Source organism: Salvia splendens, chromosome 2 (assembly GCF_004379255.2).
Source record: "Salvia splendens isolate huo1 chromosome 2, SspV2, whole genome shotgun sequence".
Taxonomy (NCBI): Eukaryota; Viridiplantae; Streptophyta; class Magnoliopsida; order Lamiales; family Lamiaceae; genus Salvia; species Salvia splendens.
In genome coordinates, this window is record NC_056033.1 from 4,800,788 (window position 1) to 4,871,276 (window position 70,489).

General features: G+C 40.1%; 7 protein-coding genes across 9 annotated transcripts in view; 1 reads left to right on the top strand and 6 right to left on the bottom strand.

The window, feature by feature from the left end:
* LOC121784831 (lysophospholipid acyltransferase LPEAT2-like) overlaps positions 1 to 1,255 on the bottom strand; it is a 6,780-nt gene extending 5,525 nt beyond the window's left edge. The window contains exons 1-2 of one of the 2 annotated variants that reach the window (XM_042183081.1): positions 1,011 to 1,255; positions 141 to 421 (exon numbers count right to left, since the gene is read on the bottom strand). In XM_042183081.1, the coding sequence (XP_042039015.1) occupies positions 141 to 421; positions 1,011 to 1,154 (425 nt within the window). In that variant the 5' untranslated portion in view covers positions 1,155 to 1,255. Of the gene's footprint in view, positions 1 to 140; positions 667 to 1,010 lie in introns of those variants that run through there. The other variant, XM_042183074.1, reaches the window with a different exon arrangement.
* Positions 1,256 to 3,442: 2,187 nt separating this feature from the next.
* LOC121761741 (CRS2-associated factor 1, mitochondrial-like) lies at positions 3,443 to 6,394 on the bottom strand. The gene is made up of 5 exons (XM_042157366.1): positions 5,788 to 6,394; positions 4,955 to 5,082; positions 4,539 to 4,764; positions 4,331 to 4,458; positions 3,443 to 3,973 (listed from the first exon to the last, which is right to left on the bottom strand). The coding sequence occupies exons 1-5, from the start codon at positions 6,359 to 6,361 to the stop codon at positions 3,791 to 3,793; spliced, it is 1,239 nt and encodes a 412-aa protein (XP_042013300.1). The 5' UTR covers positions 6,362 to 6,394; the 3' UTR covers positions 3,443 to 3,790.
* A 1,523-nt stretch (positions 6,395 to 7,917) lies between these two features.
* On the top strand, positions 7,918 to 13,421 carry LOC121784842 (phospholipase D gamma 1-like). The gene is made up of 11 exons (XM_042183094.1): positions 7,918 to 8,286; positions 8,550 to 10,371; positions 10,568 to 10,684; positions 10,918 to 11,112; positions 11,253 to 11,501; positions 11,686 to 11,754; positions 11,849 to 11,996; positions 12,083 to 12,231; positions 12,354 to 12,524; positions 12,639 to 12,836; positions 13,065 to 13,421. The coding sequence occupies exons 2-11, from the start codon at positions 8,596 to 8,598 to the stop codon at positions 13,356 to 13,358; spliced, it is 3,366 nt and encodes a 1,121-aa protein (XP_042039028.1). The 5' UTR covers positions 7,918 to 8,286; positions 8,550 to 8,595; the 3' UTR covers positions 13,359 to 13,421.
* Positions 13,422 to 15,846: 2,425 nt separating this feature from the next.
* On the bottom strand, positions 15,847 to 17,383 carry LOC121759746 (transcription factor TCP9-like). The gene has a single exon (XM_042155435.1). It carries the CDS (start codon positions 17,303 to 17,305, stop codon positions 16,259 to 16,261), a length of 1,047 nt encoding a protein of 348 aa, XP_042011369.1. The 5' UTR covers positions 17,306 to 17,383; the 3' UTR covers positions 15,847 to 16,258.
* A 6,493-nt stretch (positions 17,384 to 23,876) lies between these two features.
* On the bottom strand, positions 23,877 to 27,913 carry LOC121759755 (peroxisome biogenesis protein 16-like). Of its 2 annotated transcripts, none has more exons than XM_042155447.1 (8): positions 27,468 to 27,913; positions 26,248 to 26,321; positions 25,349 to 25,576; positions 24,943 to 25,244; positions 24,599 to 24,861; positions 24,446 to 24,513; positions 24,249 to 24,310; positions 23,877 to 24,168 (listed from the first exon to the last, which is right to left on the bottom strand). In XM_042155447.1, exons 1-8 carry the CDS (start codon positions 27,534 to 27,536, stop codon positions 24,107 to 24,109), a joined length of 1,128 nt encoding a protein of 375 aa, XP_042011381.1. In that variant the 5' UTR covers positions 27,537 to 27,913; the 3' UTR covers positions 23,877 to 24,106. The 2 variants fall into 2 exon arrangements, with proteins under 2 accessions (XP_042011381.1, XP_042011383.1); XM_042155449.1 differs by having other exon boundaries at positions 25,349 to 25,565; positions 26,264 to 26,321; positions 27,468 to 27,911.
* Positions 27,914 to 28,303: 390 nt separating this feature from the next.
* On the bottom strand, positions 28,304 to 31,284 carry LOC121759778 (ATPase GET3A-like). Its single transcript, XM_042155450.1, has 7 exons — positions 30,873 to 31,284; positions 30,254 to 30,378; positions 29,895 to 30,045; positions 29,335 to 29,445; positions 29,084 to 29,222; positions 28,893 to 29,008; positions 28,304 to 28,789 (listed from the first exon to the last, which is right to left on the bottom strand). Exons 1-7 carry the CDS (start codon positions 31,131 to 31,133, stop codon positions 28,613 to 28,615), a joined length of 1,080 nt encoding a protein of 359 aa, XP_042011384.1. The 5' UTR covers positions 31,134 to 31,284; the 3' UTR covers positions 28,304 to 28,612.
* Positions 31,285 to 34,540: 3,256 nt separating this feature from the next.
* On the bottom strand, positions 34,541 to 38,279 carry LOC121760061 (SPX domain-containing membrane protein At4g22990-like). The gene is made up of 11 exons (XM_042155667.1): positions 38,042 to 38,279; positions 37,665 to 37,740; positions 37,207 to 37,327; positions 36,801 to 37,112; positions 36,608 to 36,712; positions 36,053 to 36,504; positions 35,669 to 35,973; positions 35,410 to 35,597; positions 35,146 to 35,336; positions 34,942 to 35,075; positions 34,541 to 34,834 (listed from the first exon to the last, which is right to left on the bottom strand). Exons 2-11 carry the CDS (start codon positions 37,715 to 37,717, stop codon positions 34,596 to 34,598), a joined length of 2,100 nt encoding a protein of 699 aa, XP_042011601.1. The 5' UTR covers positions 37,718 to 37,740; positions 38,042 to 38,279; the 3' UTR covers positions 34,541 to 34,595.
* Positions 38,280 to 70,489: the final 32,210 nt, after the last annotated feature.

A 70,489-nucleotide genomic window follows, 5' to 3' on the forward strand; every position in this document is an offset into this window, starting at 1 on the left:
TTAAAAAGGAGTAGTAAAAATATTCGCATTGATGACAATCACAAAATGGGAACCTTTAAACATGGAATTCTAAAATAGTCCGAACTAATCATTAGACACTCTTAATAATAAACAAGCTAATAAAGTTGAAGAGGTTTTACCCAAAGGAGAAAAGGATAGCCCGGCCACAAAAGCGGGTCACCCACATGAGCCGGCAGCGCCACCTAGGCATCGGATTCTGCCTGTCCTTCCACCCATACAGCGCGAGACGCGTGGTTAAGTAGCCGACCATCAAACACAGGCCGAATAGCACGAGGCGAACCGCCGCGATGGGCAAGCAGACGACGGTCTTGAACCACTCGTATAAGCCCTCGATGTTCGGCGTGTGGTTGCGGTAGGGATCGATGGTGATGGATGCGGGCACCTCGAATCCGCCGTGCACCCCGACGAAGGCGTACGGATTGTGGCGATTGTCGTCTTCCGATTGAATAGGGGGTTGGGGCTGATCGTGGACGGTGACGATGTGGTGGGGCGGCTGCTCGGAGGAAAGGAGGGGAGCGGAGAGAGAATGGCCCTCTACCGCCATTGATGAGGATGGAAGGTAGAAAGAGAGAGGATCCAGAGATTGATTCTGTGAAATTTGTTTAATTGGAAATTGGAAATTGGAAATTGGAAATTAAACAATGATAAGAAAGGAGGGAAAAGTTAGAGAGAAACAGACAGCCATCATGGAATATGTATATTGTATAGTTTTCTCCACGTGAGTCGCACGTGACCACAAATTCGGATTGGAGCGATTCGGCAATATTCAATAAAATGAGTTTTCATGGTAACTAATTTTTTTATAAATTTCATAAATGAATATGTGAATCATACTCCACACTTTCCCTGTATTGCTATTATATGTTGAATAAATATTATAATCTGAATAATTGGAATGTCAATATTACATTCAGTTCGGATTTTCCAAATTTTTGGAATATTTTGAATTTTTTAATTTGATTTGGAATATTTTGGAATCCGCCGTGCACCCCGACGAAGGCGTACGGATTGTGGCGATTGTCGTCTTCCGATTGAATAGGGGGTTGGGGCTGATCGTGGACGGTGACGATGTGGTGGGGCGGCTGCTCGGAGGAAAGGAGGGGAGCGGAGAGAGAATGGCCCTCTACCGCCATTGATGAGGATGGAAGGTAGAAAGAGAGAGGATCCAGAGATTGATTCTGTGAAATTTGTTTAATTGGAAATTGGAAATTGGAAATTGGAAATTAAACAATGATAAGAAAGGAGGGAAAAGTTAGAGAGAAACAGACAGCCATCATGGAATATGTATATTGTATAGTTTTCTCCACGTGAGTCGCACGTGACCACAAATTCGGATTGGAGCGATTCGGCAATATTCAATAAAATGAGTTTTCATGGTAACTAATTTTTTTATAAATTTCATAAATGAATATGTGAATCATACTCCACACTTTCCCTGTATTGCTATTATATGTTGAATAAATATTATAATCTGAATAATTGGAATGTCAATATTACATTCAGTTCGGATTTTCCAAATTTTTGGAATATTTTGAATTTTTTAATTTGATTTGGAATATTTTGGAATCCGCCGTGCACCCCGACGAAGGCGTACGGATTGTGGCGATTGTCGTCTTCCGATTGAATAGGGGGTTGGGGCTGATCGTGGACGGTGACGATGTGGTGGGGCGGCTGCTCGGAGGAAAGGAGGGGAGCGGAGAGAGAATGGCCCTCTACCGCCATTGATGAGGATGGAAGGTAGAAAGAGAGAGGATCCAGAGATTGATTCTGTGAAATTTGTTTAATTGGAAATTGGAAATTGGAAATTGGAAATTAAACAATGATAAGAAAGGAGGGAAAAGTTAGAGAGAAACAGACAGCCATCATGGAATATGTATATTGTATAGTTTTCTCCACGTGAGTCGCACGTGACCACAAATTCGGATTGGAGCGATTCGGCAATATTCAATAAAATGAGTTTTCATGGTAACTAATTTTTTTATAAATTTCATAAATGAATATGTGAATCATACTCCACACTTTCCCTGTATTGCTATTATATGTTGAATAAATATTATAATCTGAATAATTGGAATGTCAATATTACATTCAGTTCGGATTTTCCAAATTTTTGGAATATTTTGAATTTTTTAATTTGATTTGGAATATTTTGGAATCCGCCGTGCACCCCGACGAAGGCGTACGGATTGTGGCGATTGTCGTCTTCCGATTGAATAGGGGGTTGGGGCTGATCGTGGACGGTGACGATGTGGTGGGGCGGCTGCTCGGAGGAAAGGAGGGGAGCGGAGAGAGAATGGCCCTCTACCGCCATTGATGAGGATGGAAGGTAGAAAGAGAGAGGATCCAGAGATTGATTCTGTGAAATTTGTTTAATTGGAAATTGGAAATTGGAAATTGGAAATTAAACAATGATAAGAAAGGAGGGAAAAGTTAGAGAGAAACAGACAGCCATCATGGAATATGTATATTGTATAGTTTTCTCCACGTGAGTCGCACGTGACCACAAATTCGGATTGGAGCGATTCGGCAATATTCAATAAAATGAGTTTTCATGGTAACTAATTTTTTTATAAATTTCATAAATGAATATGTGAATCATACTCCACACTTTCCCTGTATTGCTATTATATGTTGAATAAATATTATAATCTGAATAATTGGAATGTCAATATTACATTCAGTTCGGATTTTCCAAATTTTTGGAATATTTTGAATTTTTTAATTTGATTTGGATTTAATGCGGTAGATTTAGAATTTTTTATTTGTATTTTCAATTATTTCAATCCTATTCATATTTATATTATCTGAAAAACGAACTTACCAAAGTAAGATCAGACCGACGAGAAAAGGAAACCCACCAAACGATTAATTACGCTTTTCCTGAAACTAATCAATATTCAAGATTTTTTTTAAGACGATAATATTCAAAATGTTGACCACGCACAAAATGAATACTAGTAATATTTAGTTAGATTACAAAATTTAGTCCAAATATGATCATTGCTATAAAATTTTAAAAAATTAAATATTAATTTATGAAATTACATTTTTGCCAAAATTGTCTACTGTGGAGGTTGACCCTAGGATTGAGGAGGAAAAAATTGCCACAAGGTTGGATAATTTTGATTATCATGTCATTATCGATTTTACTTTTACCTGAATTTATATGAATAAGATAATTTAAAAACTTTTAATTTTTTATTCTATTTTAGTTTTAAGAGGCTGGCCAAATTTTTACCAAAATTTATAGTAATTTAAATAGCTATTATAGTACTTCATTCATCGGGTTTCAGATGGCAAATAGTAATAAAACTTATGCAAGATGAAAAAATTGTTTAATTATTAGCTTAAAGTCATCCACGCAGCAGCCATCATTGATGCCCTTATTCAATCATCACCATATAAAAAAAAAGCTGGAAACTAAAGCTATAAATACAATATACAATTATACATACTTGAAATTATCTTTACAATAAGTTTATAACTATTTGTACGTGTAAAAATAAACACGATAAATAATAAACTATACATGATGCACATCGAATAAACCGATCAAACATATAATTAGCATATGAAAAATCTAACCAATCTAAAAAAAAAAGTTCATCTGCATCTTTTCTGCATTTGTGTTTCTTCACTTGTGTGCATCTTTCTCTGTGGTTGGAGAGGTTTTTCCAAAGTCAAGGTGTCAAATTTTCACTACCATCTGCCCATTTTTAGCTCATCTTTCATCACTGTGGTTGGGGAATCATGGTTCTTGTAGAACAGATCATGTTTGTGTTGATGAATCATCGTCAGAATCGCCGGAATCAAAACCAGCCTCATCTGATGCATTGTCGAATGATTCCCTTTCTGTCAGGAAGTAACCTCCCTCTGCTGGCTTATAGTTTGTACCCCTCCATATGACAATCTGCTCCTTCTCAAACGTAACGAGGATGCAAGGAACTAAGTCCTGTATCGATAATATTAACAAGCCACGGTTACAGCAGCAGTCGATGCTAGATAAAATCAAGAAATTGATAGAAATATTCACTAGGCAGTCGGAACATGGCAGTCACGTAGTTAGAAGCTATAAAGAAATATTGAACATATTAGCCTTAAAAAGCTAAGAAATAGCATCATTAGTCAAGCAGTTAGATGCTTCATTATATCCTTTCTTGATAGTAAATCACAATTCTTTGGAAATGACTGCACACGTGAAGTGGCATAAATTTTCAAAACCTACTAGCTTAATTTGCATATAATCTTCCAATTACCACAACTATGATATGAAATCACTTCCAACTTCAGTCAATAAAAAAGCATTTACCTTCAGTTTGCAGCCAATTTTCTTGTAATCACTTCTCGGGAGGCCTTTACAGTCTATCCGGAGCAGCTCATCAGAAAGAAAGGCATCGCGAACCATGGGTACAAGACTTCCATAATAGCCGTTTTTAGCTGACACAGATGGATTCATATGTGTCAGAAGATCTCGTACAAGAATTTGTAAATTAACAAACGTTGGGGCGAGATTTTACCAAGTCTAGTCAAAGCAGGGACAGATAGCCCTGTTTTCCTCATCTCTTTTGTTTCCTCGATGCTTAAGCCTTCAATGGTAGTTTTTATAAGCCTTGGATACACAGGCTCTTGAGGCTTCCACAGCATAAGTGGAACCACAGGCCTTTTGCTTGGCTTATAATGTCTACCTCTGTAAAGGATAAGCTGGCCACCGTGTCTATGGATAATCTTCCCGAATGTTTTGTCCTGAAATAAAAACATAAAAATGCTTTAAATAAAATAAAATTACAATTAAAATATCAAAGATTTAAATCCATTTACTGGAAGAAGTTTCACGGTTCTATACAAGATTGTGAATAAAAACAAACTCCAACGAACACTATGATACCTCAATAGCAATAGAACTGCAACAAAGTCGAATGGAAAAGGAAAATACCTCCAACTGAGCGCATACATTTTTCATATCAACGGTAGGTACTCCCATACACTTTATCCTAACGGCTTCAGCATGTTTCCAGTGATTATGAATAACATCCAGCATGTTGTGTGTTAACCCATCCCTCCCTATTTAAGAAAACATGAAAGCACCATCAAAAGGTAGAGCTACTTGTCCTAAAGTGAACCACAACTAATTCAATAATTCATAAGATTGCAAATCAGCTCCATTTTCAGCCTAAGTTTTCAAAGCCAGGTCATGCATTCAGGAGACTGATATAAACATTATGGAGGTGCTTATTTCCCAAATTATGCAGAGATAACCTCATAGACATGACTAAACCCTTTTCAGAGAAGAAAACAAAAGGAGAAAGTTTTATCACTACAAAGCATAACCTCCAGCACCCAGTTCACCAAATACAACGTTACTCAACCTGGCATATAATTTTTCCTTCTAATTTGTCGAATTACATAAAACAGAGCTCCATGTTATGTAATGTATCAGCATATCATGGCACCTGGCTATTTAAGGAACTATGATTTCATCAATCAGGCATCACCAGCTTCATGATTTTCCCCAGGACTTAAAAATTTTATTGGCATCAGAAAGAAACATACAGATTTCAATCACTAGAAACATCTCAAAGCCATCAAGTTCATATTCATACAAAAAAAAGAGTCCATTAACACAACTCTGCTTCAAACAAGTTGATCAAATTTGAATCCAGCAGCTCCTGTAAAAGTTCAAAACTTTCTCCTACCCATGCTCATAATTTGCACAGACAATAATATCTTATTCCATTTCAACAGTATAATTAGGGCATAGTAACAAACCCAAATTAATCTGCATCTTGGCTTTAGGCCTCTGAAACCTCTCAACAATGGCCTTCCTCTCAGCATTAGTCAAGGGCTCACCCTGAACCATTTCCCTCATCTCTCTCCTCTTCTCCTCCAATTCACCATCAACTCCGGCATACCCCACTTTCGGGTCCACAGCGGGGGCACAAACGCCGGTCCATACCCGGTCCACTCGGCCCGGCCCGAAAGGCGAGTATTTGGGTTCCCTGAGCCCGATTGGCCGGACTTTCGTGTTGCTTTCGGTGTAGCTGAACTGAAAATCGAACGGCAGCTCGGATTTGATCGGGCGGTCGGGTTGATCCAGCGACGACGGCGGGCGGTAAGGGGGTTTGGATCGTTTCCGGGTCCGGGATTCGGGTTGAGAATTGGAGCTATTATCGGGCGGGTGCGGGTGGAAAGAGGGAGGGGAGATGAAGTTGTACACCGATTGGAGCTTCGAAGAGGGCGAGGCAGCGTTTGTCGAGAGAGAGCGGCGCGTGGAGAAAATCGCTATTTCCGGCGGTGTTTTGTGGCGAAGGAGACGGCTGAGCTGGGTCGCCATTTTTCTCATTACACCAGTCGATCAACTGCCAAGGGTTTTAGCCATTTAGCCAGTGAGGGTTTTAGAAATTTATTTACCATCTTTTAGGAGTATTTTTTTAATTAATTAAAATTTCTGCACAATAGGAGTATAAAGTTAGCAATGGTGTGTGTCTCAATCTAAACCTATATTAAAAAATATTTTGATTTTTTAGTGTTTCCCTAAATAATCCAAATTTCCTTTTATCTCACTGTAGAGATGACTGTTGCTCATCGCGCACACTAACCAATCACTACTTACGTCTTACAGGTATAAAAACATGTATTCGATTCGAAAAATTGAATATCCATACTCGAAAATGCTCAACATCACATCTGATTCATGACCCGATTATTGATTTGGTTATTTGGGTACTAAATTACTCCATGCGGATATCTAAACCTGAACAATCGAATAACTAAAAATCCTACTTTGTTAATAGTTTCGAATTTTATATTAACTATTACTCCGCTCATTCAAACAAAGTTGAATTTCTCATAAATATTACTAGTATGATTTGACAAAAATAAAAGTGGTTTAAAGACTTTAAAATGAAAACATTTTTTTTTGTTATACAAAGGTAAAAAGGTAAAATTGAATTTACATTAAATAAAGGGCGGCATTTTTTTGGTTAGAACTAGGTGTGCAAAAGGGTCACGAACCGCCGGTTCAGGGTCATGAACCGGCGATTCAAGGTTCAGGAAATGCTTGAACCTGAACCAGCCCGCCTAGCTCCCAGCGGTTCCGGTTTAGGTTCAACAAACCGGCGGTTTACGCGGCGGTTCAAAACCACCGGTTTTCGGCTTGAACCGCCGGTTCCGGGCAGGTTCGACGGTTCGTCGACTTTTTTTTTTTTTTACATTTTTCAACTATTCAATTTTTAATCAAATTACATTACACTTTCAAAGTTGTTTTTAGTCTCACGAGAGAAACCGCTGGGATTCATCTTTGAATTATTAGTGAGAGAGAAAATGAGATGAGGGAAGAGATTGGAGTTAACTGTGTGAGAATGAGCGTAAAAATGAGGCATATATAGAGTAAAAAAAAATCGGGTCTCCGTCGTCTAGCCGCCCGCAATGGGGCAGACAAGATCGGACAATGATCATCCGCCTAATTGTCCGCGGACTAAGCATCAAACATGGGCAAGGCCGTGACATCGTCCACCCACTTGCAGTGGCAGATCGGATGTGACATCGTTCGTCCCATTGTAGATGTCCTAAGTGCCGAAAACATCATAACAATAGATAAAATAAGAGTGAGTAATATAATACTAATAGAACTCGAATCAAATAAATGGATGTCCTAAGTGCCGAAAACATCATAATAATAATATATAAATAGATAAAATAAAAGTGAGTAATATCCTATTAATAACGAATTAAATATTTAATTGACAACTCGTAAGTGCTAAAAACCAATCTTTGGTTGGATCGGTTAGCCTATTTCCTGATTTTCACATCTATGACTTCGTCGTGTGAATGTGTATAATAGTAGTATTTGGAATATATAGTACTTACTATTAGTAAAATGTAGGTGGCCAAATTCGTAACATTCTAGAACTCACGCATAAATGGAGTATTGGAGAAAGGATAGACTTCGTTTTTGCAGTGGATTTCGCATTTCATACAACGAAACTTCATTCATAACTGGAAAACCGACAAAACCAAAGCTCGGGAAAACATACTAATGGAAGCAAACGTGTTTCTGTTTCCATTATAAGCCAATCAGGTAATTCCACGTGTTTCTGAAACCCATTCCCTGTGTAACTTCGAATCCTAAAAATCCCATGAAAAAGCCGGTAAAAAGGTCGAATTTTGCTTGAATCTAACCAGATAGAATTAGGGATTCCTTTGCGTAACGCGCTCATTTCGCATTGTTTGTTCAGAAGATGAGAGAAGATATTCACGAATTAAAAGGTAAATCTTCTTCATCTCAGTCACGTTTCAGAATTCTGACTTTAATAGGATCGAAGCTTTTTTTATATTCGTGAATTTGTTGGAGCAATTAGAGAAACCTGTTTTGATAGTTTGTCCTTAATCAATCCTCTAATCTATAAAAACACGATCTTTATCTGCATCATTCGTTAGCTGTAGCTGCTGATTGATAGGTAGATCATTATTGAATTCATGTAGAAGAGGCCCGTTTTGATCAATGTGCTTTGTGTTTGTTTGATTTATAGGGTTTGAATTTTGATAGAAATCGGAAGGAGCAGTTTGATTTTACAAATGGAGAACCATAACAATTACCCTGCACCTTCATACCCTTACAATCCTGCCTATGGCTACCCCAGTGGGCCACCGCCTCCTAATCAATACCCTCAGCCTAGTGCGTATCCGCCTCCTAATCCCGGTGGACAGCCTGTTTATCATCCTCCGCCTGCTGGCCCATATGCGGCCTTTCCACCGTATCCTTACTATCAAACCCCATATGCCTCTCCGCCCCTGAATTATCACTATTCAAGTGCTCCAACGTCGCCACTGCCTCCCCCTTCGGCCCACCATGCATCAGATTATATTTCTCACCCTTACCCATACCATGGATATCCAGCTGCTTCGCCATCGTCTTCTCCTCCTCCCCATCCTCACCCTCTGTCATCATCATCATCATCATCTCCTCCTCCTCCTCAGCCTAATTTTGAGGCATATGGTAGCTTCAGATATGGCTCGTTTCATTATCTCCACCATCAAGAATCTGGGCGGTTGCAGCCTCCGGATGCTCACCCCATAACCCCTCCTAGAGACAGCGGTGATCACTCCAGCCATCATCACCATCACCAGGGTAATGTGTCTCCTATTTGTGACTCAGCTCACTCAGAAGAAAGTTTTTCAAGCCACCCTCCACTCTATCCACCTATTGATGACCATTTGGCAAACATGCATTTGTCTGAGATTCAGACGAGGCCACCTTCTGCACCAGCTTCCCCTCCGGCCCCTGCAGCTGCCACTGGTGGTCCTCATAAGTTTTACTCGGGACCTCTGCCAGTGACTACTACTGGGACAGGGGGTAAACACGCGCATCATCACAGATTTTCATGGTGGGAGGGACCTTCAAGCATGATGGAGTATCATCCGCCGTCATCAAGTATTGATAATAGCATGCAGCTTGTGCCAGTTTCACCTTCTAAAACATCTCTAAAGGTTTTGCTCTTGCATGGGAACTTAGATATTTGTATATATGAAGCAAAGAACCTCCCAAACATGGATATGTTCCACAGAACCATAGGGGATATGTTTGACAGATTGCCTGGTAACTTGACCAGCAAGATCGAAGGGCAACTGAAAAGTAAGATTACAAGTGATCCGTACGTCTCCGTAACCGTAGCAGGTGCCACTTTTGCAAGGACTTATGTTATAAGCAATGATGAAAATCCAGTGTGGATGCAGAACTTTACAGTTCCGGTAGCTCATTATGCTGCTGAAGTGAACTTTGTTGTGAAGGATAACGATATTGTCGGGTCTCAGTATATAGGAACGGTATCGATTCCAGTTGAGCATATATATGGAGGAGAGCAAATAAAGGGAATTTTCCCAATCCTTAGTGCTAGTGGAAAGCCTAGCAAGGCTGGAGCTGTTTTGAGTCTTTCGATGAAGTATACTCCAATTCAGCAATTGAGCATATACTACAACGGAGTTGGAGCCGGCCCCAATTATATTGGAGTCCCTCAGACTTATTTTCCTCTCAGGAGAGGTGGTAGAGTGACTCTTTATCAAGATGCTCATGTACCTGATGGATGCCTACCGAATCTGACGCTCGGAAATGGCATGCAGTATGTGCATGGGCAATGTTGGCGAGACATCTTTGACGCGATACGCCGAGCTCGACGCCTGATATATATAACTGGATGGTCAATCTGGCACAAAGTTAGACTTATTAGGGATGATAATTCTCTATCTGATTACACATTGGGCGAACTTCTGAGATCGAAATCGCAGGAAGGAGTTAGAGTGCTGCTTCTAGTGTGGGATGACCCTACATCAAGAAGCATATTGGGATACAAAACAGTAAGTGCCCAATTCATGCTAAACATTTAAATTGAGGCACTCAGTTACATGTCAACATCATCTACAAAAGTGATCACCTTATGCTTTTCTTTGTCAATTTTTAGCATAAAACACAATTATTATTTCAGTTTACAGTTTGATTTGGTAGTGCCTGTTTGAAAAACATTATCGTCTTAGAGTTTTCTTTCATATTCAGGATGGGGTCATGCAAACTCATGATGAAGAAACTCGCCGGTTCTTTAAACATTCTTCTGTTCAAGTGCTTCTTTGTCCCCGAGTGGCTGGAAAGCGCCATAGCTGGATGATGCAGAGGGTAGGTTTCAAATGCACGTTTTTGGTGTATTGTTTTATATCATCACTCACTAATAGGTTTTTATCTTTTTAATTGAGATATTCAAGTCTGATGTTTAAGTTGAAGCTAGGAGGTTGAGTTTCAAATATGCTTCTAAACTCAGTCTTTTGTTTTGGAGCCATCTACTTTATATTGGTATAGTTATTGTAAATCGTGGTGTTCAGTTTTTTTTTTCTTTTTTTTGCCATGATCAGGAAGTTGGAGTCATTTATACACACCATCAGAAAACTGTGATAGTGGATGCCGATGCTGGAGATAACAGAAGAAGAATAATTGCTTTTCTAGGAGGACTAGACCTATGTGACGGGCGGTATGATACTCCACGCCATGCTTTATTCAGAACACTGCAAACTTCCCATTCAGATGATTATCACAATCCAACTTATACGGTAATTCATTCATCCTATATCCGTTTAATGTTTTTATGGGCATGTTCTGTTTTCAAGGATATATTCCTCTCTAATAAGTCAAGAATTAGCAAACTGCATGGCCTCTATCTATTTGTTGATTCAAGTCGCTACGTGAATAGGGTAGTACAACCGGATGTCCAAGAGAACCATGGCATGATTTGCACTGTAAAATTGATGGGCCTGCAGCATACGATGTCCTGTCTAATTTCGAGGAGCGATGGCTGAAGGCTTCAAAGCCTCGCGGCATAAAAAAGCTGAAGATTTCGTATGACGATGCTTTGCTTCGAATAGAAAGGATGCCTGAGATATTGGGGTTGACTGATGCTCCTTGTATCAGTGATAATGACCCTGAGGGTTGGCATGTGCAGGTATACTAATCTCGTCGACCTATAGGTCAAATTTCGTCCTTGGATATAACAAGGAGAGGACTAATTAAAATATTCTCTCTTCAATATTGTTTTAATTTCAAGTTTAACATGATAGATTGAAAAAATCAACCTAGTTTTGTGGAGATTGCATTTGATTATTCTTCCTCTTTGGTGCGATTTTCAGGTGTTCCGTTCTATTGATTCAAACTCTGTCAAAGGCTTCCCGAAGGATCCTAGAGATGCTATGCACCGGGTGAGTTGAAAGATATATTCGTTGCAGCATGTTCTCTCAAGTGTTTACTGAAACTTTTTTTCACTAAAAGGAATAATACCTTCCATAAAAACAGAACTTGGTCTGCGGGAAGAACCTTCTTATAGATATGAGCATACACACGGCATATGTAAAAGCTATTCGCTCCGCCCAACATTTCATATACATCGAGAACCAGTACTTTATCGGGTCATCTTACAACTGGAGCCAGTACAAGGATGTTGGTATGCACTATATTTCTTTTGCTATGTCTTGAAATCCCAACAAATTCAGCAGCCTCTCATTAAAAGCAATATGTGATTCTATGTAGGTGCCAACAATCTGATTCCAATGGAAATCGCCTTAAAAATCGCGGAAAAAATCCGAGCACACGAGAGATTTGCAGCTTATATTGTCATCCCAATGTGGCCGGAGGGCAATCCGACAGGGGCTGCTACACAAAGGATTTTATTTTGGCAGGTAGAGATATTGGCATCTATCTATACTTTCTTATAATTTTGGCTACGTGCTATCTGACGATCTTGCTGATTCAGCATTGAGTTTTTTGAGAGTGTTGTAACTCCTTTGGCTTTTTTTCCCAGCACAAAACAATGCAAATGATGTACGAAACTATATACAAAGCGTTAGTTGAGGTGGGGCTCGAGGATGCTTACACACCTCAAGATTACTTGAACTTTTACTGCCTTGGCAACCGTGAGGCTCTTGATGCAGGCGAGGCGCCCGATAATCAGCCCATAACCAACAATCCTCAGGTACTCTATCGTTGTTCACCAACCAAATGTGCTTCATAACTCTTCTGCACGAAAACAAAGATAGCTTGGACCTCGATTCTTTGCAATAGCTTGTGTAACTTCTTTCGTTTTCAGGGGCTCAGCCGGAAAAGCCGCAGATTCATGATCTATGTTCACTCAAAAGGTATGATAGTTGATGATGAGTATGTAATCCTGGGGTCTGCAAACATCAATCAACGATCGATGGAGGGCACTCGAGACACGGAGATCGCGATGGGAGCGTATCAACCGCAGCACACCTGGTCAAAAAGACTATCTAGTCCTCAAGGACAGGTAAAACCGTTGAACCAAATCTCAGAAAGCATGGTCTATTTTTCACCTCTTTTCCCTATCGTTGCAACTAAACATCACTTCTTTGAAAGTTTTACTCCATCTATGCTTTTCCGATAATTAGAGCAATCTGTGTGAACATCGCTAAACGTGTAAAGAGTTAAATCCGGCAATTAAGCCTATCAAAATACTAATCTACATTCTTGATGTTTGGACTTGCATTTTGGGCAGATATATGGATATAGGATGTCTCTATGGGCGGAGCATGTAGGGTTTTTGGAAGAATGCTTCACACGGCCGGAGTCCTTGGAGTGCGTTCGACGTGTAAGGTCGTTAGGTGAAGCCAACTGGGAACAGTTTTCATCCCCACAGGTCTCAGAGATGAGGGGGCACCTTATAAAGTATCCTGTGGATGTCGACCGGCAGGGCAAAGTGAAGCCTATCCATGGTTTCGAAACCTTCCCAGACGTTGGAGGTAACATCGTTGGATCATTCATTGCCATACAGGAAAATCTAACCATATAATTCTCTCTTTTTTTTGTAACACACACAAAATTTTGTTCAAGGGTTCAATTGCTTGGTTTGGTTTCTGCAAGCTCAATCATTGGTACATACATATATATATATATATATATATATATATATGTATGTATATATATATATATATATATATATATATATATATATATATATATATAGGAGGTGGAAATTGGTGATGAGCGAGTGATGTTATCAATTGTTTACTTCTGAGAAATAATTGTGTATTTAATAAGTATATTATGGTTTTATGTAAATAAGTTAATAACGAGAAACCATATAAAGAAGACGAAGACTTGCACCATCCTCAATCCTTTGCAACTGATTAAAGCTATGTTTCACTCAATGTCAATAAATTAGTTAATCGTTTGGAAATACCTTAAAACGGGCCCTACTTGAAGTCGACCACGTTTTCACGGGCTTTCTCTCTCTACGCACAGATATATGGCCCCACCCCTCATTTTCGTTATTCTTTTATTTATACTACTACTAGTATTTATTTATATATTCATTTCGAAATATCTCCACTTGGAATTAGTTGTTACACATTCTGCAAAGCACAATAGCTCCAGCATGTGTATACTATCTTAATCTGACAAATAAAATTTGACCAAATTTATTACTTCTTCGAAATTTTCACAATGCCACATGTTTTTTCATTATCTAATGGGTTATATCAATAAAACAGCTAAATGTTAATCAAAGGTTGTATCTTCAAATAAAAGCACAAAACCTACCCACTTCCACCAACACTTTTTTGATTCATGAATACAAATCAACATCTTTCATAACTGACCCTCAAATGTAGTACAAGCCACAATGTATTTTTAGCTCACTGCACCAACATTTATTTTAGAGCAAATTATTTGAAAATTCATGAAACTAAGTTAAATTTTAATGTCCCAGTTTTAAAAATCAATCAGAATAATTATGAAATTTAGATTTATTCTCAATGGCAGCTGAAAAATTACATATGGAAAAATTATACATGTAAAAGTCACTGTCGATGAATTAAACAATATTATTGATTCATAAAAAATAATTTTGTTTAATTAAAAGATATGAGCAATATATTACACGGATATAGCTAGAATATTCACTATAAAAAATGAGAATAGATCCATACTTCATAGTTGTCACTTATCGTGATTGATTTTCAAAATTGCATGATAGATTTATCATTTAACTAAATTTCATTTTTTTCTAACAATTTATCATTTATTTCGGTAAAAAAAATTTAAAAAAAATGAAAATTGCTCGACAAGGATAAGTTGTCCATATATATTATAGTCAAGGCCAAGTGTCCACCTTGAATGCACACAAACACAACACAGACTTACATAAAAAATTTACCTCAATAGTAAATAAGAGGAAAATCACCCCACTTCTCGGAATAAGTCAAATAAATCTCGAATATTCGTAATGAAAATATGATAAAATAATGATAGTGATTAGGACGAACCCACTTTTAATGTGGACCACCTACCTAGGTGGTGCCCTCACTTTTCCACCAAATTATGGTGCTATGGTCCCTTGACTATGGCTCACACTTTTAATACCCATCTCAAATTTACAATTGTCCCTCAAACTTAAGGCTCTATATAAAAATACACAAAGGAATAAATAAATAAATAAATAAATAAATAAAAGCATTTTTATTTAGTTTCTTGATATGTTCTTCACTTTGATGGCTCGAGTTTGGTATTTACTTTCGAGATAGCCACATACAATTAGTTTTGCTTAATGAATTTGTCTCTCCCTAAGAAAAAATCGAAGGCAAGTAAGTTTTGATAAGTAGATGTATAGGGACTAAAATGCAATTTTATTGATGTATTTATAATATTATTGGGAGTGACTCGTTACCTGAGAAAACTGCGATAAAAGCTGACCTGAATCATTTAAAAAAACACGAGTTTAATTTTATTATAAAGAAATAAATCAACACTCAAAATATGGTATTGTCCCAAAATTAAATATCGAACTCATTCTTTCCAAGAATTATGTCATTGTCTATTCCCCCATTTGATTGTATTTGAATTCAAAATTTTACTCTTTAGATTATTTTACACAAAAAATCATTTGGTGAACCTTTTTGAGCTTATTTGTAAAAGTTAGTTTTGAGACCAAATTCATTTTCGAACCTCTCATTCGAAATATAATAAGTGCTTTCGTAAAGCTATTTAACTTTCATATTTCGCATTTGTTTCTGTCAAGATACAGTGCTTTATGAAAATATTATTCAAATTTATTTAGACATGTAATTCTCTATTAATTGATATTATAAATGATTGAATATCTGTATTCTCGTTATTAATATTCTCCCAAATCCCACATTCTCAATAAGGAGTACAAATCAGCTGAAATGCTACCAAGTCAGAAATTGTTTGGCAACATTTTCAAGCCGTGGTGGATCGAAATCATACAAGAACATTCTTAGTTAACTCGACATGTAAAAATTAGTAACAAGTCAAATAAATTAACATAAACCTAACTATATTGCCACATGAAAAAAAATAAAATACAAGAGTTATCGCCCCTAAACTAAGAATCTAAATTTATAAATTAAAGGAAAATGAACCACCAAACACAACACGTCAAAATAATAACGAAAGGCCCACCAAATTCATAAGCCCATTAACACGACCACGTCTAACGGAGCCCACCACCCTTACTTTTCCTCTGTTTAAACCTAGCTCAAGATCCGGGACCACCACGGCGGCCGCCACCGGGGTCCCACTCCCCAACAAAATTTCTCCCAATCCAAGCTGCGAGCGTTTCCGCCCTCACACGTGCGCTCCTCTCCTCCTCCACCACCGCTGCCCTCAGCGAAGAGATTTTCCGTGAGATCTGCAGCTTAATTGGAGGAGAAGGTGATTCCGAAATATGACCTAATTTCGTGAGTTTTTATCGTGAATCTCCCATGAAATATCTCTCAGCATCTGAGACTTCTTTGCCGCGGCGGAGCTATTGCTCGAGCTCGGTGTATTATTAAGTTTGGGGATGAAATCCGCGGCGGCGGATTGCATGATTTGCGCCGCCGCGCGCGGCTCGGCGGCGGTTGAGGTTTGCATGGCGGAGACGAATGCGGAGATCGGCGCGGAAATGTTGACTACCGGCGTCATGTTCATCGCGGCTGCGCCGGGTTGGATGGCGACGACCTGCGTGGATTGATTCGGCGGAATGATGAGAAACGTCGGAGACTGCGAATTCGACGTTGATGTAACCATGGGGATCGCCCAGACTGCGGGAATCGGTATCACTGGCATGAGTGGGGCTGAGACCGACGCGTTGTTGCTCGAAATAATTGCGAAATTATTAGCATTCGTAATTGCGAAATTATTGGTAGCTGCGGAGGCGGAGGCGGTGGTCGCGGCGGAGGAATTCGGCGGCGAGCAGCTGAAGCTGTTCACGTCGATTAATTCGGCGGTAGACAGCCGCTTGCGTTTCCGATCTTCCTCGGCGGAGGTGGAAACGGAAACGGAGGCGGATGCGGCGGCGGTGGGGATTTTCAGCGTTCCGTTGACTGACGTGGCAATGGCGGGGACGGTTCCGGTGCCGGTGGCGGCGATTATGGCCGGCTCGGCCTGCTCGAGCAGCCAGCGGATGGTCTCGCCGTCGGACTTGTGGCCGAGCTCTCGCGTGAGTTGGAAGACTCTAGCGGCGCACGTCGCCGGAATACGGATTCTGCGGCCACGCCCCTCGACTTTCGTGTGGCGGTCTTTCGTCGACGATCTTTTCGCCGACGGCTGCAAAACCACCAGCGGCTTCTCCTCCGCCGTATCCGGCACCTCTTCCTTCATGAGCGCCATGCGGAGCGGCTGCGCCGCCGTCACCTGCGGCCGCGGGAAGGAGTTCAGATTATGGTAACCGCGGTCGGAATCGGGTTGATTTTCCTTGAAATCGCCTCGAAAATCTGGGTTTTGGGTTGAAGCCATAGGATTTAATCAAAATTAGGTTAAAAGATTAGGGGAAAATTTTAATCCAATCTAGAGAGAAATGTGTGTAGAATTGAAAATGTGGTTTTCATAAACATGTGAAAAACTAGCGCAAGCAACCTATATAGTTGTACTGGTGGCCTTCCGCAACGCGTCCCTTAGCTGTCACTTATCTCGCCCCGGAGTGACAGAATGGTTAAGGGACAGCATTGCAGTCTTCCGTCTCCATCTCGTCACGGAGAAATGCCCGTCCCCGGAGGGACAGCTCGCGAGACGTCTCGCCACGCGCGTTGGCGACGTGGTGAGCTCCGGTTCGTCCGTGACGCTCACTCGTCGGTCGGCGAGTGGGCGACGTTTTTATCCGGAAAAATATTTTTTTGTTTTTTTAAAAAAATTTAGGAAAAATTCAAAAATTTAAAAAAAAATCCCAAAAAATATACTAGCCGTTTATAGGGTTTTTTTGCAAATTTTTTATTATTATTTTTTTTAAGCCTCTAATCACTTCTATAAATATCAAATCATTCCCACAAATTAATTCACATTAAAAAATATGTTTTTTATTTAAATTATGTATTTTTAATTTTTTAAGGATTTTATTAATGAGGTTTTTAAATTTTTTTGGAATTTTAAGTTGTAATCTTATTTTATTTTTAATGAAGTGTGTTTTTTAATTGAATTTGGTTGAAAATAAAAATAAAAAATGAAATTGAATGAATAGTAATTTAAGGGACGGTTCAGAGACGGAGGGTTGCAGGTTCCGTCCCTGAGTTAAGGGATGGAGTAAAAAAGAACAGTAGGGCCCGCGAATAGTAATTTAAGGGACGGTTTAGTGACAGCAGGATGACCTGATAGAGTAAAAGCCGTTTTTCATAAATAAATTTCATTATTTCTATTGCAAAATTTCAATTTGATGTAACGGCTGTTAGCCAGATACATATATCATGATAGTATTTTAATATCATTGAATCAACAAATATTTCCTCTATGTATTTGGCTTCTTCCATTTGTTTGACCAAATCGTCACTTTAAATTGCCTTATGAACAAATTGTAATAATTCAAGAGTGTGTAAAATAAAAAATAAAATATGTGCAAATTTCCAAATTATAAAATATCTTTTTAAATGTTGGAAGGTATTGGACTGACTACATTTATAAGATATTTTTTCAATTACACTATCACGATATGAATAACCTAGGCAAGTTATGCAAGTAATACTGTACGTTGTTAAACTTTTTTAAGGTACTGAGACACATCTAGGTAGTGATATTTCTCACTTTAATATATAGATATTTGATTTAATTCAAAAACCATATAAGAGTACTCATACTATATTATCCAACTAACAAAAAAATGAAAAAACCTCAATAGAAGGTAATGCTCCCTTCGTTCCTTCGTTCCAGTTCACGTGATTGATTTTTTTGTCATTGTTTTGAGAAAATAATACTAATAACTAGTTAAAATGAAGATAAAGTAAAGTAAATAGAGAATAATGCAGAAGATATCTTCCTCTATATTGTTTTCTCTCTTACTTTAGTTTCTATCCACTTTAACTATTTATTATCGTTTTTCTCAAACACGTGCTGAAAAACAATAAATCACTTGGCGGAGGTTATTTAGCCTAAATTGTAGGAGTAGTAAGTAATTAGGGAGATTGTACTACGTATTTCCTATCAATGACAATAGAGTTTCCCCTCCAAAAACAAGAACGAAAAATTGAATAAAGCTTTTATTTTTAGTAGTTATTCAGCCCACATTTTTCCCATGACTCAAATTTCCATAGTGGCTCAAAACTTAAGATTTATTAGAAACGTATTACCAACTAAGCCATTTATTGAGAAGAAAAGGCAAAATAATGGTTCTTCCCCGTGAACTTTAATATAAATAAATATTACATGCGTCATGTAGGAATAATTTGACATGTAAAAACGACGATTTGAATGGATGACTCGTTGTAAGAAAACTATACAATTCTCCAAGATTTGATATAATTAATTCTTTTTGAAGTTTACGAGAATAAAATGACTAAAATGACCAAAATTGGTGATTTTAACCGCTATTGAATTAGTCTATCAACCCTTAGGTTAGCCAACGTGTGCATGATAATACTCTCTCTGTCTCCAAAGATTATGAATATTTGGTTGACATAAGTTTAATGCATAAATGGTAAGTAAGAGATAGATAAAAAGAATTTTTTTTAAAAGTATTGTGGGTCCCACCTCATTAGAGAGAAGAGTTATTAAAATTAGAAAGTTATAAATTAAAAAAAAATAGTTCATACTTTTAAGGACAGATGAATAATTATTACTAATACTAAGGGTGTCCACTATAAGACGGACATCCAAATAGCCCCGCCCCAGTTTTTGTCCATAGCCCCAGTTTTTTTGTCCACAGCCACAAATTTTTGTTTCCGCCACTATGGTGGACACCAATAGCCCCAAAATTTTATAATCAATTTTTATTTTAATGTTTCAAGCAATTATGAATAAATTTATCGGGCTATACGTAATTAGAAGAAAACGACTATACGTGAAGAAATTAAAATTAAACACTAAATTTCCGTCGTATTAAAGTACAGGAAAAATTATACAACGAAAATTTAATCTAGTGCAAATCACAAAGGTGTTCACACTGCGCCCCCACCTCCCCTACGTGCCCACACTTCTTCAATCAAATCTGCCTGGAGTGTGATATGTGATGTGGTCCTGCGCATATCAGCGAAACATTGGATCAAATATTCATTGCTCCGTGGTACGCCCATCTGGATCGGCGCGGAGGCAACACCGTGACTTGTACTTGCGCTCTCTTCCGGTGCCCAGCGCTCTGCCGCAAATCATTCATCTTCTATTATCATATTATGCAATATGATACATGCTAACATAATATTCGCGACATCATCTTCGTGCCAAACCCGTGCTGGGCACCGTATAATGGCCCACCGCGATTGGAGGACACCAAAAGCTCGCTCAACATCTTTCATAGCACCCTCTTGTTTGCGCGCAAAATATTGTTTCTTCGGTCCAACCGGTTGGCAGACAGTCTTGACGAATACAGGCCACCGCGGATATATCTCATCTGCCAAATAGCATCCCCTACTGTACTGCGTGCCGTTGGCTACGAAGCTTATTTCTGGGCCCTCCCCCGGCACTCATCGTTGAAGAGCGGCGATGACTGAAGAACATTGATGTCATTGTTCGAACCTGCCACACCGAAATACGCATGACAGATCTGCAAACGGTAGTGGGCAACGGCTTCCAGAATCATCGATGGATGTTTGCTTTTGAATCCAGTTGTGAACTAGCCTTTCCATGCCATGGGGCAATTCCTCCACTCCCAATGCATGCAATCGATGCTTCCTAACATTCCCGGGAACCCGTAGATCGAACCGTGCATATCCAGCAGGCTCTGACACTCATCAGGGGTGGGCTTCCGTAGAAACTCCCCACCAAAAATTTCTCGGATCCCCTTACAAAACTGCCTAAGCACCGTGAGGCTAGTCGTCTCACCCATCTGTAGGTATTCATCGAACATATCGGCTGGTCCGGCGTAGGCAAGTTGCCAGATTGCAGCGGTGCACTTCTGTTGCGTAGACAGCCCGATCCGGCCAGCGGCATCACGCCAGAGGGTGAAGCATCGGTAACGCTCCGCCAAATTCGTCGCTATATGGTTGAACAGCCGTTGCGACATTCTGAATCTCCCGCGGAATATCTCGGGTGGATAACAGGGGTTATCCACAAAGTAATCAGCCATTAGACGCTGGTGCGCACCGACGTGGTCTCGTTGGATGGTCCGTCGATGAGTAATCGCACGAGGGATCGTAGCCTCCGCCTCCTCCGCCAAGCGCGCCGCATCCTCCTGGGCTGCCTGGTGTTGCACCTGTTGAATCAGAGCATTCCACGTGTCTTTCCACAAATTGTCCATTTCTGACAACAAATTATAGTGAGAGAAATTCTGAGTGATGAAGAGTTTGAATTGTGTGAAAATAATGAATGGAATGAGGTGTATTTACAGGTGAGTTAAATTGAATTAAAAAAAATCACTGCCTACCGCCGCGCCGGGCAAGGCTCCATTATAGCAGCCCCGCCTATTCGCCGCGTCCGCCCCGGAGTAGGCGCGTCCTCGTCCCAAACTCGCCGCATGCCTGTCCGCCGCCTACCGCCCCCATTTTCCTCGTCCGCCCCGAGGGCGGACAACACCTCCACTATAGACCGCCTCGGGACCGCCCCCGCCGGGGCTATTGGCGCGACGGTCCTATAGTGGACACTCTAATGAATCCATAGTTAGGGTTTAGTGTGAGTCATAGCCAAGTAGTACTCCTATTTTACAAAAGGGAAACTTAAAATGACACCCTTACAATTTATAACTTCTATATTAAAAACGTTTAATTTCATAAAAGTATACAATTTCTAAATTACTATTAGTATCGTTATCCTAGTTGTACTTTGTCGTACACACTTTTACATTCTTACATTTTTGTACTTTATCTTACAGTATTTACTTTTCTAATTTTCTGTTTTGGGAATTGAATTACTAATCCAAATAATCAAATTGGGAATAATTGTACGTAATTAACTTCATTTTTTCACTTTAATTTATTTTTGAAATTGATGGAGTTGCTCTTTACAATTCACGCTACTAAGTTCAGGAATAATCAATGGGTACAATTTTTTTCTTAAAAGTTGGGTATTTAGTTTGTAATTAATAGACTGAAGTTGTTTAAAACCTTTATTGAAGAATTAATGTGATCACTCCAATAATCACACATTCTTATAATAGACTCTTTACTGTAATCATAGCATTTTCATATATTTTTGTGAAGTATGACATTTTTCATTAATACTCATAGTTAATACTAGTAGAATTTTTACCTATTAACACTTAATTGTATAAATCACAAAATGAGTAGGGAGTAGTATATTTCATCCATTTATTAAAGTAGTCTCATTATGTTATTTTAATTGGTTCGATAACAAAAGTTTCGTATCTACAAATATTGAAATTTGAAATACCTCTAAACAATGAAGATTTAACAAATAGACAATAATCATAACAACTCAAAAGAGTAAGAAGAAACAAAAATATAAAGGAGAGTACAAGTATTGAATTCAAGGGGTGGGGGGTGGGGGCCCCCCCAAAGAAGGGTGTGGGTTTGGGGCGGCGCTGTGGTGGTGGTGGACGCCAGCTCTAGGTGGTGGACCATGGTGGTGGTGGTGGTGGTGGAGGAGGAGGTATGGTGGCCCTATCTATTATCTATATATATAGGTTGTGTGTATTTTTACCATAGGTCCATAGATGTTGTAGAGACTAGAGTAGTAACTTGGGCCCACAGAGAATGTGGCCTTGCCAACTTTTCTCTCCCTCGTGTGGTCCCCACATGGTTTGGTTTGGTTTGGATAGGGACTCTACGTATTTCGGTGGACCCCACCTCTGTATGGTTTCTTAATTTATTACTGTGGGACTCTTTTTTCTTTTTTATTTTACTGAAATGTTTGGACTACCAACGCATTGATATTACCGTACACGACATAATTTATTTTATACATTTATACACTCTAAATTAATCAATTTCAGCAACTATTTACTTGAATATTTATCTACTCTGTGAAAAAACTTTTGGTGCTTCAAAGCTAACGATGGTCGTCATTTTCATTTTGGTTGATTGATTGATTGATTTAGAATTAGTATTTTCCAATGCTAGATTTCTTCATATCAATTTTTTTAAATCGTATTCAACTTCACGTACCAAAAAAAGGGACTGGATCACCCCAAAAAATTTGATAAATTTACACAATCTTGGGTGATTTAGATATTACTAATTGATTCATAGGAAACTCGGGATAATATTTTTTTGAAATGATTATATCGGGATTCATTTGATTACTTAGTCATTTTAAAGATCTGATTTGAATATTTGCAAAACGAAAAATTTTCAAAATCTTTTTTTAGTAAATGAAACACAACACTATTTTTTTGTTAGGCGACGTTCTTATCATTTCTCTAACTGTAGGTTAGAACTCTCTTATTTAGTTATTTAATTTTGTAGTTATACTATAATTTACACATTCCAAGTATAAATTTGAGATTTTCAATTCCTTGATTAGAGGAGAAATATCACATCAATTAAGTTAGTGTTCATCATCTAAAGTAATTTCTTAGTTTATTTTCAATGCAATGCATAAGTCTCAATTTTTCCTTAAGAGCATTGGCAACGAGTGGTGGAGGAAGGGACAAGACCACAACGAGAGAGGTTGGGTCTGGCCCGTGTGTCACCGGCGAAGGCGGACAGCTCCGGGCCACAACGGGCGCTAGTGTGGAGGTGGGAGATGATTATCTAATTTGGTAGCAATAATTAGTGGGCAAACATTGGTGTTTATAATTATAGCTTAAGGGTGCCAATTCTATTGGAGTAGGGTTGGGTTGGACCCATTCCATTTCACCCATTTTTACCACTTTTTTTATCTCCTAATTACACCACCACTTTCTATAGGCCTTTTCTCTCAACTTTCTCCAACCTTTACCATAACTCAACTTTAAATTTATTTATAAGAAAAGTGTTCTAGTTGATGTGAGAGAGATCCCAAATAGCTATTTCATAGAAATGGAAGCATAAGCTACAAATGCATTTCTGAGTTTGGTGACAAAAAGGAGCAGAGAAATGGATATGTATATATCTAACACGCATGAGATGACTATGTTTTCTCTAATTTATTATCATGATGAAATACTACTTGTGTTACAACATGATTTGAGGTATTACTCTGCACAAGCTTCACCATTAAAGAGGAGCTCGTCGATAATTTCCATCACGAACCAGACATGTAGGTGTACCGCGTCTGGGCTCCAACGAGGAGTTCAATAACTTTCTCTGCACGTGGAAGGGAAGATTTGAGGGAGTTCAACCAAAAAATGGTGCTTATCGAATTCAAACATAACTACCAAACTTACCACTTAGAAGCCCGACAATGGGGATGGGTTCTAGTAGCTTTTGAGCACCATCGAGTCTTTGCCTGAAGCAGGGAACAAACATTAGCATAAAATTCGTCCTTTTTCGTGCACTGTGGTGTGGAGCGGGTGGGGGAGAAGGCAGAGAGTAAGAGGCCGAAACAACATGAAATCTTGCAAGATAAACAACATAGTGTTACCGAGTATGCTTGGTGAAAAATGGATCTCTCATGAGGTATAGCGCCCACAATAATTTCCGCCTTTTTAACTGCAACTCGTGCAAGTGAGAAAAGCTTTTTAGGTTACACTTAGTCACAGAATCTGACTCATGCAAGCAGAAAGAATAGTCTAACCTCATTCTTCTCATTGTTGGAGAGACGGAAATCAATGCTATTATGCCACAATGTTGTGACGAATGAAATAACTCCACTTCCAACGAGGTCCACGCCCAAAGAAGTAAGCCAAGGAAACCATGATCGCGCCCCATATTTTCTAACAAGCAATACATATATGAGTGGCCTTAAGATATACATCACCTCACCCGTCAGAAATAAACCCCCTGGCATACCCTTCTCAGACAAGAAAGTAGAGAGACTAGGTGTTTCAGTCACTGGCACTGTGAAGATGCAAGGGTGCGTTTAGGCGACATGTTAAAGCAGAAACTTAGCCACAATAAAGTATAAAAGAGGAAAATTACTTGAAGGCTCCATGACTTCCTGCTGGTGCTGAACCCTGCGTAACCACGTGGGCTCAGAAACTGTCCTGCCATTTTCACCGAATCTATTTAAGGCAGACAAAGCCCTTCCCTCAAGATTCCATGGAGTCTGTCCTTGATGATTTTTCAGAATGGAAGAAACCCCTTGTGGTCCAGGCTTTGATGATAGCGCATTTCTCTGCGAGTCAAGATCATCAGACTCGCTCTGGTCGTTTATAGTTTCCCCACCACGCAAAAGCATTTTATACCCGCTCTTTTGCAGAATTGCCAATCTAAGTAATACCCTGTAGTAGATTTATCCACAATATTTATCTCAGTCACACAGTTTAAATAATTCAGCTGAATGTTAAGCACTTCAAAGTAAAATTTCTCTGAGTAGGACAATTACTTGATTGCTTCTGTAATGGCCATGAAGCTCCATTTCTGCTCTTCACCATAAAATTGCTGTGCAGCAACTTCAACTAGAGTTTCCAAGTCCTTAAGTAAAGTTATGCAGAGTGAGAATGGGAAGGACGAAGGCTCTACATGCCTTGACTGGGTATGGCTTGGAGCTGTCTCAACTATATGCTCATTGATGGTGGTTATAATGCCCAATATTGATGTAACTGCAGCAAAACTTTAAATATATGAGGGGACATATCCCATTACTAACAACCAAATGATAACATCAAGAAAAGAAGTGTTTGAGTATGACATCAGTTATATAGAAATAGTGATGTTCAGTTAAACTCTCAACAATATTAGGCACTCCTACTACATAATAAGGAGGTGCCGTAGTTATTTATACAGTCATACATTTTCCTGGAATTTTCAGATTATTATTTACTAAAACAATAAAGTGCTCTAGTTCTTTTGTTGTATTGCCCTCTAACAATATTTTAATTCATTTCACACTGCTTCTATATTAAGAGAAATTTGCAATAAGTTCACAGTGATTGTGGAAAAGGAAACAATAGCAAGAGACTTAATCAATAAATGAAATACTGACAGTACAGGAGTAGCAATTAATCTTTATTCTATTTTAAAATTTACACAATACTAAACCACAAATGATTTGGTACTTAATCTGTCCAACTGGATAATATTCTCAAATTTGGTCCTAAAGTACTTCTACTTCAACTCTCCACTTTCAATCTGAAAATCATGGGTCCAACAGAGTGCAGTTGTATGGATATGAATTCAATCAAGAAATTCTAGATACGATATTTAATCAAGAAATACATTCTAGAAGGGATATTTAATCAAGAAATGCCTTGTTAGTAATAGCTAATAAGAAGTCATAGTTACCAAAATTCTACAAAACCTGCTTCAGGTCCAATTTCTGAATCAGAGAACCGCTCCGGTAGAAGCCATGTTAAACCCTGAAAGTATCAGTTAAACAATCTGATAAGGGGACAGCAGGAGTATCTTGATATAACTCAACATCATTGAACTCCCACTCACAAATATGAAAAGGGGTGAAGAAAAACTGAAAAAGGCAGAGAAAAGATATGCCAGTTATCTGAACAAAAACTTGGGTTGCTCTTCTTGGTTAAATAGGAAAGAATACTAATGGCTTTCATCCCCCCCTCCCTCCAAAAACTAGATATCCCATTGATAAAGAGAATGGAATATCAAAACTGTTCATGTAACCATTTTTGTTACTAACCAACATTTTTCAGCCACGGACGGCCATATCCCCATCTTCAAACCCATCAATCAAGGACCCTCTTAGAAGCAATAAGAATTTGGGTTTTAACTGCAGATAAACGACACAGGCCACAACCCACAACGAACTGAAGTTTCAAGTACTAACATGCACATCAAATCAAGGAAAACACGACAATATAGGATTCTTTGAGCCCATACATACGTTTCTGATGTGTTAATGCAACTTTAGGCCGTAGTGATAACCATAAGTTATAACTGATGAATGATCACACATGTCATTCAACTTCAATAGATTCACCAATCACCACAATACATGATTCAATCCAAAAATGTGGCAGTATGAGAGGCAGAAGATGCAAGAATGGGGTAATCTAGATAGCAAAATTTACTGGATATCAATGACTTATAGCAAACTATAAAGGCCGGACACACGGGTAGTGCATTAAAAGATGCTTAACAAACACCAATTTCGAAGGGCACAAGATTCTGCATAGAATTCAACAACAAATTACTTGTATTCTACAGCCACCCAGATTCAAGTATTGCTACAACTAGAAAACATCTATGAAACTTGTTTCAGTAGTGTGCATCTCTAAAAGCACAATAAGGGAGTAAAATAAATATGTACAAATCCGGAAACTCCAAATGCTTCAAAACACATTTCGAGCTCTTTCAAATTCTATCTCTGTTACGTCTAGTCCCTAAAATCCGAATTAAACAAAAAAGCACCAGCTGAAAATGACAGAACACTACCGAAACAAAATCCAAAAAAGGAAACAAAATAGAAACACAAGTATGAGTAATCATCAATCACAAAATAGAAAGAGAAAAAGGAGAAGTAAGTTTTGGAGGCTTACACTAGTTAAGGACTCAAGAGAATGCACGTAGTCTTTGTTCATCCGAACCCATCTCTTGTAAGCTTCCATGTGATTAAAAAATCCGAATCTTGGTCAGAAAAACCCCAAGTGATTTCAGGATTATGCGAGCTAATCTGCAGAAATTCAGGAACCCTAACTCCAAAATCCACCGCTTAGTTAGAGTTTCCCGCAATTCTGAGTGAATCCCAAGTGGGAAAACGGGGAAAGGAGGCAGCCCTTTTGGGGATATCGTTTTTTAGGGGTGCGTGAGAGTATATATATGTGTGTGTAAGAGTGTGAGATTATCGGTGAAGATATACCATAGATATCTGGAGGGAAGGGAACAGATATTTAACCGGCTTCTTTAAATGGAAATGGAAATGGAAATGGAAATCAGAGGCTTCTTTAAATTTAACTTGCAGCCGATTTCTGTGTATCAGAACTGGGGAGAACTGTGATAATCCTTTTATTTATCTCATTTTTATTATTATTAGAAAAATTGTTTAATCATTATACACAAAAAATATTTCAAAAGTGTTGCCGGTTAGGGTATTTCTCAAAACAGGACTCCCTCCTCCGTCTATGATTCACTGCGGGTTTTAAAAAATTGTTTAACTCAATTAAGAAAAATGAGCGCAAAACATTAGCAGCTACATAATTGAATTTGTATGTAATGATTTAGTGGTGATTGAATCTATTCACTGCGAAAAAAAAAAGTAAAACTAGTCATTATTCTATGGACAAATGGAATAGGTAACATTTCTATTTCTGAAAAAGAGCAAATTATCATTAATTGTATTGGCTATCAATGTATGAGTCTTCATATCCAATGTATATGTCACAAGAATAGTAGTATTAGTTATAATAAATCCTAATATACAAATACAAGTCATATTACAAAATTAAAACTAAAAAGCAATACTTATTGAGACTACAGTAAAACACAAAAACGTGTTCCATCCGGTTGAGCAATGCAACACGTTTACAAATGTTACACCATTGAATAAATTCAAAGACTATTCAACTCAACTATAATGTCAGGTATCGGACAACAAAAATGAGGAAAACTTAACTTTCAGATACTTTAAAATTTAAATTTAATAAAACATGATAATGACACCTCAAAGCTCATCTCTCTCTTCTCTCTAAGCCTTTTGTTCCCCCTTGTTCAGTCTATCCAGCTCTGCTTCTGCATTCTTGAGCTGCTCTCTCAGTGCAGATACTCTCTGCTCCACCTCTTCCAACGTGCCTCGAGTGATGGAAGGTTTATACGGGCATATAAAATTGTGCGAAAATGCTTTCAATGCTTCGACCCCACAAACCTGTTATGCAAAACTTTATTAATCGCGGTGATCAAACATCAAGAAGAATCCTTGCGATCCCAGAACTCACTCCTTCGAGGAGTATATAACATTACATTCATACCTCTTGAGGCAACAACGGCAGCTTAGTTATGTTGAAGTCATCGTATAGCATGTAAAACTGATTCAGGTATTTCTGCTGCATGCGCATTCTAGCTTTGAGCAACTTCGACTCAACAACTGAGTAGGAGAGTTCAACAACTATTTAGCAATGAAATGGATATGGTAGGAAGAAAATATTGGGATGGAATTTACCTTCTTCGTCATAAATTACTTGGTTAATGATGATATTATGTGTATCAATCTCAAATTTAGTAAGCTCCTGCACAAGCCGTTCAGTTTCATAAAGAGAGAGGAATTCTGGAATGCAGACACAGATGAAAGTCGTCAAATCCTGCCAAAAGAGAAGGGCACAACATCAGGATATTTAGGGCAGTAAATGTAAATTAGCTGTCTGAGGCAACTATATACAAGAAATGTATATCGAGAGCCATTTAAAATCATACTGGATCCTTAAACTGCGTGTTCACTTGTTCAATCACTTCTTTCAAGCCCTCAAGTTTTCCAAGGATGGCATCTTCATTGAATTCCTCACCGGCACCAAAGAGGCGAGTCATCTGACAAGAAAAACCGAGAGCAGCTTATTTTCATGAATGAATCAACAAGACACATAGGAGCCTATCAATTAAAAACTAAATTACTAAGCACCACAGCAGTTGAGAGAGAGAGAGAGAGGAGTGGCAAAAGTTGTCTTTGTAGACCTCAGGGTAACATAAACTATTTCATCCTAATGAGAATTGTATGTGAGAATGGCAAAACAAAACTAACATTAACTACAAGATACACCAAAAAGAAGAGTAAAGTTCTTAGTTTTTGGGGTCTAAAATAACAGAAAACTGAACCATCAGTATTGATAATTAGTATGAACAAGTAGAAGCAAGCAGTTGTTACTAATTTACTAAATTAGTATAAGCACTAGCAATCCTTCTTCTTACACAAAGTAAAGCCTGTAATTGAATTATTTTTCTATATGAATTGAATACTGAATGTAAGAGCGAAATCATACTTGGCTCAATAAGCCACCAAATCTATTCTTTATGGTCATGATCTTGCTAAGCCCTTTCTCTAATGTTGAAGGAAACTGTAGCAAGCGTAGAGTGTGTCCGGTTGGAGCTGTATCAAATACTATGACAGAATAATCCATGGTTTGCACAAGCCTGAAGAATATTGAGATAATTAATGATATGTTCTTCAGGAAGGTCAATATAATACAAGAACCCAAATGTTTGCACTAAGGGGATGCTTGCATTTCATGATGAATAAAACAAAGGGATTGAATAAGGATTAACCCAAAATAATGAGTGAAGTTCGATGAGCGAAAGATATTTTGCCAAAGCCAATGAGAAAGTGAGACTTCAGACTTACTTTAGCATTTCCGCAAAACTCATTGCCTCATCGATTCCTGGGATAGAATTCGCTAGTTCTGATACGAATCCATCAGTTGCATCTGATCCAAGAGAGTCTTCATGTTCCACAGTAGGATCAATTTCCTACAAGAGGAATCTCATTCAATGAAATTTAGAAGATCAACCAATCAAATTCGCAATGCATAACAACAATATGTGCAAACAATATGAAAAAGAAAAGGATCATTTTGATGCTTCTATTAATGGTTGCCTTCTTAAGAATTATTAGCTGACGAGCACAACCAATTCAACACTTTGAATGATCGAGGATCCATAAAAACAATGAGCTACAACCATACGCAATGAGCAAAATTGGGCGAAACAATTAAACTAGAAACATTGATCAACATCAATTAGATGATAAAACTGGAACTTCAACACGAACTAGATTAAATTCACATTATCGAATCAATCGCCAAAGAAAACAATTAAATCAATGTTATTAATCGAAAATAGAAAAACATACAAATAATCTAAGAATACCTTCATTCGGGAGAAAGGAAAATCACAATTGGGTAAACTTCCACAACTCAATTAACATAGAAAATTTCGTGGGAGTAGTAAGGGAATAATTGTACCATAGCGTACAAGTTGGAGAAGCCGTTAACAAGCGAGGGAGACTTGGTGAACTTCTGCTGGAAGGCATCGCTGAGGTTATGGGCGGGGTCGGTGGAGATGATGAGCACAGACTCCCGCACGGTCGCGAGCAAAATCGAGACGATAGAGCTGCACGTGGTTTTGCCGACGCCGCCTTTCCCGCCGACGAAAATCCACTTCAATGAATCCTGCTCCAGTACGTTCTTCACCGTCCCTTCCAGCAACTCTGCGTTGGACCCCATCGATCGATATCTGCCAATTCAGTAGCAATTTGGCTGCTTGGTATGCTTGTTCTTGAATTTTTTTTCTCGCGTTGTTTGGGGAATTTATACGAACAGTTGGAGTCCAATTAAAGGTCGGATTCTTTTTGTCTTCTTAACTTCTGTTCAAAGTATATCAACTTTAATTTATTTGCGATTAAGCCCAATTACAGTAAAAAGGAGGAATGGAAAAGAAGATAATGATTTTCAATTTCTTTATTATCTATACTACTTAAAAAAATGACAATTGGTTGAAAATATATTTTTATCTTTTTTGGACGGAAAATAGAAAGGTGATTGTGTAATTCTTTATTTTCTTTTTTTATTTTACATCTTTTAAAATTCTAAAATTCTATTGGACCAAATGATTGTCCAATGTAATTACAGACAATAGTTTCCCAAACAAGATTGAAATCTACATAAATTCAATCTACAAATAGAACCAAATCAATTTAACAGCATCCATAGTAAGGCGGACGATAGTCCGCTCGAGCCATTGTAGCCATGCGGATTATGCTCGATGCATCGTCCGCGCCCTTTACATTGTCCGCGGTATCGTCCGCCCCACTGTGGGTCACGCGGACGATGCAACGCGTTTTCCTTTTTTTTTCAAAATTTTTATCTATTTAAACCTCTCATTTATCTTCTATTTCCCACCCCAATAATTCTCTCTCATCTCTCACTTTCCCCACACACCAATATTTCACTCCCAATCTTTCTCACTGAAAAAAATGAAACCCGGCGACGACTGGAGTACCTCGGAGGGCATTACTCGGGCCTTGACTCGGGCCTTATTCGATTGCGTTCATGTGGCTGCGGCGGAATGCTTAACCGAAATGGAGCGCGAAGCGGCGGAGCAGGTCCAGGCGGTGCGGATCCCACGTTCGATTCGACGTCGGACGTTTGTCCGCCGCGAGCACGACGTAGCTTACCAACGTCTGTTCGCAGACTATTTTAACGAGCAACCACGGTGGGGCCCGACAGTTTTTTACCGCCGTTTTAGAATGCGGCGAGATCTTTTTCTCAACATTGTCCAAACGTTGGAGGCACGTGATGAATACTTCCAGTATCGGGAAGATGGCATCGGCAGACCCGGACTTACGCCGTTGCAGAAGTGCACGGTTGCGCTCCGACAGTTGGCCTATGGAACCACAACGGACATGTTCGACGAGTACCTTCACGTCGGGGAGACAACTGGCCGCGAGTGCTTGAAGAATTTTTGTAGGGGAGTTGTGGAGGCTTATAGCAACACCTATTTGCGAAAGCCGACTGCTGAGGATTGTCAGGCCCTGATGAAGATGCACGAGACGGCGCACGGCTTTCCTAGAATGCTAGGGAGCATCGATTGTATGCACTGGGAGTGGAAGAATTGTTCGACGGCGTGGAGAGGCCAATTTACCAGTGGATACAAGGGCAGCCACCCGACGATGATCCTCGAAGCCGTCGCTGACCATCGGCTCTGTATCTGGCATGCTTACTTCGGTGTAGCAGGGTCGAACAACGACATCAACGTCCTCAACTCATCCAACCTCTTCACCGAGCAATGCAATGGCAACAGCCCGACCATCGACTTCACTGCCAACAGACGCCAATATCATATGAGGTACTACTTGGCCGATGGCATATACCCGAGGTGGCCTGTTTTTTTGAAGACGATCAGCTGCCCAATGGGTGAGAAGAGAATTTTATTCGCGCAAAAGCAGGAGGTTGCGCGGAAGGATGTGGAGCGGGCATTTGGTGTGCTCCAAGCGCGGTGGGAAATAGTGAAGGGTCCGGCGCGGTTCTGGTACAAGGACGTCATCGCCGATGTCATGTATGCGTGCATCATCTTGCATAACATGATAGTCGAATACGAAGGTGGAAGAGTCACCGATTGGGGCGATGGTGAAGGTGGATCTAGCTCCAGCACGGCGGCCCCACCCCACGTTCGAGGATTACCGATGGGCTTCAATGAGGTTCTATCTAGACAGGCCTCAATGCGCAACCAACAAGACCATGCTCATGAATGACATGATTGAAGAAGTTTGGGACCGTAACCGCCGTTGAGAATTTGTAGTTTTTTTATTTCGTAGTGTAATGTTTGAATTTTAATGAAATGAACTTTTTTTTTCCAATTTTTGTAGTGTTTTACATATTCAAATAAATAAAATGCTTAGGGCGGACTATAGGGCATCCCACTGCAGGTGGAAGGGTAAGAGGATGAAACGCTGATATGGCGGAGCATAGGGCGCCCTATAGGGCGGACTATAGGCGCCCCATTGTGGATGCCCTAAAAAATAAAACTACAACACACTACAATCGCCGGTGTCGGAAGGAGAGCCGACGAGACTTAGCGGTAGAACAATGAGGAAGGACGGTGGCGAGCCGCGACGGATGACGAAGGCGGCGAACAGCGGCTGGGCGAGCTATGCAGGGTGGCGGGTTTGGAGGAAGCAAGTGGGCGGCGAATCACGGCGGTGGACGGCGAGGCAAGCCGTGCTAACGAAGTGTGCCTTCGAGGCAGGCGACGCGGGCGGTGGCGCATGGCGGGGAGAGAGAGAGAGGGAGAGGGGGGAGGCAGCTGCACATGGCGGCGAATCACGACGGCACATGGCGGCGCATGAAGGAGGCAGGAGGCGGGAGGCAGGCGGCGACGGAAGGAGTAGGATACCGTTGAGGGAGAGAGAGAGGAATGATTTAGGGTTTCATGGAGTATTAGTTATTGTATATTGATTGGGCATGTAATTTGGATTCTAATAGTGTAGTGTAGTATATAAATAATGTTTTTTTAATTAAAAACTAGAATTTATGTTAAACTCTATTATTATTATTATTATTACACTAGCTCTAATTTAGACTTTAATTTATTGTACTTTGTATATATTTTAAAAATCAAATTAAATTTGTATATTAATTTCTTGAATATTTTTTATTACTCTTTGGTATATTAAACATATTTTTAGAATTTTTAGAATTTGAAATGTTTCATTTATTAGGAAGTACTCCTTCCGTCTCGCTTTAGGAGTCCCAGTTGAGTCGGATACATGTTTTAAGAAAGTATTTGAGTGGGTAATAAATAAATAAATGTTGTAGTGGATGTTGGGATCCACTTTTAATTGAATGTGTAATAAATAAATATTGTAGTGGATGTTAGGACCCACTTTTAATAATTTTTTACTTACTTTGTAGGCATTTTTTATTACTTTATCCCAACCGGGACTCCTAAAGCGGAATGCCGAAATTGATTAACCGGGACTCCTAAAGCAGGACGGAGGGAGTATTAATTTGCCATTCAATTAAATTGGTGGTTCAAGTTTTAGATTTAATAGAATTCAGTCAACAAAATTCGGTAGTTTCATATCAAATAAGTCATAGGAGTATAAAATAACATAAGAAAACGAGAAGTATTAGATTAGCAAGGAAAATTTACATTTATGTATACGTATTTGCATAAAATCTTCGGACTCAGTAGAGGGAGTTATAAGTGTAACAAGTAGCTACAATGGAGGAGATACAGATCAACAATGAGGGCAGCAGAGTTGCATTCAATAGCTTATTCATGCCCCCGTACCCGGCCAGCGTAATCGCCCCATCGGCCACCACCCGAGCCAGAGTTCCCGCTTCCGTCGACAGCAGTCCCCCATTGTACGTCCCTCTCTTAAGCCGTGACGACATCACCCGCGATAACAGTGACAGGTTAACACCTAGCAGAGCAAGGGAAATTAACAAATTCAACAATTGAACATCCCTACATGCGACGACCTCTATTGCCAAATGATTTCACATAGGAGGTCCGGTGCTTACTGCTTACCTTCGAGAACTTCAGCAGCTACGAATGTGAGTAGAGCCGAGCAGACATACTGTGGAACGGAATACGGGATTATTACTTGGAAGCTGAAGATGATGCCAATGCATACCATGATCTCCGCTGCCAGTAAAACTTGTCTGTATTCGATGGAAACATTTTAGGCGCATCTGTGTAGCGAACGGAGTAGGAAAATGTCGAGTTATATACCTTTCCTCAAACACATTGCTGAGGTAGCTCCCAACGAGAACGTTCACTGGGAGGACAGTTAGTCCGAGGCAGGCGAGGAAACTAGCTACTTTGCCCGATGACCAAATGAAGTAGTACGAGGTGATCACGCTCGATTCAGCCAGCAAAACCTCCATTGCATACTTGAGCATGAAGTATATTAGCAACTGTACCTGATCAGACACGAAGAGTGTGTTTTAGATACACGATCTATGTGGAAATGCCAACGCGAAGAGGTGCACGGACCTTAACGGAAGGTGTAAGCAGTTTATATGCAGACACAATGGATGTCACAGGTTGATGGCTTTCCTCTGCTTCCTCATTGTTGTTGAATTCTTCATCATCATCCTCATTGTCTTCGTCGTTGTGGCCGTCGTTCTGCTTCTCTATCAACAGCTCGGATACAGAATTTTCTAAAGCACCATTTTCCAGCCCTACAACACAAGATGCAACGGATCAACTTTGAATAGGAAGGTTTAAAAGCCAAGTTGTCCAATTTAGATACCATTGCTCGTCTCCCTCCGCGTAGGAGGATTTAGCTTGTTGTCGTTGCAAGGCTCTCGAAACGAAATACACAGCCAGAGTAGATAGACTAGCCATGCCAGAGCCATTACCCAACCAGGCAGAGTATTTTCATTCAATGTAATCCAGAAAATCGTACGGTCGGTCTGGAACAAGGCGGCGAGAGCCGGGCCGCACGCCATTCCAAGAGCGCTTGCGCTGACAAAACCAGCAGAAGCCTTCATACGCATCTTTATAGGAACACAATCACTGATGTAACGACGATTAACAGCCCTCGCTGACCCCAATCTGAAACCAGTAGTGTTGCAAACATTTAAATGGTATTCCAAATCATCATTCACATTTTGATTCGATTTTCAGTTCTCACCCGCAAAACACACGGCCGATAAAAAGCACATGTATCGAGTTGAGGTCATAAGCAAGAGCGTATAAGGTGTTCCCGATGAACAGGACAATGCTGCTGAAGATGAGAGGTTTCAAATATGACTTATTCGACCAAGCACTGAAATATACTGATGAGAAAACCTGTGCAACGGCCATCGAACCTATGACAGCTCCACAAGTCGTCGCTGCAGCTCCAAGGCTCAACGAGTAGCTGTCTGCTGTCGGAACGATGATGTATGTATTCACCATGTACAAAAATGTGTTCACCAAATTGAGAAGAAGTGACATGAAATGATATCGTTCGTCAACATCATTGTCTGCAGTCGTTGTTGGTTCCTCCTCTGGAATAAGCGCGTGTTTCCCTATATACTGAAGGAAATCTGTCGTATTTGACAAACGATCGACTGCTGCTTTGATAGACTCGATAGTAGGATCCTGCACAAGACAAACAAGTAAGGAAAAAACTTCAAATCTTTACTAAGCACATTGTCAATATGACAGAAGTCGCGATAGATATTGAAGGACGAGAGGTAAAAACCAGGAGGGACAGAGCAGGTTGATCGTAGATCGAGATATAGGTCCCCTGGTGGTCTTTGAGATCTGCAAGGTGGCGAGATAAGGTACCAACGACAGCTGAGATTCCCTGCACGTGTAGTTCGGATATAGTATATCAAATAAAAATGAAGTGATGCGTTCACCACCTTAAAAAGCCCTTATTCTGTTCGTCTTACCACGTGCTTAAACACCTGTTTAAGCTGAGAATACGGATGACTCGCGCGAGTCTTGACATAGTGATTAGTGAACTTATAACCGAACCTCTTATCAAACTTCTTCAATATCTTGCGAAGTCCAATGGCGTTCAGTTCTACAAAATGCAAGAGTTTTAGAAGCTCCTCCCCCACAACTCTATATGATTCCTGCAGTTCAGGTATCATTGCAGCAGCATCGTGCTGAACGAGGGCATCATGCTGCTCTCCTAGAACGGATAGCCTGCTTGCCAGACGCCCCTCTTGTTCGAGTAAAAACAGGACAGTCTTTTCAATCTGCATTCATCCAAGGCAAGAAAATACACGCTTAAGATTTGATAATTGACCTTTCTCTTGTCAATAAAAATCGAACATGATACGACTTCTTTACCTGGCTATCAAGAACTCGTGAGAAATCCTTGAGGACATACTCGCGATTGTGTTCTGAAACCTCAATTTGCCGAGCATATTGATTCACCTTCTTCTTCATTAACTTGTAGTTAATGTAGAAGCTGAGACATAGCACAATCGTGTTTACGAACATATCGAACATACGCTGATACATATATGATATATACTTTGTTTAAAGCTAATAAGATCAAACATCTAAACCACATGTTGCATCTCTTCAAAGAAAAATCATGGCTCATGATAAATTTTCACCAACCAACTCATTTTTCACATAAAAATCAAGATTAAATTTCCACTAAACACAACAATGACACATATTCACTTGATAACAACAACGAAAAATCAGACATTCATCATTCAATCTGAAACAGAAAACATCAGTTTTGGAGCGAAACTAAGAAACTAAATTCCACAATTGATGAAGCATGAAAAAAGTACCTTTCCCACTCTTGAATTTGTAATTGTTTCAACTTTTTGCCGAATGCAACCATCCTTCATCCAGTTATCAAAACACCTGCAGCTAAATCAATTTCTAATCTTAGAATCTGGGAAAATCAGACCATCACAGCTCAAGCCAAGAACACATACCACAAGAATGAAATATAAAAATGCAATCTTGATTTTTTCTCATGAGTCTAAATTGGATTGTAAGTATTTCCTGTGAGCTCAATAAAATTACGAGTACTATATTAATCTCTTTGGGGGTACGTATTAAATATGAATAAATTCTTTCCAAAACTGAAGATTCTACATTTGCATGAAATCAAGAAAACCCATAAACAAGATCTTATTTTTATCAATTTTATCGTCCTCACCTCCAAAAATCTGATGACAGGGACAGAGTGCAGCAGAATCAGACTTCAATGGCGTTGGGTCCCAGAAAATTAGTTTCTACTCAAACAAAAAACACACACTAACAAAAAATACTGAGAGTGTAGTGTGTGACTGTGAGTCAAGACACGAAGAGAGGGATGCAACTCGGTTAGCACAAAATAGATCAATGGCGTCCCTACTAAATATACTATTTACATTTTTTTAGCCAAGTCAAAATGCATCACTCTTTATCAAATCCACGATTCCATCTTTCTAGTGATTTTTACTAATTAAATATGACTCATATATACTATGATCTACACAAAGATATTAAATATTTAATAATTTTATTATAATAATTTTTTATAAGAGTTTAAGTTTATTTGTGGCTTTGATGTGTATCCACCATTAACTACAAAAATTAATATGGTACTATATAAAAATAAGTTGTATATTATATTTTTCATTCATACAAGCTAATGAAAATTGAAAAGTGAGTCAATTAAAATAAGCAAATTTATATAAGGACCTCATATTTGCATTTAGTTTATGAAAATACTAACAAAATATTGTTATATACATACATCAATCCAAAATTTTAAATGGGAGAGGGAAAAGGGCAATAAGACAGAATTGACATAGTTGAAAGATGCAACAAGAAAGCTCTCCCACTTATATTATGCACCTTTTCATCAATTTATGGCTACATTTGTTTCAACCACTTATAATTAGGTGGGTTTTTTTCGGACAAATTTCGTATACACGTACTCAAAATAATTACTCAATATCTTAAATTGGAATATTTGGACTCTTCTAAGGCCAGTAGTAAAAATAAATAAATAATAGTACTAGTATATAAATATTGAGATTCTTATAAATATGTTATCTTTCACTCACTACCTCTTCTTTTTCTTTAATACTAGTATTAGATTCTTATTTTAGCATTGATAAAGACAGCCATGGTTAGCATATGATATCAACGTGGCATTACCAAATTGCATATGTATTTTAGTATTTCCGAATTCCAAGATTTTGCTTGGATCTAACAAAATTATCCCCATTTAATTAATTGATAATTAAAGATTATACCCAAATATCTTAAGTTCTTAACTACTTATCACTTGTCCGATCAAATTTCTTTTAATTTAACCATTAATTTCGTTCAAAAACAAACATACCTTAACACCAACGCAAACACTATCTTATTGGATCCAAATTCAGCCAATTATATCAAAATAAATTTATTGGTGAAATTCGAATTAGAAAATTTATTTTATTCATTCATTAATTATTTTTAAGTTTCTAAATTTTAGTATGCGTTTAAAAAAAATAAGTTCAAATCTATCAAAATCAAGGGGAAGCCATTGTCTCCAAGTTTATGAATTTTACTTAGAGAAAAGATAAATTTACAAAAGTTGTATATATAAAATGCCCTTCAAATTTAAATAGGATAAGAATAATTTATTTTAATTTGGTAGCATCATTAATTACATATTTCTATGACTAATATGACCCTATTTATAATTGTAGGAGAAAAATTATATTATAACAATTTTTCATTATTAATTCATTTATTTAAACTATCATATAGATATGAAGAAAAATAAATTGTTCCTTTAAAAAAATAAAAATTGGATAAAATACTCTTTTACTTGAAAATTCTATTTTATTACGTCATATATATACTTTTAAAACTATTGATATTTTACTATTAATTTCAACCTTTAATTTCACAAGTGTCAAGTATTCTAATTACAGTACATATTGGTTGATCTTTCAAAGGAGAAAAATCATTCGTTTACAAAATAAAAAAACATGTCATTTAAATTTCTTTGTAATAAGTTATACTAATTTATTTATGGATAAAAAAACGTTAAGCAGTTAATTTAATTATCAATTTTCACTATCCTTTTTTATTTTTTTACTTCTTTTAACTTGTTTTCATATTTTTTTGTTAAAAGTAGAAAAAAATGATGTAAAATATTTATTTAAATTTCTGAAAATAAAATATTATTATTAGAAAAATATATAAATATTTTCTTTTTGAATTTTAGTTGAAAGTATTATTGTTCATTCTTTAATTAACCTGAGGGTCATAACGTAAAACTAAAGTAAAATTGAAATAGGCAAGTTCCTTAATTTTTGCATATGATAAAAAATGACAAAAATACCCCAGATTTGTATATACAATTTTGTTAATTTATCGCTACTCTTTTACTTAATGCAAAACAAAAGAAGCACGGATGAAATAAAACTGGATTAATTAACTAATTAATGCAGATAATTGATTAAGAATAATGACTTACATTAAAAAGAACTCAACTTTCTTTGGTGGTCGAAGTTCTTCAAGAACAAGCCAGATCGGTTAGCTATTGAGTGCGAATTTTACTCGTGGGCGATAAATACTCCGTTTAGCTTTAACAAATTGATTATTCTATGAAACTATGACACGTGTAGTATTAATAGAGTGTTGATTGTTTTTAAAGAGGAGACACAATTATGTTTCCAATATCAATGGATTTATCAAGATTCTCCATCGTCCAACGGCGGCATCCATGTGGGACCGATACTATTGTTAACGATTACAAAAAACTTCATTAAATTCGACTTTGCTGATTTGACATTGCAATAGCTTTTTGATCCAAACCCATCCTTTGGAGTTGATAAAACGATTAGCAATTGCATTGGTGAGGATGAGAGAGTTGACCGATGCGGCGGCATGGGTGTTAGACGGTTAGAGCATCTCCAATAGCGGCTAGCGCACCGACTAGCTAATTCTTGGCGCTCGCCGGTCCGCTCGCCAAACCATTGCCGTCGACGAGCGCCAAATCGACGAGAAAAACAGAGAGCGCACGCCGATTCCCGAGCGCTCGCCGATCTCCTGGCCACCTGATAAGGCTAATTTCATGCATAGGTCTAGGGGATAAATTCGTGGATTTACTGGGTCTAACACACGTTTTAAGCCAGGTGTGTAGAAGAATTTCGCCAGGTCCAGGAAAAGAAGAGGACAATCACATGTCCGAGGAAACTGACGAAGAAGTGAGCATTGTGGAGGAAAATTGCAAGACGGAGGAAATCTCAGAGCTGAAGGGTAGAATGGAGATTTCTACGAAGGCTTCTAGAAGATTATGTTCGCGCCTATATAAGGAAAGAACCTTCTGGGGTGGAGGCCTATTTAACAGTCTGTGGCTCGTAGTTCACTTTTCTTTTATACACTTGGGTTCTTTAGAGGGAAATTCTGGGGGTTTGCATTTTGGGTTCACTTTTCGCTTTCTCGCATTTCAGTTGGGTTGTAACACCGTCCTGTCGAGGGCGAAGAAACAAGTTCCATTTTAATTCCTCGTATTTTGTTGATTTCACCGAGCTTCGCTGTTCGGAGCTCGGCTCTCTGTTTTTTTTACCTAATATTTTTGTGTTTAATGCAAGTTTAATTTTCTGTTATGTCTTGATGTTGATTTCTGATTTCACTCCTGTGATTTTCTGGAGTTTGAGTTAGTTTACTTGTGTTGGATGCGTTTCGCAGTTGCTCACTGAATCTGTGCAGAGTAATGGCTGGATCGGGTTGATCAGAGTTTGTTGGTGGTTGAATCGGAGGTTTGAATTCGGTGTTGTAGCTGAGTTGATTGGAATCGTTTGAATTCGGTGTTGATCGGAGTAGATCTGTTAGATCGGAAGATATGGAGTTGATTGAGGTTGTTGTTTGGTTCGGATCGCTTGGATCCGGAGTGGATTAAGCATCCGACGTGAATCTGAGCAGAGTTGGTTTAAATTTATGCCTAGCCTTCGTGTTTTCATTTCATTCCGTCTAGTATATGTAGATCTGTGTTATTTTTGGTTTGTTGTAAGTTTCCGACGACCCAACTTTTATATTCTGTTCGAATCTAGGTACGTGCTTTGTTTTCTTCAACTTCATTTTTGATTCAGTTAAAAAAATGCATGTCGTTGTTAGTTAGAGTTTCATTTTGTTATTTGCAACCTTTCTGCCGTACTTGCTAATTCTGGAATTATGGTCCCCACTGTTATATGCTTCCTGTCTGGTTCTATTAGGTAGCCGTTTACACGGTCTAGGAAGGGAATTTAATATCCCGTAGTCTTGATGATGTTTGATCTCAGCATGTTTACAGTTTCCTAGGTCTAGTGTTTACATTTCGTGCCTAGGTCTAGTCGTAGTTAAACCTCAACCCAGTTTGCGTGGCAGCAGCCGCCCTTGTCCAAAGTTTCTAAATGCTTTCTTACGTGTCCATCTTCGTGGGATCGACCCCTACTTCTCTATACTAATCCATAGTATTCGGGTTGAGGGATCTTTGAAGGGGAGTTTAGTGTGCCCAACGACAGAGCATTCCATGTTCTCTTGAGTTCCTAGACCAAGTGATCTAGTGGATTCATAGGACTTGACATCTCGACCTAGCATAACACCAGAAGCACGCACGAGCACTTTTGCTATTCTCCTCACACTTCACCGCCATTGCAGGAGCCATATCGGCGAGCGAGATATATTTTTTTTTAATTTTCAAAACACTATATATACGCGATATGCACGTCATTTTCATTTGCACCACTTGTTTTAACGAGTTTTCTCTCTATCATAATTTTTGTACAAGATCAACAACGCGAAATGAGTAAAGCGGGTAGTGGTAGTGGTGGGGATGCTGAGGAGTTCGAACGACGTTTGAATGAACAGTTGGACGCCTATACGTCCCGAGAGATCGACCGGCTGATACAACGGGCCTTGCAGCCGGCGGTACCTCGACCTCGACCCGTTGTCCACCACCGAGCAGTGATTGATCGAGATCACGTAGCTGCATATCAGCGGCTATTTGACGACTACTTCGCACCGGAGCCGCGGTTTAACGCCAACATTTTCAGGCGGCGTTTTAGGATGAGCATGGCCCTGTTTATGCGTATTGTTGACGCTTTGGAGCGTCGATATATGTGTTTCCGCTTCAGGCACGATGCGGCTGGCAGACCCGGCCACACCCCTATTCAAAAGTGCATTGCGGCAATCATGCAGTTGGCCTACGGAGGCGTGGCAGACATGTGAGACGAGTACCTCCACATCGGCGAGTCGACTGCCCTTGAATGTATGAAGTATTTCTGTCAGGGCGTGGTTGAAATATTCCGTGATCAGTACCTTCGAAGCCCTACCCCCGAAGACTGCCAGGATTGGGAGTGGAAGAACTGCCCCGCTGTTTGGAAAGGGTTCTACACGACCGGCTAAAAGGGAAAGAATCCCACGATGCTCCTCGAGGCCGTAGCTGATTACCGGTTGTGGATTTGGCATGCATATTTTGGGGTAGCTGGGTCGAACAACGACCTCAACGTCCTCAACTCGTCGCCCCTTTTCAACGAGCAGTGCCAGGGCGTCGGTCCGGCCATCAGTTTTGTCGCCAACGGGAACCAGCATGATATGAGCTACTACTTGGCGGATGGGATATATCCTAGGTGGCCCGTCTTTGTGAAGACGATCAGATGCGCATCAGATGAGAGGAATACCTACTTTGCGGAACGGCAGGAGTCGGCGCGCAAGGACGTGGAGCGCGCATTTGGTGTGCTCTAGTCTCGATGGGCGGCAATTAGGGGTCCAACGCGTTTGTGGCATGTCGACTGCATTGCTGATATAATGTACGCCTGTATTATCATGCACAACATGATTGTCGAAGATGAAGGTGTACAACTGACTAGTTGGGCCAACGACGATAATGAAGCCGGTCCAAGCCACGGTGTGGCCACCCCCAGCGTACGAAGTGGGGTACCTCACGATGAAGTCGGCCGCCTCCAAGCACATGCCGACATGCGCTAAGTGGAAGCTCATATTCGACTCCAAAAGGATTTAATTGAAGAGTTGTGGGCGCGGAGGATTGCACTGTGATGCGAATCAAATTGTACATTTTTATTCCCCTAACTTTACATGATTTATATAGTTTGATGCTTGCAAAAGTATGTTTTATGGTGTAGGAATGAAGCTCGGATGGTGAAAAAGTTGTGCAAGACTGCCCAATATGACAGACTGCCCAGTTTGCGTCGTGAGTCCAGAAAGCTCTCAAAATGAGGCACCCGGCCGGGTGTATTTTATGCCTAATAATTTACTCGGCCGGGTATGATGTTCAGAATACGAAAATTCCAGCAAGTCCTCAAAATTTGCCACCCGGCCAGGTGAATTTTATGCCCAATAATTCACCCGGCCGGGTGAAGGTTATGTAACTGCAATATTGCAGTTTTGTGTACGGTTTTGGGGAGACAAGAAAGAAAGGCTGCAGAAAAAGGTGACGAGGGGAGAGAGCAGGGGGAATTGAATGGAATAAAAAATTGAGAGATTGAATAGGGACGGATGGAATTGCATTGATTAAATTGAGATTAATCAATTGAGATTAAGTTTGGGAGAATTGGATTGGAAGTGATTAAAAAATTGAGAGAGAAAGGGACGGCAGGAGAGAGAGAAAAAGGCTGGCGGTTTACAAAATGGTTGTGGGAAGTTTAATTTGATGAATTTAATGCCCAAATAAAAAAAACTTTCTGGGGGTGAAATATTGGACGGAGAATAGGAGAAAGAAGCAAGAGGAGAGGAGAGGAGAGGAGAGGAGAGGAGAGGAAGGAAGGATCCAAACTCCATCTCGGGGGAGATTATCCATCATCTAGAGTTGGAGAACACCACAGAGTTTACGGTTCACGGTTCTTTTGGTATAATTCATTTTAGTATGTTTGGCTAGATTTCCTTCGTTGCTCCGAATATGTTATACGGTGAATTGTGGATACTTTGATGATTTTTACGGTTTAATTTATGCGTGATTCTTGTTTATGAATTGTTTAATCATTCTACTAATCTTGAGACGTCTAGATAGGTAGAATTTTGTAGCCATTATTCTATTGCCTCTTTAGCATAGATTTTGGTCGTACTCATATGCAAGGAACTCGAGATTTGATACTTGTTCAGAGAGATAATCTCGAGTAGAATGATAGTTTTCATCTATAAATTTGGTTTGGTGTCTGTTGCGCTTCCGCTTGGGCATTAAGTTAAAATGAGTTAATTATCGTGTTTGACAATTGAAGAAACTAATCTAAAGCTTGCTACGCGACCTAGTGGTGGTGATAGGTAAGTGAGTAGAACTTGGGAGACGTGTTCAGCTTATCCTAGGTAAACAATTCTCTTGAAGTGTTTAGCGGATAGGGAGCGTAAAACAAACTTAATCCTCTTAAGCATAGTCTTGATCGTAATAATCCATCGAAGTATCCCAATTCGTATGCCCGAGACATATAGGAGCAATGCTTTCTTCTTATCTTATTTTCTAAAGTTTGTATTTTGTTTATCGTTGTGTGATTTATCATCTCTTTATCATATTTTATTTTATCAATCTCGAATTAAATAACCTACGCCTCACTGTGGTTCGACACTCTTTTACTACAACTACATATGTACTCTTGCAGATAGGTTGTAATTTTAGAGCTAATTTAATTAACTTGTGCGATATTAATCCATTGATATAAAAGCTCGAAAAATACACATCACACTGCGTTAGTTTTTTTTTTTGTAATTTTATAATTTTTTTTAATGTACCTTTTTTTTAATTTAAATGAAATTATTGCATTTTCCCGTATCTGTGTCGTAAGTTGAATTCCGTATTTTATGTGATTGTCATTTTTATAATTTTGTTTATTATGGTTGGGCTATGACTGATTCATTGCTTGTCCAGTTGCTTGTCCTGATGATGTGGCAGAATGATTTTAGTGCTGATGATGTGGCAGGAGGAGTTTGTGGCTGGGCTATGACTGACCTATTGCTATTGGAGATGCTCTTAGAGGAAGATAATACAAGAAATTATTAACTTATTATTGTATTATTAAAAAATAAACTAGTCCTATTTATAATTATATATCTAGGTCATATGAGGTCTCACAATGTTTTTTGCATTATAAAAAAAATCGTCAAAGAAAATCCAAAACAAAGCTTATAATTTCCATTCGGCTCAATTATATTAATTAAATAAAATTATGAAAATAAATCCGACAAATTAAACCTGCATGTGACAGAGACGGATTAGCTATATGTTTGCCTCATTTTTGGCTATACTATCTTCTACATCTTCATAGGATACACATATATCAGTTTCGATGTTTAATTTTGTCCATCTTTGTCTTTAATTTAGTCTTAAAATATCTCATTAATTTTAAATAACTTATTAATACAAACAAGAGCTTCATTACATGTCAATTATACCAGATCGTCTTTCCACGACATGAAAAGCCATTTATAATTATAAAAACCACATTCACATGTGGCTTGTGTGCCTAACTTCTTGTTTGTTTGTTTTTTTTCTTTAAAGGGGTCGTAAAACCTACATGGCTAGGTAAACATTATGTAAAATATATAGGAAATAACTCAACAACCCAACAAAAGTTAAACCAATAATTTCCAATTTATTATTGTTGTTCTAACACTTCAAAAATCTTTATCATGATACTCAAATTAATAATGAAATTACCACGAAAGTGTGCATCACATCGATAACTTTTCATAAATGAATATGATACAGATAAAAATGATATTGAATAGTGGATTATTATTATTATTATTATTATTATTTTTATTATTTTATTTTTATTTGAGTTTTTAGTGAAATTCTAGTGGAGTGGATGGAATGCAGTGTTGCATTCTTATCCATGTAGCCATCAACAAGAAAGGCAATCCCATTTTGAGATGTAATTTTAGGGCACCAATAAAATGGTGATAACTCTGATGATGACATGATTTCATAATTTATTTGTCACAGTCGCAAATATATTTCAAGCACCAAAAATAACATCTTTTTATTTTATTTTATGGCGGAGTAGTTAGGTCATCCGCAACGCCGTCACTTAAACGTCCCTTAAATTACTATCCATGGCCACACAGTACTTTTTTACTCCATCTCTTAACTAAGGGGCGGAACCTGCAACCCTCTGTCCCTTAACCGTCCCTTAAATTACTATTCATTCAATTTTATTTTTTTATTTTTATTTCCAACCAAATTCAATTAAAAAACCACACTTCATTAAAAATAAAATAAAATTACAACATAAAATAAAAATACAACCTAAAATTCAAAAAAATAAAAAAAAACACATAATTAAAATCCTAAAAAAATAAAAATGACATAATTTAAAATATAATTTTATAGAAAATAAAAAAAACTACTCCGCCGGCGAATCATCCCCCGGAGGCGGTGGAGGTGCACTGAAGCCGTGAGGAGGCGGAATGCCAAGTTGTGCCGCCATAAACGCAATTCCGTTAAGATATGCTTGGTATTGGGGAGGCGTCATGCGGGAAGTGTCCGCCATTGTGGCGGTCATGTACATGGACATAAGGGAGTTCGAGGGTCCCCCCGAGGTCGAGCCCGCCAGGCTTGATTCGGCTCGTCCTCCTCCCTCTAGCCGCCTTCGCCGCATTTCTCCCTTGCGGCCGACGGCGCCCACTGGAGGACCCACCGGCATCGTCTGTCGGGGCCTCAACCTCCTGCTGCGAGGCAAACTCTTGTGGCCCGCTGCCCGAACCGCCCTCACCAGACGAGTATTGGCCACCCGCCGTGTGCTTCGTGCACTTTGAGGTCGAGCCCGAGCTGGACCGGACACCACCGACCCACCTTTCTTCGTCCTTGACAACCTCCCAAACATCGACATATTTGAATTGTTTGTCGGTGTCGTCGACGTAGACCCGCAAAGCCGACCTCAGAATGTCGGCTCCCGTGGCTCCGCTTTGGTAATGAGCCACTTCATTCTTGTGGATGGCGCATAATCGTTTGACCTCTCTATCGACTCGGTCAAAGTGAGCGCGGAGCATCTTATATGTGCGGCGGTGGGACCCCTTCGGCTTAATCTCGTGGTAGGCCTCGGTGACCGTTTCCCAAAAACACTTCCGGGGTTGTTGATTCCCGACGATGGGATCGTACGAGACGCTGATCCAGGCGTTGTACACCGCCAGTGTTTCTTTGGGGCCGCACGGATGCCGGCCTAGATCCTCCTCCTCCTCCTCGTCCGCCTCTGCCCTGGAGCTTCCATCACCTCGGCCTCCTCCCCCGCCTCGGCCTTCTTCCGGAGTGGGATCAACGAAATAATCCTCCCGAATCTGGGATAATCCCTGCGAATACCTCAGGGCGGAGGGACGAGCATACGCATCCACATCAAAATGGGGTGGTTGGTACCCCCGGCGTCGACGAACCGGAACCACCACCGAGGACATTGTACATGCCCCCCAGTCGCCAAACGCGTTGATGTCGAACCAGCCGGAGCCGCCACCGGCAGAGTTTCCGTCGCCGGACATTTTGTGATGAGAGGTTAGATGAAAATTGGAGAGGAAATGGAGATGATTTGAGAAGAATAGATGTGTATTTGTGTGTGAAATGATGATGAATTAGGAGTATTTATAGAGTACAAAAAATAAAAATAAATAAATAAAATTGAAAAAACGGTAATATAATGGTAATATTACCGTTTTTCATTTATTATTATTATTATTATTATTATTATTATTATTATTATTAGTATTATTATTATTATTTATTTCAAATTTTTTTAAAAAAATGAATTATTGCGTCAGCGTGACGATGCCTACTCGCGGGCGGCGAGTGGGCGTCACGCATGGCGCCGGAGCGCGCCACGTCGCCTCGGCGCGTGGCGAGACGTCTCGCCAACCGTCACGGCGTGACGGAACGCGGAACGGACTGGGGACGAGACGGGGCGCTGCAACGCGTCACGCTGCCGTCCCTTCCCTTCGTGACGGAATACGGGCCACCCACGTGACTCGTTGTAGGTGGCCTTACCCACTTACCATCGATGTGAACCCTCGCTAGCTCCCTAATATGCACGTTTTTTATTGGTGCAGCTTCATTCTATATTAACATACTGTTTTAATTGTTAGCTGTCGCTGTTAAAATGTATAGTACATACTAGTATATATTTTTAAAAAAAAATTATGTGTTATGGTGCATATTTCATTTAAGCTGCATCATTCTCGCTCACTCCAGGTTAGCATTTTTATTTTCTGTATAGCTTTAAAAGAATGAATAAAATAGTAAATCGAAGTTTTAATTTTTATGTTACTTGTGAAATTGATAATATCAGTAACAAAGGGTATCATACCAAACTAAATATATAAAACAAAATAATTAATAATAAGCGTAGATTTTTATACATGTTTGGGAGAGTCTTATGGTACGACCTCAGTTTTGCAACTTATATATTATAGATCCAAACATATATATTTGCGTTCCGGTTCATAAATTTTAATTATATTATGATCTTTGTTAAAAATATATCATAAAGTAACTCAATGTTTTATTCCGTGTGTGTTATGTTGCCTCATTTAAAATATATTCCCTCCGTCTCGCTTTAATAGTCTCAATTACTTTTGCGCACTTATTTTGTAAAAATGATACTAATAAATAGTTAAAGTGGAGAAATAGTAAATTAAGAGAGTGAATAATATAGATAAGAGTCTTCTCTACATTATGTTCTCTTTTACTTTACTATTTCTCCACTTTAACTATTTAGTACTCCCTCCGTCCCGGACTACTTGCACTTATTTCCTTTCTGGGCGTCCCAAGTTATTTGCACTCTTTCCATTTTTAGTAAAAATTATCACGTACAGCCGCAATTATTGACTTTGCTATACACTCATTCCTTAATCTCCGTGCCGAAAAGGAAATGTGCGAGTAGTCCGGGACGGAGAGAGTATCATTTTTACAATAGGAGTGCGCAAAAGTAATTGAGACTGCTAAAGCGGGATGGAGAGAGTAGTATTTAGGTTAACGGTGTTATAATGATAAAACACATTATATTTTTTTCTTATATAGAATGTTATTTAATTATTTACCATATAGTTTTTTATTCAAAAGGCAATTGTCATAGAATCTCGGCCTAATATGAAATATCTTCACAAAATTACAAAAATAAGACTATATGCTTGTCCAATGGGCTTTTACAAATTTACCCAAAATTTGAACTTCGATGAAAACCCTTTTTACGTGCTTTAATTAATTATATTGTGTACTAACGTGATTTATAAAAACATTTTTCTTAAGATAACTTGCAAAGGCCATTTCCCTCCTCAAATTGATGTACTGTAGTAATGTAGGAGAACACAGTTTTGCTTTTGTGGTTTATGTTCATATTAATTGATCGAAATTGCACGACCCATGATTTAAGTTGGCAACTCCTATAAAGCAAAATCGAGCACTATATCGTAAATAAGGAATTAATAAACAAATTCGAATTTCTTGCCAAAGTTAGGCTAGGTAATTAAAAAAATTAAAAAGAGCATTGATGGAGTACGTACTAAACAAGCCCAATAGCAGTGACGGCCCATCAGCCCAAAGCCCAAGGAAGAGTATCAGTTCGGCATTACCAAAGAGTTCGGCCCCAGCCAACAGCTCGGTAAAAGCCGACCAATCAAGCTCTACTCTCAGATCGGCAAAAGCTGCTCGGCAATAGTTCAGAAGTTCGGTCTCAGTATTCGACCGAACTGGAAGATAGTCAACTCATGCAGGATCACATGCAGGATAGTGGATCAAGCACAGAGATAGTGGACTCATGCAGGATCTCATGCAGGATAGTGGACCCATGCAGGATCTCCATGACCTCCACGACATTCACAACCATCATTAGTGGTGATGCAAGCCACGATCTTAGTTCAATGTATAAATAGAACTCAGATCAGATAAAGAAAGGTTAAGCTCTCTAGACATAAAAGATCATATAGCAAGTCTGTATTGTAAGCTGTAGAAAACAGATCAAGCAATACAACTCTGCCCTCTTTTCTTCCCGTGGACGTAGATTTACCTCAGTAAATCGAACCACGTAAATCTCTGTGTCGTAGTCTTTATTCTCTACCAGCATTTACTAACATCAGAAATTCGCGGATCCATCACTGGCGCCGTCTGTGGGAAACAGAGAACCAAATTTGTGATAAAGCGAATTTTTGACCCTTTTTCCACCCAAAAAAAAAAAAATGCATACCAGATCACATAACACCCATAATACCGTTCGTGATAACCGTGAGGAAGCTAGTCCAGCTCGCAGGTCTGAAAAACGGCCTCGGGAGACATCTACCTCCGGTTCTCACGAAGAAGGAACAAGCCACTCCAGGAGAGATCGCACCGAGTCTTCCCAGCAGCCCGATTTAAATGAAGCTGTCAAGCTGTTCTTGGCCGAGAAGCAGGAGGAGTTCTTAACCTTCCTGCAGAAGAGCCAACAGCCGGAGAAGACAACGGCGGATTCTCCCTTCTCATCCAGACATGAAAGTTACTACCGCAGTAGTGACGTGTCTTCCAGGAGAAAGAATCCTCAACCCCGACATGTTCCTGTTCCTCCTCGGTACCGGAACCACAGGAGAACTCCATCTCCTCCGTACCGAAGAGATGTCGGGTTCGCCATGTACGGAGCATTAAAGACTCCGTTCTCGGACGATATCACCCGAACTCCTTTGCCGCGGAACTACCGGACACCGTCAATGACTTATGACGGGCTAGTGGATCCTCATGACTTCTTGGGATGCTATCAATATAATATGGCGAACCAGGGTCTCAATGAGGTCCATATGTGCAAGCTGTTCCCCGAGCTGCTCATCGGGAACGCCAGAAGGTGGTTCGACAGCCTTCCTCAAGGCAGCATTAGATCCTACCGAGATCTAATGGATGCTTTCCACAGGAGGTTCTTTCAGAAAGCGGAAGCCCGAATTACTTCGGCTCAGCTGCTTTCTATACGTCAAGGTCGCGACGAAAAGATCAGCGACTTCCTGACGAGATTCCATAAGGAATGCCTACAAGTAGATAATCTCAATGATCTACTTGTCATTTCGGCATTCCAAAATGGAATCCTGCCCGGAGCTCTCTACAGAAAGCTCGTGGAGTGCGGTCCGCAAACAGCTCAAGAAATGTGGGACATTGCGGACCAGTTTTCCCGTGCGGATGAGGCAGACCGTCGAAAACGGTCTTTAGACAGCTCATCCCGAGAAGAGAAAAAGAAGCCCGATCAAAGCGGCCAGGTGCTTCCTCGCCGAACTCCTTTTGAAAGAATTCAAAGGGCACCGGTACAAGGCAGATTGGGGCCACGTCTCAATCCTGAGAAGCCGCCCGCTCAGTTCGTACCATTAAACAAGTCAAGAGCGGAAATTTTCGAACTACATTCCGATATGTTCGAAAAAACCAAAGCGGATGACGAAATCAGCCGCGCGGCGACCTCAGGATCAATATTGCTCCTTCCATCAAACCCACGGTCACGATACCGAGGAGTGCCGAAATTTGGCTGCAGGTATTGATGTTCTTGTGAAAACAGGAACGTTAAAAAAATACCAAAGCAAGCAGCCGAAAAAGAACAAAAGGCAGAGAGGTGCAAACTGCAATCCTCAGGATCCGAAAAGGCATGAGGATCCCGAAGACGACGACGAGCCGCAATATGATGGAGTAATCCAGACTATTGATGCTCTCCCTGCCGGGAAGACTAAGTCGTCCCTAAAAGCAGAACGCAGAGGTTCCAATCAAGAGGAGCCAACACATAAAAGGCTGAAGAAAGACGAAGTGATTACATTTTCAGATGCCGATCCCGTCCCAGCCATCTCTCCTCACCAAGACGCTATTGTCATTCAAGCCGGAGTGGCAAACAAACTGATCCACAGAGTATTTGTGGATACAGGAGCGTCAGTCAGCATTCTTTTTAAAGAATGTTTCGATAAAATGGAAGTGGATCCAGCTCGGCTCAGTCCGGCTCCACTTCCTCTGAAAAGTTTCGCCCAGGAGGACACCCGCCCTGAAGGTATTATCAGCCTTCCGGTCACGGTGGGAAAAGCGCCTACAAGCTCCAATACGATGATCGAGTTCTTTGTGGTGAAAGCTCGGTCCCCGTACAACATCATCCTGGGGAGAGACTGGCTCAACACAGTTCGGGCCGTTTGCTCTACTTATCACCTCACCATCAAGATCCCCACTAAAGGTGGGATAGCGGTCATCCGAGGTGATCAAAAGAGAGCAAAAGAATGTCTACAGATTGCGCTTAAAAGTGCCGTGCAATCAGTTCGGCACCATCAAGCATAGCAATCACAGCAACCGGAGTCAGAGGCAAGCGAGATGACCGAAGTCACTTCAGAGCCGAACTCAATGACCGTTCAGTTATACGAAGATGATCCATCCAGAACGGTCAAGATCGGCTTCGCAGGAACGCCTCTACTCCGGGAAAAGACCATTCAGCTCCTCAAGGAGTACAAAGATGTCTTTGCATGGTCTCCGTTGGACATGACCGGAGTGCCCCCCGAGGTAATCACTCATCGGTTAAATATTGATCCTTCAATCCGGCCAGTAAAACAGAAGCAAAGACTCTTTGCGGCAGAAAGAAGCCAAGTCATCCATGACGAAGTCCGCCAATTACTAAAAGCGGATGTACTATTCGAGGTGAAATATCCTTCTTGGGTGGCCAATCCTGTGATGATCAAGAAAAAAGAAGGAGGATGGCGGATGTGCATAGATTTTACCGATCTAAACAAGCACTGTCCTAAAGATTGCTATCCCCTTCCGAATATAGATAAAAAAGTAGAAGCTTTGATCGGCTTCGAAATTTTCTGTTTTCTTGATTTATACAAAGGATATCACCAAGTGTTGATGGATGAGAGTGACGCTCCGAAAACAGCTTTCATTACCGATTTCGGCATTTTCGCTTATAAAAAGATGCCATTCGGTTTAAAGAATGCCGGAGCCACTTATCAAAGGATGGTAGACAAGCTTTTTCGGCACCTAATCGGAAAACAGGTTGAAGTGTATGTCGACGACATAGTTGTCAAAAGCAAAAGCACTTCGGAGTACGAAGACAACCTCAAATCCACTCTCGACGTGCTCCGAAAAGCCAACCTCAAACTCAACCCCCAAAAATGTACCTTTTTGGTAGATTCGGGAAAATTTCTGGGTTGTTGGGTTTCAAAGGACGGACTCAAGGCAAATCCCTCAAAAGTTCAAGTTATTCAGAACATGGCGATGCCGAAGTCCATACACGATGTGCAAAGACTAACTGGATGTCTAGCCGCATTGAATAGATTCCTTTCCCAAGCAGCCGAAAAGCAACTGCCGTTCTTCAAAGTGTTAAAAAAGGCACCAAAGTTTGAGTGGGGAGCCGAGCAGAAAAAGGCTTTTGACGAGCTCAAAAGTTATTTAGCCGAGCTTCCAATTCTCTCTGCTCCAACAGATGCCGAAGTGATTTTCTTATACTTAGCGGCATCCGATCAAACCATTAGCGCGGTGCTTGTACGAGAAGAAGGCCTAAAGCAGTTTCCCATCTACTTTACAAGCCGAGCATTAAGAGGTCCAGAAACAAGGTATCAACCTCTGGAAAAAATTGCTCTGGCGTTAGTAAATGCAGCAAGGAGACTGCGGCCATACTTCTATGCTCACAAGGTATGCGTCTTAACCGATCTGCCTCTTCGGCAAGTTTTGACCAAGCCAGAAGCATCAGGCAGAATCGCCAAATGGGCCATAGAGCTGGGAGAACACTCAATCGAGTACCTACCTCGAAAAGCCATCAAGGGACAAGCCTTGGCAGATTTTCTTGCAGAGGCCAAGTTCGATCAAGCAATCCCTGTTATTGCCGAACAGAAAAATTCTGCCAATGCCGAACTAGCACAGCCCTTGGAATCCGAAGAAGAGCCGCCGGACTGCTGGAGCGGATTCGTAGATGGAGCTTCGAATAAAACGGGAAGTGGAGCTGGTATTCTGCTTATCGCTCCCGATGGACACGAGGTAACCTATTCACTTCGGTTCTCATTCCCAACCACTAATAACGAAGCCGAATACGAAGCCCTCCTTGCCGGACTCCAGCTAGCGCAAAGTCTATGTATCAAGTCTCTCAAAATCCATTGTGATTCACAAGTCATAGTGAATCACATGATGGGTACAAGTGAAGCCCGTGATGAGAGGATGAGGAAATATTTAGACAAAGCGCAAAGCATTAGCCGAAGTTTCTCTTATTTTCGGATAATCCGCATTCCCAGAGCAGAAAACAGCCGAGCAGATGCTTTAAGTAAGTTAGCCGCATGTCCAAGCTCAAAGGTGGAGGAATTGATGCATCGAAGCATTGATGAAGCTGAGGTACATTCAGTAACCAGCTCGCCGAACTGGATGACGCCGATCTTACAGTATCTAGGTCAAGGACAACTGCCCGAGGGTAAGAGAGAAGCTCGGAAAATCACATGCCGAGCACTTCGGTACGAACTTCATGGAGGAGTCTTATACAGAAAGTCCTACCTTCAGCCGTTATTACGATGTATAGGGCCAGAAGAGACGGACTACATCCTCAGAGAAGTTCATGAAGGATCGTGCTGCAGCCACATCGGAGCTAGAGCTTTAGCTAAAAAAGTTCTAAGATGGGGATATTATTGGCCAACCTTGGTACAAGAAGCAGTGCAGCTCGTCAAGACATGCCCGAAGTGCCAAATCCATGCAAATATCCCAAGGATGCCGCAGACCGATCTATCCACTATGCAAAGCCCTTGGCCTTTTATGCAATGGGGTATAGACATAGTAGGACCACTACCACAAGCTCCTCGGCAAATAAAATTCCTAATCGTTGCCGTGGACTACTTTACGAAGTGGGTGGAAGCTGAACCATTAGCTACGATAACGAGCTCGAAGGCATTGGATTTCGTCTGGAAGAACATAGTGTGCCGATTTGGCATACCCCACATCCTCATCTCGGATAACGGGACTCAGTTCACCGACAAGACGTTCAAGAATTGGTGCCAAGAGCTGAATATTCAACAGCGGTTCACTTCGGTCTCTCATCCACAAGCAAACGGACAAACGGAGGTAACAAATCGTATCCTGGTGAAAGGGTTAAAAGCTCGGTTAGAACAAGCCAAAGGACAATGGGTAGAAAATCTCCCTCAAGTCCTATGGTCCTACCGAACTACACCCACAACCTCCAACGGTGAAACTCCGTACAGTCTTGTGTACGGCACTGAAGCCGTGATTCCGGTGGAGATCGGCATACCCAGTCCCCGAACTCTAAATTTCTCGGCAGAAATGAATGACGACGGACTGAGAGCCGAGCTAGATCTTGCCGAAGAAAGAAGAGAATTGGCATGCATAAAAGCAGCCAAGTACAAGGAGCAAGTAGCCCGGTATTACAACCAAAGGGTGAAGAAGCTGCAATTTCAAGTGGGAGATCTCGTCTTGAGAAACAACGAAGTAAGCCGAGCAGAAAAGCTGGGCAAGCTCGAACCCACATGGGAAGGTCCGTATCGGGTGTCAGAAGTCCTCGGCAAAGGGTCTTACAAATTGGCTCACATGTCAGGAGAACAGGTACCCCGAACATGGCACATTTCCAACCTCAAGAAGTTCCATTTGTAAGAGACAGTCCGGTCAGTCAGTCTTGAGTCCTGTTCGGTCAATGTGCTTTCTTTGGTTTGCTTGGTCTTTGTTTGTCTCTGTGCGTTTTGTCTGTGTGTTTTGTCTGTCTCTGTGCGTGTCGTCTCTTACAAATGTTACTGAGGTATCTTGTTCTTCGAAGGCTGATCCCCTTCTTAGAACATATACAAGCCAACGATTGTGAGTCAAAGCTTCTAAAGAGGATACAAGACCACAATTCAGCTTAAACAAGCAGTTCGTCTGAAACGAACTGCAATAAGCCAACGATTGTGAAGTCAAAGCTTCTAAAGAGGATACAAGACCACAATTCAGCTTAAACAAGCAGTTCGTCTGAAACGAACTGCAATAAGCTAACGATTGTGAAGTCCAAGCTTCTAAAGAGGATACAAGACCACAATTCAGCTTAAGAATCAAGCACTTCGTCTGAAACGAACTGCAACAAAAGTCCGATTCACGCGATAAAACTTGCCTGAATTAGGACAAGGGAAAGTCCGATCCACGCGATAAAACTCGCCGAATTAGGACAAGGGAAAGTCCGATCCCCAAATTAGGACAACGGAAAGTCCGATCCAAGCGATAAAACTCGCCAAATTAGGACACAAGCTTAGTCCGGTCAAAGATGTTTATTTCATCAGACCAAAGACGAGTCCGGTCAAAGATGTTTATTTCATCAGACCAAAGACGAGTCCGGTCAAAGATGTTTATTTCATCAGACCAAAGACGAGTCCGGTCAAAGATGTTTATTTCATCAGACCAAAGACGAGTCCGGTCAAAGAAGTTTATTTCATAAGACCAAGGACCAAGTCCGGTCAAAGAAGTTTACTTCATAAGACCGAGGACAAGTACGATGAAATTTTTTCGCTAAGCTGTAAATACACAGTGTTAGAAGCGAAAACAAAATTTCATTTTTCAAATCTTGTTCGGCACACAACTCCGCTACCCTACGAGATGGCGTTACGCTATTACAAAGGACTATTCTACTGTCCAGGGTTGCTAAAGTTGAGCCATCTATTCACAAAATCCTCGTGAAGCTGAGTTCGGGCGTTCCAGGCAGCTGCAGAATAAGCAGGTCGACGAGATTTATCAGATTCGGAGAAGATTTCAAAATCATCGCACCGTTTCGAATCCCACCTTTTCAGGATTCAACGGCCGGATTTTACTGTCGCATTTAATGCAGTCACGCGCAAGGCACGTCCCCTGACGTCAGCCTCCCCCGTACCTTTATCCAGAATGCCGAAGTGACTCGCTTCGCCGAAGTGATTCACTTCGCTTTTCGGGGGGGGTAGTGATGGAGTACGTACTAAACAAGCCCAATAGCAGTGACGGCCCATCAGCCCAAAGCCCAAGGAAGAGTATCAGTTCGGCATTACCAAAGAGTTCGGCCCCAGCCAACAGCTCGGTAAAAGCCGACCAATCAAGCTCTACTCTCAGATCGGCAAAAGCTGCTCGGCAATAGTTCAGAAGTTCGGTCTCAGTATTCGACCGAACTGGAAGATAGTCAACTCATGCAGGATCACATGCAGGATAGTGGATCAAGCACAGAGATAGTGGACTCATGCAGGATCTCATGCAGGATAGTGGACCCATGCAGGATCTCCATGACCTCCACGACATTCACAACCATCATTAGTGGTGATGCAAGCCACGATCTTAGTTCAATGTATAAATAGAACTCAGATCAGATAAAGAAAGGTTAAGCTCTCTAGACATAAAAGATCATATAGCAAGTCTGTATTGTAAGCTGTAGAAAACAGATCAAGCAATACAACTCTGCCCTCTTTTCTTCCCGTGGACGTAGATTTACCTCAGTAAATCGAACCACGTAAATCTCTGTGTCGTGATCTACATTTTCCTGCATTCATCACCATCAAAAATTCGCCCAACCATCAAGCATATACTATGAACAACGAATCTGCATATAGTATCTTCATAACATTTTTATCTAATAGCATTGAATTAATTTATTAGTAGATGACAAAAACTAATCTTCTTTTTTGTAAGAAGACTACAAGAGTTCAAGATTTTGTATTAGCAGATGAGAGTTTGCTTAAATATAAATAATACCATTGTTTAGTACAAATAAGACTTTCTCGTTTCATAAATTCCCTAATAAGTAGTACTAGTAAAATAAGACATTAAGGATTTTAATTTGTAAATGAGATTTTAATAAGTAGTACTAGTAAATATTCTTTTTAAAAATCAAATAAGATTATTCTTTACAAAAATAAGACTTCTAATTACGCATAATTGTTCTCGCTAAATACAGTCTTAGTTTGGTTGTGTTAAAATGTCCTATTTTATTTTAGAAAAAAACATATTTGTTTTTATGCAATTAAAGTCTTATTTGTTATTAAAAAGTAAAAACATTCATATTTGTAAGAAAATCTTATTTGATTTTATAAAAAGATATTAAGTTATGTTTAAACGAAATCTCATTTAATAAAAGGAAATAAAATATTTTATTTGTATTAATTAGTTGTAAATAGAAATAATATATCAGTGCATTTATGGACGTTTATTTAGAGTACACGTTAAAAGTTCACAAGACATTTCAGTTAAATTAAACTGTAAAATGTAATTTTATTAATTTATTTAAATAATGTTAATGCCCACGGAGAACGAAATGAAATTTAGAGGGTTATTAGTTATATTTATAAAAACTACTAGTAGTTTTGAGAAACAAAAGTTCATGTCATCATGTCTCTCCAATACTTGTAAAACAATCTTAATTCTTAAAGCACAACAGTGGAGAACTTAAAACTAGCAAAGCAATCAACGATTCAAAGCAATGATAAAAAAAATGAATAATATCATATTGCCATTTAAAAATATAAGTGTTGATACAAAGTAATGGCCTTTGCTCAACAAAACTTCCAAACAATAGCTGGACTGTACAACAACACGAATCGAACGAGTGCAGATTTATGAAGAGAAATCACGATGCTGTTTCAGAGGGCGTCCCAAGCAATCTCCAGATGGACACCTCTCCAGTCCCATCACCAGTGCAAAATAGTCCATTAACGCCAATCCGAATCACTTCAACTGGCCTTTTTGAAAATATCCTTCCCCTCTCCGTGAATCTTGAAGCACAGATAACCTTAGAGCATCCACTACGCGTCCCGCGTTCCGTCCCGGAGGGACGGTTCCGCCGCGGGACGCGTTGCAACCCTCGTCCCGTCCCGTAGCCCGCATCCGCGAGACAAGGGACGCGCCGGCCCGTCACGCGCCCGGGCGACGTGGCGCGCCCCCGATGCATGCGTGATGCCCACTCGCTGGCCCGCGAGTGGGCATCGTCACGGATGACGCAATAATTCATTTTTTTAAAAAAAAATCGAATTTTAATAAAAAAAAAAAATTCAAACGGTAATGTTACCGTTAATTTTTTATTTTTTATTTTTTTTAATTTTATTTATTTATTTACTCTATAAATAATCCTATTTCATACTCATTTCACACACAAACACACATCTATTCCTCTCAAATCCTCTCTATCACTCCAATTTTCATCTTAAATCAACTCAAACAAATGGATCCTTTTGAGCAAATGCGTCAATTAATGGAACAATCACTTGAAGAAGATCGACGACGAGAGGCGGAGGAAGCCGCGCCACCCCCACGACGCTCCCGGAAGTACATCAATCGGAACCGGGAGGAAGCCGCCGCACGGTTAGTACGCGACTACTTCTGCGATAACCCGATTTGGGGAGATACCTACTTCCGTCGCCGTTTCCGCATGAGTAACCCGCTATTTCTCCACATAGCGAATACTTTGGCGGCCTGGGAAGAGTTCTTCCGAGAAGGGTTCGACGCGGTCGGCCGTCCCAGCCACACGACGCTGCAGAAATGTACTGCAGCCATCCGTCAGCTTGCGACTGGACAAACGGCCGACATATTCGACGAATACCTCCACATCAGAGACACCACTGGGCGCATGTGTTTGCTCAACTTCTGCAGAGGCGTCCAGGCAGCCTTCAGTGACGAATTTCTCCGGAGGCCAAGCACGGACGATTGTCAGTTCCTCCTCAACCTGCACGAACAAGTGCACGGATTCCCCGGGATGCTTGGAAGTGTCGATTGCATGCACTGGCAATGAAAGAATTGCCCGGTAGCTTGGAGGGGGTCCTACACGAGCGGCCACAAAGGCACCCACCCAACCGTTGTACTCGAGGCCGTTGCCGACTACCGACTTTGGATCTGGCACGCGTACTTCGGGGTCCCTGGCTCGAACAACGACGTAAACGTGCTCCACCAGTCTGATCTCTTTACCGAAGTTTTGGATGGTAAAGCGCCGGCCATCAACTTCGTCGCCAACAACCGGTTGTATAAAATGGGGTACTATCTCGCCGACGGCATCTACCCGAAGTTGCCGACCTTCGTGAAGACGTGCGACAGGCCTGCGAACCCAAAGCAGGCTCTTTTTGCGCAGAAGCAGGAGGCTGCGCGCAAGGATGTGGAGAGGGCGTTTGGGGTTCTCCAAGCACGCTTCAACATCATCAAAGCCCCGGCTCGTTCCTGGTTCATGGAGAGCATGGTCGACATCATGTATACGTGCATAATCTTGCACAACATGATTGTCCGAGACGAAGGACCCAATGTAGGAAATTGGTTCGACCCCGAATCTTCCGGAAGCTCAACCGCAAGTAGTCCGCCGCGAAGTGAAGCGCATCCGTCTATACAACAACGGTTGGCTATTCGGGCAAGGACACGCGACTCTAGCGCCCACACCCAACTCCAAGAGGATCTAAATGAGCACATTTGAAAAAACATTAGCAGAGAAGATTAAATTATGTCATTTTTTATTTTTTTAGAATTTTAATTATGTCTTTTTTTCTTTTTTTTTAAAGTTTAAGTTGTAATGTTGTTTTAATTTTAATGAATTGTGTTTGTTTAAATTTAATTGGGTTGTAAAAAAAATTAAAAAATGAAATTGAATGAATAGTAATTAAGGGACGGTTAAGGGATGGAGCGTTGCAGGTTCCGTCCCTTAGTTAAGGGATGGAGGAAAAAAGGACAGTGGGACCCTCAAATAGTGGTCAAATAGTAGTTAAGGGACGGTTTAAGGGACGGTATAGAAACAACGTAGTGGATGGTCTTACATGGCTGCAAAAGGACGAGACAAGAGATTTTCTTTTATGAACTTTGGTTTCTGATACTCACGAAGGCAGGTCGTAGAGGCGGACTGTGCTGTCGCTAAATGAGCAAAGAAGAATAGGTTTTGCTTCTGCATCGTGTATGCCTCACAGAGTCATGAGCTCCTGAAACAGTTTATATGATGTGTTAAAAGAAAGTGGTCTACAAAGTATATACAAGGATCAACCAAGTGCAGTTAGAGAATATTTAACTTAATTGACAACACAAGGGCACTTACATGATCTTCTCGAGTTTCATGAACGACCTCTATCGTCCCACTTTCAGTAGCAGCCCAAACTTTTAATGTTTTGTCAAGAGAAGCCGATAACAAATAATTATCCCAGCAGATGACGGATGTTACATCTCTTGTATGCCCACACAGAGTCTGCAAGCACTGCAAGTTTTGCAGATCCCATGCCTAGAAATAATTTCAAAGTTAAGAAGTTGTAACATTTAAACATTCATTGAATTTGGGATGTCACATTGAGCCTAAAATAACTATGTTCCAAAATGTCCCAGAAAGGAAATATGTTACCTTGATAGTACAGTCTCTTGAACCTGAATACAGACTACCAGCCCCAACAACAAGAGAACATAGAGCGCCTTCGTGCCCCTTCAACACGACAGCTGGTTCTGGAATATTGGTCGCTGGATTCCACTTCCACACCAATATGGTACCGTCCTGCATTTGTGTATTGTAAATAAAATGAGAATCCGCTTTAAAACTTGAAATCTCAATTTAACGGGTGAAAATGGGTGCATGTTTCATAGAATGGAGATAACACCATGTGAAGGACATTGGAAGAATTACCTCCATTCCAGCAAACAACTTATCCTCGTCTATGATCTGATATCATACTGCAAACTGATCCAACTGCCTCACTGAGAGCAAACTCAGTCTGATTTTGGAGGTTCCATGCCTAAAATGCAAACAAAAGAGTCAGAAATAACCAACAATAAAAAAACCAATCCAAAAACTCATCTTCAGCACCATCAGCATCATAACAATCTAAAACGCTAGAATTCCGTAGATCGCTTGTTCTTCTTCAAGTGAAAAACAAAATACACGCCTAAAGAAGCTGTTGAAGATGAAAATATCTAAAGTATAAAGCAATGAGAAAAGAGAATGATTTTATTGAACAAACTTGAATTCCAAAAATTACAAAGCTTGAGGAAGAAAGAGCTATTTATACTAAGCTAAAACACGAGCTAAGAAAACAAAGGAACAAACGGCAAGTAACTAACTCTTGACGCGTTCACACCACAGCTGACGTGGGGCTGACTCATGTACAGCTGTCATCAAAACTGACGTGGATATTCACCCATGCACACCAGCCTTCGTTCATGCATAAACACACTTCATTTCTTCATCCAAGCACACGCTGCTTCACCTCTTTCAACACGCCCTCTCAAGATGAACTATATAGACTAGTAAAGTTCATCTTGTCAAGAATGGAATGAAACGCTGAATCACCCAAAGGCTTAGTAAAGATGTCAGCAATTTGCAAGTTGTTCCTGATGTGCAAGGGCTTAATAACACCTTGGATATATTTTTCCCTAACCGTGTGGCAATCGATCTCTATATGCTTTGTCCTCTCATGAAAAACAGGATTAGAACATATGTGTATAGCCGATTGATTGTCACAATATAGAGGAACAGCTTTCTCAGTTTTAATTCCGAAATCTTCAAGTAAGCATTTGGCCCACACAACCTCACAAGTGGCTTGAGCCATGGCTCGATACTCAGCTTCCGCAGAGGATCTGGAAATTGTGTTTTGCTTTTTAGCTCTCCATGAAATCAATGAGTTACCTAGGAATAAGCAAAATCCAGTCATGGATTTCCTAGTGTCTGGGCAAGCAGCCCAATCGGCATCTGAAAAGATGCTCAATGTAGGTTTGCAACTGCTGGAATAGAACAGACCATGACCAGGGGTCTTCTTGAGGTATTTCAGAACCTTTTCAGCTGCAATCCAGTGATCTATACAAGGTTTAGAGACATATTGACTTAACTTATGCACAGCATAAGTTATGTCTGGTCTTGTTATGCATAAGTACAATAATCTTCCAATGAGCCTTCTGTACTTAGCTGGATCTTCCATTGCAGGACCAGAATCTGCTTGTAATTTCTTTGTAGAGTCCATAGGAGTTGATGATGGTTTACACCCAAGGAGTCCAGCATCATTGATAAGGTCCATGGCATACTTCCTTTGAGAGATTTGAATTCCCTTCTTATTTCTTGCAATCTCAATACCAAGGAAGTATTTAGGTACACCTAGATCCTTGAACTTGAAAGATTTAGCCAAGAATTCTTTGAAGAGTTCAGTAATCTGAGGATCTGTGGTAGCCACAAGAATATCATCCACATACACCACTATGCCAAAGAAACTTGCTGCATTATCATTTTTATAGAAGAAAGAGTGGTCTGATGCTGATTGCTTTAACCCGAATCCCTTCAAAACTTGAGAAAGTTTAAGATACCACTGCCTTGAGGCTTGTTTGAGGCCATAAAGGGATTTCTTGAGTCTACAGACCAGTGTTGAGTCAGGAGTGGCCCCCTCAACAATGGCTCTGTCCACCTCAAGGCCAGGTGGTAGAGTCATATAAATTTCTTCTTCAAGGTCTCCATAGAGGAAAGCATTGTTCACATCTAAGTGAGATAAGGACCATCCATAGATAGCTGCTAAGGCTAAAATCATTTTGACTGTAGTAAGTTTAGCAACTGGTGAGAATGTATCCAAGAAGTCTATTCCCTCAAGTTGAGTGAAGCCTTTTGCAACCAATCTAGCTTTGTATCTTTCTACTGTGGCATCAGCATGATATTTCACCTTATAAAGCCATTTGCAATCAATAGGTATTTTACCCGGTGGAAGGATAGTAATGTACCAAGTGTCAGTTCTTATGAAGGCTGACAGCTCTTCTTGCATTGCCACTTGCCACTCTTTGATGGCAGAAGCTTGTTTGTATGAGTGAGGTTCAGGGATAGCAGACATGAGAACGATGTACTTGAGGTAATCTGGACTGAGTTTGGATAAAGAAAAATGTGCAGATATGGGATGGAGAGTAGATGAAGCTACAGAATTACAGATAAAATCTGTTAGGTGAGCAGGAGTTTTGGTTGTTCTTCCACTTTTGGTGACAGTGGCTGTGGCTGAGGAGGTTTGATCAGAAGAAGAGGAAGGATTTCTGGGATGTGTGAGATCAGAAGATGAAATTGTGGGGTTGGTGTTTTGAGAAGGAGGATGAGGATTAACAGAGGAAGATGGAAAAGTTGATGTAGGTAGATGAGCCAAAGGAAAAATGTTTTCATGGAAGACCACATGTCTGGATATCATTTCTTCCATGGTGTCAATGTTTAGAACTTTATAACCCTTATAACCAGGTGGATATCCCAAGAAAACACACCTAATGGCTCTTGGAGAAAATTTGTCTCTGCCCCTATTCAAAGAAGAGGCATAGCACAGGCAGCCAATCACTCTTAAATGAGTATAAGAAGGTGATTTCTTGAAGAGCATATGAAAAGGTGTAAGATTATTTGGGATGACAGAGGATGGGGTTCTGTTTATCAGGTAAGAGGCTCCAAGAATACAGTCTCCCCAATATTGAATAGGTAAGTGGGATTGGAAAAGCAAACTTCTTGCAACATTAAGAAGGTGCTTGTATTTTCTTTCTACCCGGGCATTTTGCTGAGGAGTTTCCACACAAGAGTGCTGCACTATGGTGCCAAAAGAATCATATAAGGAGGGTATATGGAATTCAGGAGCATTATCAAACCTGATACCATGTTGAAGATGAAAATATCTAAAGTATAAAGCAATGAGAAAAGAGAATGATTTTATTGAACAAACTTGAATTCCAAAAATTACAAAGCTTGAGGAAGAAAGAGCTATTTATACTAAGCTAAAACACGAGCTAAGAAAACAAAGGAACAAACGGCGAGTAACTAACTCTTGACGCGTTCACACCACAGCTGACGTGGGGCTGACTCATGTACAGCTGTCATCAAAACTGACGTGGATATTCACCCATGCACACCAGCCTTCGTTCATGCATAAACACACTTCATTTCTTCATCCAAGCACACGCTGCTTCACCTCTTTCAACAGAAGCCTAAATTCCGCGATTCGCGTCCCTTGAATCGATATACAATGTCCGATAAATCCAGACAGAATTAACCGGCATCGAAGAATCAATTGAAACAAGAAAACAAGAATCCATAATACTAACTAATCCGAAAAAATAGAGCGCGCAATAAGAAACCCCTAAATTCCGAAACCCTAAATCGCTCAAACAATAAATCAGGAAAAGCCGACCCAACGATTGAAGAGTCTTGTAAGGCCATGATCGAAACGAATCGGTCGTCAACGGAAAGCGCCGGAAAATTACTCAGAACGATATGCAGAGAGATCGGGTAAAAAGCAAACCTGGTTTATTTCTTTTTGATATTGCAAAACTTGATTTCGTTGAATGATTTTAGAGTTTGGATAATTTTCTCTCGTTTGATCGTATCGAGATGAATATATAGACACGGTAACACCGACAATTAAATTGAACTATTTAAATTATGTTCATAAATAAAGTTTAAAACTTGCCTTAAATCCATAAATAATGAACCAACAAATGAAACCTTAAAATTCAGTGGCCAATTTAAAAATTCAGAAGTCTGAAGAAGCGAAGCTTCAACTTATCGTAGACTAGGAATTACTAAACCATAATTTAAAGTTTAATAGCCCTAAGTTAGATTAATTGCACATACTTGTAGGAAAAACATGGGAAATGTGGGGAAAAAGAGAGGCTTTTGGCCTTTCATGTGGCTAAGTCCTTTGGCCTTTCAACCCCATTTTCTTTATGTCTTGTCTTGATTGCAAGACCTTTCACTTGTTTTTTGTAGCCTATAAATAGGCTTTGATCTTGAAGTAGAAGACACGAACAACACCACAAAATATTCTCTCTACTCTCTAGTCTCTACATCATAGTATGCATCTTAGGAGCATTGTCTAGCTCGATTCTCGGAACTCCATCAAGTTCGCCGGTGCCTAGCGGGTTTGAGGTGCTTCTACACGCTAGGAGGAAGTCGTTTTATCTTTGGGGGCAATACGTCATTCCGTGAGCACTAGCCGGGGCGTAATTTGTCTTGCGGAAAGAGGGCTTTCCTCGACTCGACTTATAAATTTGGTTTGCTTTATTTCCGTTGTAATTTCCATTCCTCTTTTGTTGCAAGTTTCCTTTCGTTTGTAATAGTTAGAGTACCGCATGTACACGGCTTGGGAATTTCTTCCCATTATTTCTAACAATCGCAAGACAAATTTGTGTACTCTTCTAGGACAGGATTATACCAATTGAAGTTGGAGCAAACATGAGCACCAAAGCTGGAATGAAGAAACGAACAGTACCAATGTTCATGAGCTACGAAATGGTTAATTCCTTTAGATCTATTCTCTTGAGAATTGTGTTTATCGTTTGTCAGTTGACAAGCAAGACCAATTTTGACTTGGTAGTTATAATTGGGATGCATGGGTTGTTGAATATACCAATGCACATATGGTTCAATATAATTGTGTACTTATTGTTGGAGACAATATTGTGCAAATTATTTGAACGTGTTGTTATAAACAACAAAGATCACGAGGTGATCGCAATGGTCTCCGATGTGAACCATGGTAACAATCCAAATGAATGGTTTGTTGATACAGGTGCCACATGTCATGTGTGCTCCGAAAGAAGCGCTTTTTCTACCTACAAATCTGTTGGAGGTAGAAAAGTACGTATGGGAAACCAAGCCTCATCTAAGGTGGTTGGTGTGGGTAATGTGTTCCTAAAATTAGGATCTGGAAAAGTTCTTACCCTTAGGGATGTACTGCATGTCCCAGACATCCGAAATAATTTGGTGTCAAGCTCACTTCTAGTAAATCATGGATTTTCACTAGAATTTGAGTGTGAAAAGGTTATATTGACCAAGTATGAAAAGTTCATAGGTGAAGGTCACCTAGTGAATGGGCTTTTTGAGCTGAATGTTACGGTCATTCACCGTGGAAAAGGAATAAGCAATAAGGAAAATGACACATCCTCTTATTTGCTTGAAAGCTCTGACTTATGGCACAATAGATTGGGACATGTAAATCTAAATGCTATAAAAAGATTAGTAAATCTTAATTTACTAAAAGTAGATAAGTTTAACTCACAAGAAAGATGTGAAGTGTGTGTTGAAGCCAAAATGGCTAAACTGCCGTTCCATTCGGTAGAGCGAAGCACAAAACCTCTTGAATTGATCCATACAGACGTATGTGATTTGAAATTTGTGCAAACAAGAGGTGGTAAAAAGTACTTCATCACATTTATAGATGATTGCACAAGGTATTGTTACCTTTACTTATTAAGAAGTAAAGATGAGGCAATTGAAGCGTTTAAAGACTTCAAAAATGAAGCCGAAAATCAACTTAATTGTCGAATTAAGTGTGTTCGAAGTGATAGAGGTGGTGAGTATGTAGCTCCATTTGCAGAATTATGTCATGCAAGTGGTATAATTCACCAAACCACAGCTCCATATTCTCCTCAATCAAATGGTGTTGTTGAACGCAAAAATCGAACACTAAAAGAGATGATGAATGCTTTGTTGATTAATTCAGGATTACCCCAGAACATGTGGGGGGAGGCTGTGTTAACAGCGAATCATATCCTGAACAAAATTCCACTAAAAAATAGGGATGTAACTCCTTATGCGTTGTGGAAAGGGAAGAAACCTTCGTATTCATACCTCAAAGTGTGGGGGTATTTAGCGAAGGTAGAAGTGCCACCTCCGAAACAAGTTGTAATAGGCCCTAAAACAGTCGATTGCATCTTTATTGGCCATGCACTTAATAGTAGTGCATATCGTTTCCTAGTCCATAGGTCAGCTGTGCCTGGCGTGGCTGAAGGAACAACGATTGAGTCAAGGAATGCTATATTCTTTGAGAATGTTTACCCTTGTAAGAGGCAAAAGGATCGTTCTAGTGAAAGAATGATGGATGAATCCACTAGTTCTAATCCTCCAAAAAGGACGAGGTCAAGTCCTGAGGATGTTGAACCAAGACGTGGTAAAAGAGTTAAAGTTGCTAAGACATTTGGTCCCGACTTCATAACTTTTATGTTGGATGACGAACCAAAGTCAGTGGCGGAAGCTTTGTCTGGCCCAGACGCAGCGTGGTGGCAAGAAGCTATCAACAGTGAGATTGAATCCATCATGAGAAATAACACCTGGGTGTTAGTAGACTTGTCTGAAGGCTATAAGGCTTTAGGGTGCAAGTGGATTCTAAAAAGGAAATATAAGCCCGATGGTACTATAGATAAGTACAAAGCTCGCCTAGTTGTCCAAGGCTTTAAACAGAAAGAAGGGCATGACTTTTTTGATACCTATTCACCTGTTACAAGAATCACTTCCATTCGGGTGCTTCTTGCGATTGCTGCTTTGCACAATCTTGAGATTCACCAAATGGATGTGAAAACTGCGTTTCTGAATGGTGATCTGGAAGAAGAAATATATATGGAACAACCCGAAGGGTTTGTTGTGCCTGGGCAAGAGCGTAAAGTATGCAAACTGGTAAAATCATTATATGGGTTGAAGCAAGCGCCGTTACAATGGCACTTGAAGTTTGACAATGTGATGTTGTCAAACGGGTTCACTATCAATGAGTGTGATAAGTGTGTTTACATTAAGAACACAGATAACGGTTTTGTTATTGTGTGTCTTTATGTAGATGATATGTTGATTATGGGCAGCAATAGTGCCATTATCAATGAAACCAAAAATATGTTGAAGAGAAATTTCGACATGAAAGATATGGGTTTAGCTGATGTGATTCTCGGAATCAAAATTAAAAGGAATAATGAGGGAATTGCTCTGACACAATCTCATTATATTGAGAAAGTGCTAAAGAAATTTCACTCGTTTGATTGTGAGCCAGCTAAGACTCCATTGGAACCCAACGTGCATTTGAGTAAGCACACGGGTGAGCATGTAGCTCAAGAAGAATATGCAAGGATCATAGGGAGTTTGATGTTTATCACAAACTGCACCCGACCAGATCTTGCGTGTACGGTGAATAAGCTGAGCCGATTTACGAGCAACCCAAGCAAGGAACATTGGAAAGCTCTGCGTAGGGTTTTGAGATACTTGAAGTATACTCTTAACTTTGAGCTGCAGTACACAAGATATCCCCAAGTACTTGAAGGGTACTGTGATGCAAATTGGATCTCTGATTCAAAAGACTCGTTCTCGACGAGTGGTTATGTGTTCACTGTGGGGGGTGGTGCCGTTTCGTGGAAATCTGAGTTTATCGCATTGGATAGAGCAGGGGAAGAAGCCGAGTGGCTCAGAAATTTCCTAGAATGTATTCCATGTTGGAAGAAGCCAGTGCCGACAGTAGTGATATACTGTGATAGCCAAGCAGCTATAGGGAGAGCACATAGTGGCTTATACAATGGTAAGTCTCGACATATTCGTCGGCGACATAATACCGTCAGGCAATTGATCACAAGTGGTGTTATCACAGTTGACTATGTAAGGTCAGTGGATAACTTAGCGGATCCGTTAACAAAAGGTTTAAACCGTGATCAAATGCATAAATTGCTAAAAGGAATGGGACTGAAAACCACATCTTAAAAGATGATTATAGTGGTAACCCAACCATACGATTGGAGATCCCATGGGCTTGGTTCAATGGGAAAACGAAGCTATATGAATCTAGTTGTAACACTCGGAAGATTTTTAATCTTCGCCCATTCTTTAGAAAGCATTGAGTGTTGTTACCTGCATGTGGTAAGAGGCTAAGTTTTGACTTTTAATGATTCTGAGAAACCTCGAGGAGGTGGGTATTGCAGGATACCTGGAAAAGAATCACCTATGTAAGTGAAGAAGTGTGGGCCGCTTCAACATGTGAATCACTTATGAATCCAAAGTGGTGTTCCATCGCCAGT

Coding starts and splice junctions, on each gene's coding strand:
- LOC121761741 (XM_042157366.1), bottom strand. CDS start 6,361: ATGAGAAAAATGGCGACCCAGCTCAGCCGTCTCCTTCGCCACAAAACA. Junction 5,083..5,787: donor CAAGATGCAGATTAATTTGG/GTTTGTTACTAT, acceptor TTTCTTAAATAG/GGAGGGATGGGTTAACACAC. Junction 3,974..4,330: donor AAATTGGCTGCAAACTGAAG/GTAAATGCTTTT, acceptor TTATCGATACAG/GACTTAGTTCCTTGCATCCT.
- LOC121784842 (XM_042183094.1), top strand. CDS start 8,596: ATGGAGAACCATAACAATTACCCTGCACCTTCATACCCTTACAATCCT. Junction 11,997..12,082: donor GAGCCAGTACAAGGATGTTG/GTATGCACTATA, acceptor GATTCTATGTAG/GTGCCAACAATCTGATTCCA. Junction 12,837..13,064: donor TATCTAGTCCTCAAGGACAG/GTAAAACCGTTG, acceptor CATTTTGGGCAG/ATATATGGATATAGGATGTC.
- LOC121759746 (XM_042155435.1), bottom strand. CDS start 17,305: ATGGCTTCAACCCAAAACCCAGATTTTCGAGGCGATTTCAAGGAAAAT.
- LOC121759755 (XM_042155447.1), bottom strand. CDS start 27,536: ATGGAAGCTTACAAGAGATGGGTTCGGATGAACAAAGACTACGTGCAT. Junction 25,245..25,348: donor GCCATTACAGAAGCAATCAA/GTAATTGTCCTA, acceptor AATCTACTACAG/GGTATTACTTAGATTGGCAA. Junction 24,169..24,248: donor CATTGTCGGGCTTCTAAGTG/GTAAGTTTGGTA, acceptor TTCCACGTGCAG/AGAAAGTTATTGAACTCCTC.
- LOC121759778 (XM_042155450.1), bottom strand. CDS start 31,133: ATGGGGTCCAACGCAGAGTTGCTGGAAGGGACGGTGAAGAACGTACTG. Junction 30,379..30,872: donor TCTCCAACTTGTACGCTATG/GTACAATTATTC, acceptor TTCCTCTTGTAG/GAAATTGATCCTACTGTGGA. Junction 29,446..29,894: donor TTGGTGGCTTATTGAGCCAA/GTATGATTTCGC, acceptor TTTTCTTGTCAG/ATGACTCGCCTCTTTGGTGC.
- LOC121760061 (XM_042155667.1), bottom strand. CDS start 37,717: ATGGTTGCATTCGGCAAAAAGTTGAAACAATTACAAATTCAAGAGTGG. Junction 35,598..35,668: donor GCGGAGGGAGACGAGCAATG/GTATCTAAATTG, acceptor CTTGTGTTGTAG/GGCTGGAAAATGGTGCTTTA. Junction 34,835..34,941: donor AGCTGCTGAAGTTCTCGAAG/GTAAGCAGTAAG, acceptor TTGCTCTGCTAG/GTGTTAACCTGTCACTGTTA.